The 72,089-nt window shown below is 38.8% G+C and overlaps 4 protein-coding genes across 8 annotated transcripts in view; 2 read left to right on the forward strand and 2 right to left on the reverse strand.

The window, feature by feature from the left end:
* Positions 1 to 6,409: 6,409 nt before the first annotated feature.
* LOC122080978 (probable signal peptidase complex subunit 2) lies at positions 6,410 to 10,470 on the forward strand. Its single transcript, XM_042647881.1, has 5 exons — positions 6,410 to 6,589; positions 6,765 to 6,916; positions 7,061 to 7,142; positions 9,786 to 9,928; positions 10,163 to 10,470. Exons 1-5 carry the CDS (start codon positions 6,455 to 6,457, stop codon positions 10,257 to 10,259), a joined length of 609 nt encoding a protein of 202 aa, XP_042503815.1. The 5' UTR covers positions 6,410 to 6,454; the 3' UTR covers positions 10,260 to 10,470.
* A 2,139-nt stretch (positions 10,471 to 12,609) lies between these two features.
* On the reverse strand, positions 12,610 to 21,174 carry LOC122080921 (sm-like protein LSM8). Of its 4 annotated transcripts, none has more exons than XM_042647809.1 (6): positions 21,043 to 21,174; positions 20,683 to 20,763; positions 15,303 to 15,343; positions 15,152 to 15,226; positions 13,047 to 13,099; positions 12,610 to 12,930 (listed from the first exon to the last, which is right to left on the reverse strand). In XM_042647809.1, the coding sequence occupies exons 2-6, from the start codon at positions 20,717 to 20,719 to the stop codon at positions 12,840 to 12,842; spliced, it is 297 nt and encodes a 98-aa protein (XP_042503743.1). In that variant the 5' UTR covers positions 20,720 to 20,763; positions 21,043 to 21,174; the 3' UTR covers positions 12,610 to 12,839. The 4 variants fall into 4 exon arrangements, with proteins under 4 accessions (XP_042503743.1, XP_042503742.1, XP_042503744.1 ...); XM_042647808.1 differs by having other exon boundaries at positions 20,683 to 20,766; XM_042647810.1 differs by having other exon boundaries at positions 20,683 to 20,766; positions 21,025 to 21,136.
* An 8,800-nt stretch (positions 21,175 to 29,974) lies between these two features.
* On the reverse strand, positions 29,975 to 39,361 carry LOC122082557 (plant UBX domain-containing protein 2-like). The gene is made up of 3 exons (XM_042650206.1): positions 37,956 to 39,361; positions 37,162 to 37,440; positions 29,975 to 30,484 (listed from the first exon to the last, which is right to left on the reverse strand). Exons 1-3 carry the CDS (start codon positions 38,841 to 38,843, stop codon positions 30,251 to 30,253), a joined length of 1,401 nt encoding a protein of 466 aa, XP_042506140.1. The 5' UTR covers positions 38,844 to 39,361; the 3' UTR covers positions 29,975 to 30,250.
* A 13,223-nt stretch (positions 39,362 to 52,584) lies between these two features.
* The window catches only part of LOC122081125 (probable serine/threonine protein kinase IREH1), a 41,594-nt gene continuing 22,089 nt past the window's right edge, over positions 52,585 to 72,089 (forward strand). For both annotated transcript variants that reach the window (XM_042648106.1, XM_042648107.1), the window contains exons 1-4: positions 52,585 to 53,492; positions 64,939 to 65,003; positions 65,119 to 65,301; positions 65,492 to 66,865. In XM_042648106.1, coding sequence (XP_042504040.1) covers positions 52,796 to 53,492; positions 64,939 to 65,003; positions 65,119 to 65,301; positions 65,492 to 66,865 — 2,319 coding nt within the window. In that variant the 5' untranslated portion in view covers positions 52,585 to 52,795. The remainder of the gene's footprint in view (positions 53,493 to 64,938; positions 65,004 to 65,118; positions 65,302 to 65,491; positions 66,866 to 72,089) is intronic.

Below are 72,089 nucleotides of genomic sequence, written 5' to 3' on the forward strand. Positions count from 1 at the left end.
TCTATTCTTCGTACCTGTTTGATTCCTGAAGTTAAGGTAGAGACCATGGAATATGTGAGCAACATAAAATCAACATGGGGTGACACAGGTTGCACAATAATGTCTTATTCTTGGATTGACCTAAACAAGAGGTCTTGGGTCAATGTGATAGCTTATTCTCCTGGTGGGGTTGTGTTCTTGAAATGCATTGAATGTGATTCAAATAGTATTACTGCTGGATATCTTTTTAGAAAAAATATCTGATGTTATTGAAATGCTTGGATCACAACATGTGCAATTTGTTTCAAATAATGGTGCTAACTATAATTGTTGTGGTGATATATTGATTGAAAAATGGTCTCACATGTATAAGACAAATTGTGTTGCACATGTGATTAATTTTCTTTTAAAGGATATCCATAAACATGTTAGATGGGTGAGGAAAATTATTGATGATAGTAAACATGTAGTGGATTATATGCATAGGCACACAGCTGTTATAACCTTAATGAGGGAATTCTCAAATGACAAAGAGATTAAGCAACCTTATGTAGACACCTAATTTTGTCACCCCCCCCCCGGCGATAATGACACAAGAAGAATTACATGTTGGACATTTTAGACTTGGAGAATTTTGAGCTTAGAGTAGAAAATGACCATTTTTTTTTCTTTCTATAAACTTTCAAGAGAAAATATTTTCAAAAATTAAAATTTGATGTTGTGAATTATTGTTGTTTGTCCTCTAGGGTCGAACATTACATTTTGATATGAGAACTATACGAATCGACGTCCGATTCTCTCTTTCATTATATGATCCAGGTCCCTACTTTATGTATATTTTTGTAAAGGTCCTCGGTTGAGACCACAATCGTGTCTCACATCATTGGATAGTGCTCGGACTAAGCTTTCTAACGATATATTATACGTCGAATTCTGACTAACGGTTTGAAAGATATGGCCCCCGAAAGTTGACTCCAAAATTCGGTATCAGATTCTATTTCAAGTAACCAAGGAGTGCCTCATGGCGCCCAAACTCCTTTGTCCAAAAGCAAGCATTTTTGGACAATTCTTTCTAGTTTTTTAGTCCCACATCGAAAATAAAAGAGAATTGTCTCAAATCCCAAGGCTATAAGTATAGCCCTTCCTCTCTTCCAAAAGAGGAATAGAAAAAAATTGAGAATTTGGGAGAGAGGATGGTTCCATTAAGATTTTGGCTAACTTCTTCCCTTTAAAATCAAATATTCTTCAAGTTTAAAATTTAACACATTAATCCTTCCATGAGCCGGGAGATCTAGTCCGATTCGGTTCGATTTGGGGCTTGAAGCACAAGGATTATCTCCCCTTGTTTCTTGATTAAAGCTGGGTTTAAGATTTTTTTTTTTTTCTCCCAATAGTGATTTAGAAGTAGTTTAATTAATAGATTAGGTTCTGATTTATTAATCGATTCGTTTAGATTTAATTAGTTTCAATTAAGTTTAATGTGTTTTATTAAATGTGAATTGGTTTATTCCGATTCAATTGGGTTTATTTTGTTTTAATTGGGTTCAACATAGTTTGATTTGGGTCGTTGGGTCCAACCGTTGATTTTTGCTAATCCCTTTTTTTTTTCTTTTTTTTCTTTTTTATTTGGTTGTTTTCTATTACTATTATATCTTGGTTTAATGAATCAATTTTATTTGTGGCTTAATATATTTACATCACTAGGTTCGATTTGATTTAGTTTGCTTTTTTTTTTACCCTTATATCAGAATCCTACACGTAACCTAATCCCACTTTTTCTTCTTCGTCTCTTCCATCTTTCTTCTCCAGCCGCCCCTCTCCACTCCCTTCTCCTTCCTTTCTTTCTCTTTAACCGAACCTGCACCTCTTCTTCTTCTTTTTCTTCTTCTTCTTCCTCTCTTCTTTTCTCTTTTACCATGGCCGAACCCTCTCAACTCCCTTCTCCTTCCTTTCTTTCTCCTTAACCCAACCTGCAAGTCACTCCCTTCTGTTTCTTCTTCTTCTTTCTCTCTTCTTTTCTCTTTTACCATGGCCGAACCCTCTCCACTCCCTTCTCCTTCCTTTCTTTTTCCTTAACCGAACCTGCAACTCACCTTTCACCTCCTCCTTCTTCTTCTTCTTCTTTTTCTTCTTCTCATCTTCTCCTCCTCTCCTGTTCGTCCTAACAGAACCTGCAACTCACCTCTTCTCCTTCATTCTCTCCTCTTCTATGCTCCAATCTCCTTCCCTTTGCCAAAATCCATCTCCAGCCCATCGTCTTCTCTTATTCTTCCTTTTTTTTTTTTTTTTTTTATTTCTTTAATTTGCTGATTAAATACTCCATATTTGTAATACCCACAACCTGTTATTTCATTTATGTTTTCTATGTGGAATCTTCCCCTCCTTTTGTTCTTTATTTTTCTTTTATCCATTTTTGGTTTGATTTTCATTTTATTTACCTCTTAATAACGTATGGGGCGTAGTATAAGGCGTATGTTAGCAAAGGCGTGGCTGGCCCCCCTCAAACCGGCTCATAGCATTAGGTGCGTTTCTTGGGTTTTCGGGTTGATAAAAATGAACCCGTTTCGGTTCATTTCTTTTTATCTCAAATAGTGTGTCCCTTTAGAATTAATTGTGTATTTAATTTAGATTTGGATATCTTGTCATATTGATAATCATTAGATTTAGATAGGTTAGTCAATGTCATGTTTGCCATGCTTCGTGTTTATTAACATGTTTTTGATACTTGATGATTCTTTTTTTTATTTAAATCAATTCATTTTTCTCATGCATGTAGGTTAACTAGTATTCATATCTTGTCCACTTCTCATTCAGATCCCCACGTGGGACATTTACAACCATTGTATATTTAACATAATAGTTAGATTCCATTTACTTAAATTGAGGTAGTTAATTAAATAATTATTTTAATTAATTAAATAAAGTCTTAACTCATTAGATTAATTAAGGTTTATAATGCATTTAATTGATTCTTAAAATTCGGTTTTAATTGTTTAAATTATTAGATTGATTAGGTTTTCCAAAACTTCCTTCTGGAATAGTTAGATTTGGGTAGCTTTCACCATTCAATTCAAGTTTTTGTCTTTCTTTAAAAAATCTTTTTACCTATTATATTAATAGATTAATTAGGATTGCAATAATTCATTTCACAAATTATTAGGGATTATGATTAATCATTTTAATTAATTCAATTTAGGATTTCATAAATTTATTAATCGACCATCTAGGTTAGGCTCAATTAATCGAGTTAGTTCAATTTAGGGTTTCACAAATTGCTCAACTAATCCTAGGTCTAGGCTTATTTAATTAGCTTAATCTAAGACTTATAATACATTAATTAAATCATTTAGGCTTTTTAATTTTTAATTAGCGAAATCATTTCATTATTTGCATCATAATCTAGCTAGCATAATTTAGATACTTGGCTTAGGGTTTTTACATGTCATACTTAGATACCTAGTCTATGGTTTTCAGTGACCTAGATTAGGACTAGTTAGTAGGGTACAAACAAACTTTGGTCAAACAAAAGGAGACCAGCCTTAGGGTTGGGCAGACTGGGTGCCTAGCACCTTCCCAGTCTGTCACTTGACACTTGCCCAGAATCTTGGTGCAAACCTGCCTTATCCATCAGAGTCATTAGTCTCTCTCTCTTGATTGGGGGAGACATTTATGGGTCCTAGACCCTTTCTAGGTGGCGATTCCCTTTTACCCATAACGTGTATCCCCCCCTTGGCATTTGATGACCAGGGGATACTATCTCATCTCATTAGGGTGGAACCCTAGCGTGTGTGTACGAGTGCTACGCGTCATATCGCGATCTCGATGGAGGCCCATGATACCTACATCTTGCAAGACAAGGTGTACTACTAATTTTTTAATGCTCCAATCTCTTATTGCAGTTGAGAATAAGTTAAGGTTATTGGTTGCATCATCTGAATGGAGAGGTTTCCATTGCAATAGAGTTGAAATAGCATTAAAAACTGTGAGGATAATTCAATCTGATATATTCTGGGATGGGGCAAAGGAGGTTATTATTTTTATGGGTCCTCTCATTAAGATTATTCGCTTTGTTGATTTAAATAGTTCCACTGCATGCTACTTGTATAAAGCAACTGTTAGAGCAAAAGAAAATTTAAGGAGATTAAAGAAGAGTGATGGAGTAAAGTATTTTACCATATTGGATTTGTTTGATACAATGGTGGAAAAGAATATAATTCATCATGTTCATGTGCTTGCTACAGCTTTAAATCTTAACAATTTGCTTAATGGTGGACTTTTTATTAAGACAAGTACAGTTGTACATGCTCAAGAATGTATTGTGGCAATCATGGTTTCTTCAGAAGATCGTGAACAATTCATTGCAGAAATGGTTGAGTATCGAAGGAGGAACCCAAATTTGTTCAATATCACAGGAAAGTCTTCGATGAAAATTAACCATCCAAGTAAGTCTATTAGTTAATTAAGTTTTACTTCTATTTGTAAACCATCATTATATTTGTTTTCCCATATTAATTTGTAAGGATTTAGTGGGAATATATGAGTGGTTATTTTCCTGTGGTTCAAAAGGTTGTTTGCAGAATTTTAAGTCAACCTTGTAGCTTCTCTCCTTGCGAGAGGAATTGGAGTGCTCGGGACGTAGCACAAACAAAGAAGAGGAACATATTAACTCCAGAAATGTTAGAAGATTTGGTATACATTAGAATGAATTCTTTGATGAAGAAGAAGTATGAAAGCTGAGCAATTCAGGATACAAAACCTATTGATCTAGAAAAACTTGGTGACTTGCCTGATGTAAACATTGAGTTGGAGACAAAGAGACTTGAAGAGACATATGTTGAACCTATTCATGATCAACCTAACTCTATATTATGATAAATTTGTGTTTTTTTTAATGAAATGGGATGATGTAATTTGGATGATACATTTTGGATTATGTAATTTGGATGATTTTGGATATTTGAATGATGTATTTTGGATATTTAAATGGTGTATTTTTGATCTTATATTAATCTTTGGATTGATATATTTTGGATGTTATTTCATGATATAATAAGTTTAGAATTTAGATTGAAATATGAATATTATCTACATTTGTTTTGATTGTTATCCAGGTATTGAGATAATTATTATGCTAATTTATGTCTATATATTGCCCTTTTTTTTTGACACCGTATTATTTAAATATAAACGTTTAAAACACGTATCGTCGGTTTTCGATTTTTTTCCCTTTTTGTCGTATTTGACCGTATTTTTCACCGTCTCGTTCACATTTTGATCTGTTTAAAACATGCCCGTACCGAACAATATTTTTTTGTCGTTCCCATTTTAACTAACAGAGCTCTGGAGTGAATAATAAATCTTTGATGAGGAAGTTACACTCCCCTCCCCATGGTTTCAAGCATCGATTTGGGATCGGCCATATCGGATTGGTATTGGCTGAGACCGATCCCCAATCCAATACCGACCCGGATGGGTTATTTGGATGGTTTCAAGGGTAGAATGGTAAAAAAATAGTATTTTTTTTATAAAAAGAAGGGGTAAAATAGATCGTTACCCACCAATCCGATCTAGATCGGTAACGGGCTCTAATACCATCCCCTAAATCCTTGCCCCTCCCATGTAGTTTGCCCTAATACTATTCCATACCAACCCGGATGGGTTATTTGGATGGTTTCAGGGGTAGAATGGTAAAAAAAATAGTACTTTTTTTTTATAAAAAGAAGGGGTAAAATAGATCGTTACCCACCAATCCGATCTAGATCGGTATCGGGCTCTAATACCATCCCTAAATCCTTGCCCCTCCCACGTAGTTTGCCCTAATACTATTCCATACCAACCCGGATGGGTTATTTGGATGGTTTCAGGGGTAGAATGGTAAAAAAAATAGTACTTTTTTTTTATAAAAAGAAGGGGTAAAATAGATCGTTACCCACCAATCCGATCTAGATCGGTATCGGGCTCTAATACCATCCCTAAATCCTTGCCCCTCCCACGTAGTTTGCCCTAATACTATTCCCACCCTACCCCATCCCATAGTACCACCCACCCCACCCCATAGTACTTTCATAAATATCACTCCCCTCCCCTCGAGTTTGAAGATTCTGTCAATCCTCAAGATCAAGAGACTGTGGAAAAAAAACGAAGGCAAGTTAGAAAGAAGATGAAGAGCAAATTGTATTTATTAGGAGGATGAGGGTCTGGTCAGGTTCACGTACGAGAATATTCTTGTACGTCCCTGGCCCGATTTAAAATCTATTAAATGAAGAGAGAGAAAATTGATTCTAAATCCATGGATCAGGGGCTGGTCCGTCCGAAAATTTGAATTCGATCATCTTTTGTAGGGTATTTGAATCCAATCAAGGAATTTCCGGATCCGTTCATATCCGATCTGAATTCGTTCGGTACCCGATCCGTTTACATCCTGCCCAAGACTTTAATATTCAGACAAAAATCAACGAAACATCCCGAGTACGAGATGCAGGAGAAGAAGCGAGAGATGGCGAGCAGCAACGGTGACTCTTCTTCTTCTTCTAACAATAAGAACCCTAAAAAGGCGAATTTGATGGATCCTCACTCCATCAAGAATCTTCTTGACGAATCCGTTACAGAGGTACGTAGAACAGAACAGATAGAGAGAGAGAGAGAGAGAGAGAGAGAAAGAAGGGGACAAAAATTTAATCTCTCCTTTTCTTCGATTGGATTCGCGACAACCCTACTTCTCTCTAGTTTATCCTTTAATCTGAAACTCTGTTGTATGTTGGTGGTTTTTTTTTTTTTCCCTGTAGATCGTTACCAGTCGCGGATACGTGGAAGATGTGAGGATGAGCAATATAAGACTGTTCATGGGAGCCATTATCATAATCATTGCTCTAGTGGCTCAGTTCTACCCAAAGAAGTTCCCTGAGAACAGAGACTTTCTAATCGGATGCATCTTCTTATATCCTTCCCTTCTTCTTTTGGTTGATTTCATTTTATTTTCCCTTCTTTCTTCTTTTTATTTTTACGTCGTCCTCCGAAATAATACTTGGCGTTCTCATAATTTTTTACTTTGAGAAGTAAGTTTTATCTTTGACTCTGGCAAGTATATTGCCCTCAATGGATTGTTGCAGCTGATCACATACTCTAAGGAGAAGAACGCAATCCTGTTTACCTATCCCCTCCCTGTAGGTTTTTCTAATTATTGGGATGGTATTGAATTACTACTCTCATTTGTATGTTTACGATTCTAATGAACTTTGAAATATAAAATGTTAGTACTACAACTTCTTTCTCTCGCCACTCATTAGATTTGAAATTTTGTTGTGTGGATCTTCTTTTTGTTGCAAATTCCACTTACATTATGCTGGTATGCTCTAGTGGTTGTTTGGTGGAGGATTGGTGAAGGAACTCCTATTTGTATAGTTAGAACTTGTGATATAGATGATTTACATGATGACATTTTCTGTTTTATTAAATGAGATGTCCCCATTCTGCTTAGTAGTTTGGACTTAAATCTTCAACTTTTATGAAGTCACAAGGAAGGTGAGGGTAGAAGTAAGATGTTTCCATCTAGCATCTTGGGTCAGGACTTTAGTGATTACGCTGTATGACTCACCAAAAAAATTGGCATAACAGAAATAGATAAGAGTTACAAAAGGGACAATGTATATAGTGTTGACAAAGTTCTGTATTTCCTATTGTATGCTCCATGAGTGATATTAAGGATGGGGATAAGGGAAAAGGGTTTGAGAAAAGTTCGGTGGCTGGTAACTCAAAACTCCTCAATAGATGTGTAAAACAGTGAACCCATGGAGATTTGATGGAGAACGAGGGTGTAAAATCATCGGGCTTAGAGTAGGGATTGGGCAATCTGATATATATGTCTTGATGAAAAAGGTGTCTGACAGTAAATTCTGGCATCTGCTGGCTCATTAGGTCATTAATTCAAGGCATTGGGTTGCAGACTTGAGTATTTTGGGTCTTTGGGTACATGTAGACCTGGATTGGGAAATTTACTACTGTTGAGTATTTTTGGTGTCTTTTTTTTAATTGTCCCTGGATAAAGCTTTATGCAGTTAACTTTAAATCTCCCGGCTTTTAAAATATAATATACTTTAAAATTGTTACCTTATCTATTTGCAGTTAAATATCTCATAAATTTAATGAGAACTAAAACACTATGGCTTCCTGCAGTGTATAAATTGGGGCTTCCAGTTGGTAATGGTTGAATCCTGCCAATTTCTGACCTTCTGATGTTAGTTTTAGTGGAATTCCTTTTAAGGGAGACAGTAGGAAAGATCTGTGACAAAGTACATGGATCATTAGTGACGCTGACTCTGGTGTTTGAAAGAGGAAATTTGAGATCTTTGCAGGCTTTTCTTATACATGAGGTGAAGACTCCTATTCAAGATCAACCCCCACCTGCTCAGAGGTAGGAAACTGTCAATTTGGGGAGAACTCTAACTAATAAGAGAGGGTTTTCCTGAAATTTGAATACCTTGAGGCACCTTAGCTCAGTTATTATGAATTATCTCTGTTCTGGTTGAGGGGGAGTGTTAAAGTAGCTACATGGACCCTTTGTACCGTGAAGGTATAGAACAGAAAATGGAAAAACAGGGTATGATTATCCAAGACATTACTGATAACCTCAAAAAAAAAAAAGAAAATCTGTATTTATCAGTTCACTGATTCCCCCTTGCACTTGGTCAAGAATACTAAAAGCTTTAAAAACTGTTGTTTTGAATTTACATCAGTAGGAAAATGAAAAAAGTTTCTCTCACCGTTTAGGATGAAATATCCTTAACAGACACCTCCAGTTTTGACATGTGGAAGTATCTAGGGAATGGTCTGAAAAGGCTGTGTGTCAAATTTCAGCCTCAATTGCAACCATTTACCCTCCCATGTATGCCCATGCACCCTCTTCGTAGTCCTAGATTTTTTTATTTCTTATTTTGCCACTTAGGAAACGCAGATTGGTTTGAAATCTGAGATGTAAATAGGGGACCTTAGTTTCTACTTGTCCACAAAATTTCAGCCACATCTGACCTGCCATGTGGCAAATCTAGGTGCCTGTTAAGGAGATTCTTTCCTCTAACATTTGTGTTGGAAAACCAGGTACAGAAAAGGAATAATACTTGATTCTCTTTTGCTATTTACTTATTTATTAGTAATTCTTGACAGGTAAATGGGCACTCATCTATTGCCATGATGCCATACTGAACACCAACCTGCATGTGATCCTTATTCTTGTCTATTTCGTACTCTGTTCCTCTTTTCTTGTTGGTGAATCTCTTTTCACCAGCTTGCATATGATGGAAATATGGGCTCGGGAGTGTTTGATGAATGTGGAACAGTGTAAGTTAGGAACTAGGATCCATGGCAGATTTTTCTCCCGCCTTTTGTGACCCTATCTAATGATCCAATTCCAGCAAATTATGATAATAACAGACTCTACTGACTAATAAATATATAAATAAAACAAAACAGTGACTTACATCTCTAATAATAACCAAGTAAAAGCATCCCATATTTTTCGAACTAAACAATGTATATCCTTCGAGCTCCAAGTGGAGGCCCACAATGTCATTATGTGCCAAATCAAAAGTGGAACCTTTAAATTAAGCACTTAATTGTTTCCTTTTTGTTGGTTGTTTCAAGTCACAAATCCCAATTACATGATGAGATCCTTCACAACTCAACCACTTCAGTCACAACACACTACAGTTATAGATGGTGCAGTAGAAAATCCTAAATGTCTTGATGTCCTCAAAAAACTGGGGAAGGTTTTATTTGACTTTTTGTTTTGACTTGGATTTCTTTCTGTGCAGGGATCCTTCAGTAGCACTGGGCTGGTAGTTTCTTCTAAGTTGCCAAGATTCTCTGACATTTACACATTGTCAATAGCCAGTGCAGACCCAAAATCACTCTCTGCTAAGAAACCTGTCCAGTTCACAAAGAGTGTCACTCAATGGTCTCTCTCTCCCCGCAAATGGTTTTTACCAAATTTCCAGATTCTTTCATTATTTCTGGTGTTAGGATTTAGTGAGAGTTATTCATGTGAAAGATCCATGCCAACATAAGGTTGGACACGGCTGTCAGATGAAAGGAGGGGACCTTACCCGAGCAACCTGATGGGAAAATCTTATTTTCATCTGCACCTTTGGGTTTACCTCTCTAATGGCTGATTGTATATGTAATACTGCAGGTTCACCAAAGATGGAGTTCTGGTGGAGGGTCTGTTCTCGAAAGATGTTGATGGACTAATCAACCAGTATACAGGAGAATCTAGGAAGAACAAGTGAATAGTTTTTTAGTTCATGCAGTAGAATCAAGGCTAAAGGGGGGTAAAAAAAATTTCATGGACAAAGTGAGTTTTGATAAATTTCCTTTACATGTTTCTGCTGAGACATTCCCCAGTTCCAGAAACTAATGTTGCCCATTGTTAGCCAAGGCCCTCACAGACTCTCACTCTCAATTCTCGAATTTAAGTTAAATAGATGTTCATCTTAAGTATATATGCTGTCACCCATTTTATAGCCCCCCCCCCCCCCCCCTTAACCCCCTGGTGCTCCTATATAAACCGCTTTCTTTCTGATTTGGATCTTTATCCCTATAGTTAATATAACTGTGCAACTGTATTTGTCTTTGCCAATCCAAGGTGGGGTGTGAGCTTTAAAGTTAATTTGGAGTTGGTCTTAAGCGTGCCAAATTTGCGGAAGCCAGTAATGAATCATACTCCAGTATAGTTAATGTAATAGGTGGACCTTAGGTTCGTCCTTTATCGTGTTGAAGGCGTACCAGTCTACCAGCAATCCTCAATCGCCCTCTGAGGTTTGGTTTTGCCAATGCAAGCTGGGGTATGAGGGTTGAAGCTGAATTGAAAACGTCAAAATTGCAGCGTCTTATATATTCTTCTCCTAGCTAATATAAAGGTGACTTGAGGTTTGTATTGGAATGTCCTAAAAATAAGGAAAAGAGTACTCATACAGTAGACAAACCCAGTCATTCAAGTTAACAATAAACACTAAATATGGCATCACAAATCTGAAAGTATATGGAGAAATTTATGAAATCAGTGGGTTTGAGTCATGTCATTGGTCACTTTTCTTAAAACTATAGATGAAATAGGATTCTAATGCACCCGCTTATCGAGCCACATCTAGACACTTCTGAGTTGTGCTCAATTAGACAAAACAATGATTAGAAAAAAATAAGAAAACTGAAGTTGGCATTGGTTTTCTACGGCTTAATTTGATTGTTAAGAAATGACAAGTAAACAAAAGAAAAAATGAGAGAGATAGACACATAAATCAATCATTAGATCTTTTTGAGAAAAAATATCATCATGATGCAATGATTGATCAATGTATTTATCTCTCTTCTTAAATTCAAAACTTTGAATTTTTTCTTTCATTTCTTGACAAATAGACTTTACTCCCTCTCTCTATATAGAAGAGGAAAAGACACCACCAAATGGTAAAAAGATATGTCCAAACATCATGTCTTTTTTCATAAGATATGTTTATTGATCATTCAAACAAGTCTTTCAATAGTCACACTTATTGATCATTTAGGTGACTACTAAGAAAATACACAAATCTCGAACAATTCCTTATGAATGACCCTTTAAGAAAATGATAAGAAAATACATGCATAACTTAATACTAATAATAAGAATGACTTGAGCTGATTGGAGAAAAAGTATCCATGTAGCCAAACCTTTCTAGTTGAGATAAGGCCGAGGTGAGTTGAATCATATAAAAAATATAAAAATTTCTATGAAACCCAATAAACCTAGTTGCACTATTATGAAAAACTCTTCTGATTTCTAAATAAAAAATTAGAATTAAAATACCCAAGAATGTTCCAATGAGCTTTTGACACATCACCGTACAAACCAATGACAGGATTTTTTTTCCATGAAAATAGCAGGGCATTAATAACAATCCATTGGCTGGGTAAGAGTTACTACAAAAATGCATTAGATACCCTCCCCACCCCCCCCCCCCCCCCCCCCCCAACCCAATTGACATCTCGCTAATCACTTGTATGGTTTTCCCACAATTATTGGAGTCCTAGAAAACAATTGGATTTCCGATAGTCCAGAGGGATAAGGCTAATAACAAGGAGTACCATAATGAGAAGACCCAAATCCAGCTTCTCGGCAATGTAGGTTAACACCCTTTGCAATGCTTCAGATCAACAACAAAATTAGGCTGTTTATTCTTGGTCTGAAAACGTCATCATCCTACAAGTCTTGAGGGGTGGCAGCACAACTGGTCAGTGTGATCCAACAAGGTTTGAAGAAACTGAATATCCCAATTCCAGCAAGATCCCCAAATTCAATTTGAAGATTTGCAGGAACTGGGTTGGGTCATTTAAATTTAAATCAAATCCTAACCCTCATTAAATTAGGGAAACTGAGTATCTGTTCTTTTTAAAAGCTCCAAATTTTGCAGAAGCATATTTCTGAACCACGTGAAGGATCCATCTTTTCTTTTTCCTCTTCCTTCCACCCATCATGGATACAAGTGGCATACAGATACTGCAGAATTTCAGATCTACAATCAGGTCTCCAAGTCCAAAAAAAAAAAAAAAAAGACATTTTTTATGCCCTAGATAGGAATTTAGGTAGCACAAGGCAAAATATACTGATACACAAATAACACAGCAAATGATTGATCGTCTTATGAAATAGGGAGCAATCTTCCTGTCAATATAGGTAGCTGGTAATCAAAATTTGCTCTACTTACACTGTTTCATTCTCATTTAATTGGGGCAAGGCTCACTTGTGTTGGGTTTAGTTTACAATTGTTTTAGCAACTATTGCATTGATCCAGTTGAGAAAATTCTAGAATATAATTCCAATATATTCTTGCCAGTTAGTGGATTACAGGCTTTAGGGGATGTGCTCTCAGTTTTGACAAGTCCAGATTCGCATCGAGCTCCTCATCTAATTCTCCGACAATGCTTCTACAGTGGCAAAAAACAGGAAGCATACATGAGTACTTCAAAAATAAAGGCAATGCAATCAATGAATATAAAAATAAATTTAAAATGAAGATGAAGATAGATGGAGATGTTCAGACATGTTGTCCCCTCTGATGATGTACAACCCTAAAACAAGTTGCTGGACACCTTCCTGCAAAAAATAAGCGACAATTCAAGAACTTGACTTATTTACCTAAAAGAGATGCAGAAACTTTCAGAGTCAAAACAACTCCAAAACTTTAGGAAGGAACAGGTAAGGGTGTGAAAAAAAAATGCCGGAGCTCTGGTTGTAAAGATGACAACAATTCATGATCATGCCCATATGTACTAACTGTCATCACCGATTGTAAGATCATAAATATGAATTATACGTTTATAACTCCATGCTAAGTAATACACACCATAACCCACATAAGAGAAAAGGCATAGTAAATATATCCAAGCCTACATAAATCAGGGCCATGTCATTTGATTGCTCAATATTAAATTTGCAAATGCAAGAAAAATTAGCAAATTTATCACTAGAAGGAATTGCTAGTTACAATTAAATGTGATGTTCTTAAAATATTTGCAGATGAGAAAAATCATACTGGAATCCCATAACCATTGATCCATATTAAAGTACAATTAATATCTCCAACACTACTGTTACTCTCCAGATAAGTCACTCAGATATTCCGAAGTGCCAAATCCACGCTGGATAGTTCCATTTTCTCTATTCATTGATATCCATGCCACCACACTGTGTCCCTATGCTGTTCTGGGAAACAAAAATCCTTCGGAATTCTCCCTCACGCCCATGGACCTGTTTGATCACCTAGACAATACAGACTGCATTTGAAGTATTCAGATGCCCCTTACTTGTTGGGTTGTGCCTCTTTCCTCTTACTCTCATTTTTCCACTCTCATCTTTCTTTGTTCATCCCTCATCTTTTCATCTCTTCCCTCCCCCTTTTTTTGTTTGGATTTTTTCCCTACTTTGTTTTGTATGGATCCATGTAGCCAACCCCATTAAGTTGGGATAAGGCTGAGTTGTTGTTGTTGCTGTTGTTATTTTAAGTATTCGGATTGCATAGGAACAAAATTGGAGATTTTAATGGTGCCACCGAGATTAAAATAATCCATACAAATAATAAGGATATAACACAAAACAGCATTAAATAAACCACCTACTGCTTCCAAAATCGGGTTAAGTAGAATATTCATTCTGAAAAATATTTTTCCCCAGCCTCCTCATCAGTCCCACCCATTTTTTCAACCATCCTAACAAATGCACCATCTTTGCCATCCCATCAAGTGCTAGCACAATCATACAGGTGCATCCTCCCTCATATTTTGTCCATGGTAACTCCAGCTGAAAGCACTAGAGAAGCCTCTTCTAGGATTGGTCAAGAAGGAAGCTCCATACAGAAAAGTAAAGATCCTAATACTATATTATTATTCCCTTCCAGCTTATTGTTGTCGGTCAGATGTGAAGCTTTCAAACCCAAGAAGATATCATATCCAAAGTAAATAGGTATTCTAACTCCACTAATAATCCATGAGCCACATAGGATCAAGGACTATAATCGTGTGAACCCTGCCCGTCACCGCAAATAAAAAAGAATTGAAGTATTTCCTTGAGAGCATGGAGTCAGTGATGGACAAGAAATTGACGGGCGATCAAAAAGCGAGGGATGGGTAGACAAACCCAGCATTATTAAGAGCATTTTCTTTTGCCACTTGGGATGCAACTTGGGCCCCAGAAACCCAAGCCCACTGAAAGCTTCTGGGAACCGCTGGATTTCAGCCCATGGACCACGATACCATTGCAAAATCTCAGCCCCAGTTCAGACTGGTCTGTGATTGGGTGGGTTTGGGTCCAGCCCAACCTGTCCTGACCCTAACCAAATTTATACATGTATACAGGTACATACATGTATTCATATATTGTATAAAAAATAAGGTATACATATGGGCATACATATATAATATATGCCATGGTTAAGCATATCTAATTAAGAAAAAAAGACCCAAAACTAAAGATTAATACATTTTTTTTAATGAGAACTTAGAATCTTCTACAAGCACAAGACAAATAAAGGATGGAATGGTGAAACAATATCACAATTAGCGTGGTAACAAAAAAGGGCTTCTCTCCACACAGCTAATTGAACGCTTAAACTACAACATGAGGTTATATCAAGGAGATAGAGGCACAAACCTTTGTGGAGTAGACCCGCTCATGGGACTCATCAAGAATGATATTTGTAGCCTGATCGAAACCTTTTAGGATTCCCTAATGGACATAAATGGCAGTTAAATACTATTATAGATCTTTCAAAATCGAATCTCATCAGAATTCAAGCACTGACCACTATATTACGCCCATCATTTGTTATAACTGATATTTGTTCTGCACATTAAAAAAATGGTTAAAATCTTAAAACTTCAAAAAAGCAGTAAAGCAGTGGCTTTATTAGCCTCACATTAAGAATAGAATTACACACTTGGAGATGAATAAAGTGAGTTATTTTCCAACAGAAGAACCACCAAAGAACTAAAGCATTGCTTACCAGTTTATTGTCATAGTGACAATACCTAATCTCAACAACCAGAACCTGGGAAGAAGAATAAGAGAAGAGAAGAAGAAAACAATGGAGATTTCCAATGTATATATAAACTAGGTAACCTACTAAAAGTAGGAAACCCTTATTACAATAAGGAAATAACAACTAACTCAACTACTTAACACTGACTGAAGCACACTAAAAAACTCCTCTAGCAGTACACACTTAACAGTCATCAATAATAACAACCAAGAGTTTAGAAATTCTACAGTTCTAGGCTAGTATAACATTGCAATTAGGAACCTCGCACCATATTATTTTCTCTTTTTTATTCAGAAAACAAGAGGTCATTACTAACATGCTAGAAAAAACATTACAATGCACTGGAAACGGTCCTGATAAAAAATGAGAACCAAAAATCAGAAACAAGGTATAAGCCTAGATCAGCAACGCAAATGGAAGTTAAAATAAGTGATTCCCTCATAGAAGTATCCCCTTAATATGACAACCTAGGGTAGGAAATGTGTCCAGCGCATAGCAAACCTCCTATAAGATGCTTTTGAAATGATGAAGCTCATAGGCAATGAAGAATACAAATGAGAAGTTTCAAGCCAGATGATCAAATCTTCATCATCGAACTTCAAAATATTTAAATGTTCATATTCCAATTTCAATTTTACTTTATTCACTACTTGCTAGTTGGTCATAGTTTATAGTTGAGTTGGTGAATTTGGTTTGCATATAAATTATAAGGGGAAGAGATCGCTACCTGGTCACGTGGCCCCTGCACCAGCGTGGGGGCCAATGAGAATGCGTGCTGGGGCATCAACATGGATGGTTCTTGATTTCATGGGGGGCAAAGTGGCAATTTCGCAGACTCTTGTGTCTGGGTGTGAGAACCACGCAACCAGGTAGCGTTCTTTTCCCAAATAATAAATATCAAGGATGAACTATTATCCTTTCTAGTCTCTAGAATCAATGTAGCACTGTTTGATAAAGGATAAGTAAATTCATATATTAGAAAATAATTTGTTTAGATTCCATTTTAGTCGTTAGATTTCTTTACCAGTTTATCAACTGTATATTTTTTTCTATTAAGAAAGTTTTATTAATTGTAAAGGGAAAGCCCCACTTTTCCATACAAGGCTATCAAAAGCTGTAAAAAAGAGAGGGCAGAATCTAGAGAAAGAAAGTCCTCCAAATTCTACGAATGGATAATGCTTTTTATTTAATTATATATGTTGATAGATTGATAGACAAACCAACTTTATTGCCAAAGACCAGGAAAAGATAGAAACAAGAACATCAAGGGAACCCTCCTAGCTTCTCAAGGATAGGCCCAAGAAAGCAAGGAGAGCCCCAACACCCAAAGCAAGACAAACCGAGAAGACGAACACCGACCTACCCAAGTGACAAGCCCTAAGGGTAACTCACCCAATTTCACAAAGCAGCCAAAAGAATAAGACAACAATGAACCCACAGCTAAGCCCTAGATGATGATGGAGCGCCAGTAGGGTAGGGAAGAAATCCCTGAGATGGGTCTCAGAGTTGCAGGGGAGAGGGAGGAGTCGACAAAGAAAGGGGGGCCGGAAGGATCGCACACAATGCCCGCAGGCTCTTCACCAAAACCAAACTCAATTCATCTTCTCAATCTCTAATTACTCAATCGATTACATAGCATAAATAGTAAAATAAATCTAATATGAAAGGAAACATACTCTAATTTGAAAACACAACTTAATTGGAAACTAAATCCTAATAACTATCCCCTACTTAAGCTACCAAAATAAAAGGTTGTATGAAATAGAAATAAATCCTAAAAGATCATACTGGTCAAAGACCCAAATTGGATCTGATTCATCTCTGTCTGGATACCCAGATGGGTTTGGATCGGTCCATGGGTGTGCATCTACATCAACTCCCTCAGTGTTGAGAAAAAATCGTCCATGATTTTTGTAGAAGGGTAACAATAAAAGCCCACGAGCGGGGGTACACTGCTCCTTGTCCGCCATGTGAACAAAATCCAAGATGTGAAGCTTCGGAGGTGCATTCAAGTCCAGAAAATCATGGGGGAGAACAAACTCATAATGGTGAACAACAGTCACTGCACTGATGTCCATCGTTACTTGATCCACAATCTTCTTGTCCTCTATTGCCGTTACTAATTGGTCCACATGTATTTCCATGTTTGATCCACTTTCTGAAGATTCTATCATGTTTGACAATTTCTCATAGAAGGTGTCATTACTATCAGCAAGCTCTCGAACACCTATATGGAGACTAGAAAGTTTTTCTCGTAGGATACAGAGATCATCTCTAATTTAAAGAAGCAAAGTGTATTGATCAACCTCCATGATGTGCATAAAGAATGGCAATATTGAAATAAATGGAATTTTAAAGAGGAATGGCCAAATGGTAACAAAATGGAGAAATTTAAGTGAGGGGCACAATGGTAATTAGAAGATAATCAATTAGCAACACAAAGTAAAAATAACGTATGAGGGAAGGGCAAAATTAGAAGCAAGTGGAAAATAGGGATAAGGAAAATAAAAAAGGTAAAGAGAGGGGCAAAGTTGGAAAATCAGAAAAAAAAATTAAAGAAAGTAAGATAGAAAAGGATTATCGGGGGTGGGGCTTGGACTTTGGATTACCGATAGAAGGCTTCTCCTGCTTGGAGATGGGAACTCAACAAGTTTTGGTCTCTGTCGAACTAAGGGAACCAACGATGGAGAGTAACGATATTCCACGAAGTCCGACGGAAAACCAGGAGGGAATGGAGGTCTACTTGTGGCAGGACTCCAAGTATGAGTCTCGCTATCCCTTCTCTTCTCGTCTGCTCTTCTTCTTCTTCTTCTGTTCTTTCTTCTCTTCTTTTTTTTTTTTTACTCGGCAAAACCCTAAAACAGGGAAGGGTTTTGAAGGATTTTCCCTTTTTTTTTCTTTGATTCTGCTTGCTCTAGCTGCTGCTTCCCTTCTCGACTTCTCTTTTTTTTTTTTCACTTGCTGTTGGCGGAACGCTAAAGAAGGGGAGGGATCGATTGAAGTGGTGAAGGGAAAGAGGAGGCGGAAGGGAAAGAGGGGGGCGGTGGGAGGCTTTCTTGTTGGGAATCGAAGGGTTGGGCTGTGGGGAACCGAAAGAATGGGATTGGATTTCTGATATATATATATATATATATGTGGCTGTTCTCAATCTTGGCAGAATCCAGAACCGAGAATGGGCAGGGAAGAAGAGAGATGGAGGGGAAGGAATGGGGATCCTTCGGCTCTGATACCAAGTTAATGGAAGACCGGTAGGGTAGGGAAGAAATCCTTGAGATGGTTCTCAGAGCTGCAGGAGAGAGGGAGGAATCGCACAAAGAAAGGGGGGGAAAGGATCGTACACAATGCCCGCAGGCTCTTCACCAAAATCAAACTCAATTCATCTTCTCAATCTCTAATTACTCAATCGTTTACATGGCATAAATAGTAAAAGAAATCCAATATGAAAGGAAACCTACTCTAATTTAGAAACACAACTTAATTGGAAACTAAATCCTAATAACTATCTCCTACTTAAACTACCAAAATAAAAGACTGTGAAATAGAAATAAATCCTAAAAGATCCTACTAGTCAAAGACCCAAATTGGATCCGGTTCATCTCTGTCTACATACCCAGATGGGTTTGGATCAGTCCATGGGTGTCCATCTACATCACTAGAATTATGGCATATGTGCTCAACACTTTGACCCTCTAATAACACTTGAATTTTTATTATTATACAATTTCAGGTTTGCTGCATAGTCGTCAAGGTGGCAAGGCGAGCCTAGGTGGTGGCTAGAGGGTAAGGCAACCCTATAAAAGTTAAGAGTATATTTTATTAGTTCCTCTCTTTAAATGGTTCCATTGCATTAGTTTTTAGTGATGGTCTACAGTTTTGGCAGTGTTCTTGCATCAATGATATCATTTCATATTAGAGATCAAGCAAGTATTCTTCTAGTTTTGTCTTTTCCTTTACTATCTACAAATGGCAAACCCAAATCCTCTACCCCTCTTTCTCATTCTATCTCGCCTCTGCAACTTGGACTGTTCCTCTTGTCTCTGTAACTCAAGCAACAAACAAGGTGCAAGGCTCCATCAAAGGTCGTGACAAGCTTCCTCAAAGGTTCCAAGAAGCAAAAGCAGGCAGGTTCTTCCCCTCTTCCTCTTCTTCTACTTCTTCGGTGTTGGCAAATGACAATTGCTCTTGCTGTTAATGCTTCTTCTCCTTCTTATTCTCCAGCACTGGCAATGACTGCCGTTTCTCCGGAAGTAGCGGTTATGGAAGTCGCTATTGCTGCTGCTTCCTTTTCTTCTCAGTGACAATGGCAATGACTGCTGTTGTTACCTTCATTGGCGGTGCCAGTGGCTGTGCTGATGCTGCTCTTTTTCTCACCCTTTTCTTTTTTCTCAACTTTTTCCTCATCTTCCCCCCCCCCCCCCTCTTTTTCCCTAGGTTTTGAGTCATGGGTTCCTAGGCAACTTGGCAAGCAGTCACCTCAGACCTCCAGGACTGCCTTGTTGCCAAGGCAACGCCCTAGGTGACACCTTAACAAATATAGTTTGCTGATTCAAGCACATGTCTGTCGGATTCAAATAGTTGCACTCACATGCTTGTAATATAGTCAAACGACTCAAACCTAACATGTCACCTTCAAACTTTACCCTCTTTCTTTTCATGACCAATCCTATCAACCAAAACCTAAATTTGTGAAACTCCTAATCTCGCTTTTTAGCATATTTTCCACAACCGACTTGAAATACTATAGACACACCAGCTAAGTATTCATCAAGCTTCCTACCAGCTTCCTGTGTTATGTGCCTTGTCATCTTTATACTATATATGCTAAAATTCAGTTCTTAGACTACTTTTACTTCGAAATCCTGTCTGAAACTTCTTATGTTGCCTCTAGCTTTTGCTCTCATCCTTCCCTTACTACAGTCTTACAGTAATTGTTCCTATTTCTCAGAGGACAAACCGTGATCACAACACAAATATTTAAGTGTCAATAATCTTTTTTTCTTTTTTTTTTCACAGAATAATATAAATGGTTACATCAACCCAACATTATGTCAACGAATAAACCATAAACAGAAAAAGATTAAAACACGACTGCTAACATTATAAACAAGTAACAAGAAAGAATCGGTGATAATAGTTTGCTTACGATCAACAAGCGACTCGAGTCCAGGCCCTCCTGACATCTCCAAATCCCCTCTGAAAATCAGTTACCAAACTTCAGAAGACTCTGCTGCAAAATAAATAAGCGAAACCTGATCAAAACATCTACTCCGATACTCAAAACTTAAGTATGTTCCAAAAAAATAATCTTTCTGAACATTATGAAATTTAAAATTTCCACAGAATTAGATCAACATAGCCGTAAAATCTCGACAAACATAGTTAAGTTAAAACCACTAAACTGCAACGAACAACCATTGAGATAATTTCACGAACAGATACACGAAATATCACACCATAATTAGAAAATCCAGGAAATATCGCGTACATAAGCAGCAAAGCTCACCAAAATTCTCAAAAATGTATGTTTCCGGTTGAGGAGAGAGAGAGAGAAGGGTTGGTCTGAAAGTGCTGCAGCCTCGTCAAATTTTGAGAAAAATGTGGGTTTTAGAGGTGGTTTTAGAGAAATAAGTAAAATAGTAAAGGGAAATTTCGAATGATCCCCTACACTTTATGTATTTACCCAAACTTCCTGGCTGGGTGCTTCTTTTAGCACATGTTTTCCAATTTTTTTTAGGATAATTTACGGTGCCACCCCTTGGAGAATGCCAGTATTATAGGAACATCCCCTCTCTTTTACCAAATTAGACTCAGACCCCCTACCGTCAGTCTCTGTTAAGTGATGCTATGAAATGACACTTTAGCCCTTATTAGTAAAACACCCTTATATTTTTATTCCCAAAAATACCCCTCTCTTCACCTGTGCACCATTTCATTCTCTCCCTACCTACGACTTGTGATCCCGACAAGTTTGCCGTGACTTCTTCTTCCTCCGAAGGCGACGAACGCTCTCCTCTGCTTGCTGGGAGTAACCTGGGAGCCCCTTCTTCTTCTTCTTCTTCTCCTCCTCCTCGTACAGATGCTTTACACAAGAGAGAGGAGAGAGGAAAGAGGGAGAACTAGAAGAAAAATTAAGCAAAATCCCCAACTCAAGTTGCAGAAATTTACAAAGGAAATCAAAATCAAAATACCCTACTAAAATTGTGTTCTGTGTTGGAAATGGAGTTCGTCCTCTCTTTAGGATGTTGTTGGCGTTGATCAGCTTTCGGAACCGCCGTCTTGTCAGCCGCTTTTTCAGTTTTATCATTTCTCTTTCTCCCCCACTTGCCGCTGCAACCCACCCACTGCGGCACCACCACTTGCATCTCCTCATCTTAAACTAGAGGGCTAGACATGGACGTGCCTAATTCAGAGTTGAAGGTAACCCATCTTCTGTTGTAAGGCAGATAGAGGGCCTCGTTTTTCTTTGCGCTGCTGCTTCAAGTGCTTCCTCTCAATTGGGGAAAGCATGCAGAAAAGCCATTGCAGATCAGGAAGGCCAAAAATAAGAAACAAAAATGAAAGCACCATCAAATCGTTTTATTTTACATGTATCCAAATTGATAATTAATAGTTGAAAAAAACAGACACCAGCTTTGTAGCGCCACAACTACAGGTGATAAGGAAACCCCAAATTAAGAGAGAGATATTTATTCTTCAACAATGATAATAAATAAACCCAGATGCAGACATAATGAAAGATGCGGAGTGGGGCAGACAACAGGGGAGGGAGATGGGGAGATGCAAGAGGTCGTGCCGATATCAGTGTGGGTTGCAGCGGTGATCAAAGGAGAGAGTTCGTCGGTTTCGGAGGAAGACGGAACTGACCGTCGCCAGATCCACTGGTCGCAGAGGATCTTGAGGATTTCCTCTTCTTTCTGTGGGTTGCAAACCTAGCTAATGTGCCCAACTTCCTCTGTTATGTCTCAGATCGACGTTCGAGCCAGCGGTCCTTTCGCTGGTGTGGTTATATTGTTGCCGCCATCATCGTCGAGGAGCTGATCGGTATCAAAGATGGATAAATCAATCCATTTTTGATATAGAACATCATCAAGAGTTGAGGATCCCAGGAACGTTCTTCCGCCGTAATCGCCGAAAGGGGGTTCGTAGCCGCCGATCTGAAAAGCCCTGGGGAATGTTCTTCTACCTAGTCGCCGTCGCGTGAAGGGTTGTGGTGAAATTGATGAGGGTAATTTCGGTATTTTATTATTTTTAAGGGCAAAATGGTATTTACAAAAAAATTGAACTGCTGATGTCAGCATTTTCTGTATATTTTGTAACAGTGACTGACGGTAGGGGGTTTGAGTCTAATTTGATGAAACAGAGGGGATGTTCCTATAATACTGGCATTCTCTAGGGGGTGACATTGTAAATTACCCTAAATTTTATATATCAGGGAAGATTACAGTCCCACCCCTTGACTGTAATTGTCAGTACAAGGGGATGGTCTTAATATTGAGATAACCATTATGGGGCTATAATTTTCCATAAGGGGGGGCGGGATGAGAGCATTCATGGAAGCATCAATTATCTTTCATAGGGGCAAACCAATCATTTCACATGGGTTTGTGTCTGGCCACCGGGGCCATGCTCTTAGATAACCTCTTTCCTTCCCTATATAATATACAATTACACATAATTATTTCATACACAGATTTACTTTATGGTAATGGTACCTGTAATCAATCTCGGCCAATACTATAGACTAATACCTAATTCTTCCGGCCAATTTTTCCCTCCGCTGTTCCGATACCATTAATACGACATAAGTCTTTCAGCCAACAAAAAAAAAAAAGACCGGCATAAGTCAGTTATCGATATCGATCAAGGCGAATACTGATAAATCCGTCGACTCCGCAGATCCATTACCGATACCTTAGTTGATGGGAAGCGCAAAGCTGAATGCAATAAACTAATATGATAGTTTTGTATTGGTTACTGAAAGGCCAAAGAAGAAGCCCAAAGAAGAAGCCCAATATTGCCTTCCTTCTATTAGGTTACAACAACTTTACCGAAAAAACGACTAGGTTACAACATTACCAGTCAAGCAGTTATGGGGAATTAACTGGTACTAAGCCACTCTTATCTTTTAGCGATAGCATATCCACCAAAAAATTGAAAAATAAAAATTTCCATTTGGGGAAACTGTCTCTTGGTGTCGCAATGGTTGTCAACCAGCCCNGCGATTCCGTCCTAGCAGACATCCGCGTTTCCTCTTCTCTCCGTTCCTTCTTTTCTTTTCTCTGTTCCTCCATTTTTATCCCCTTAAATCTTTCTGTATTTCTCCTACGTTGGTTGCGCCGGAGAGATAAAAGAAGAAGAAGAAAGGGTAAAAGAAGTGAAGTGGTTCTGATTCACGATTTTTCTCCCGCCCAAAACTGTATCCGGAGCCAGCTGTTTCATCTTTTTCTCGTATAAAGCCAAGTGTTTTGAAACCGACGGAAACGCCCCAGCTGTTAATTTGACGAAACGGGTATCGGCCATCTCAAAAGCCAATACGGTAAAGAAAAAACGCCAACATGTATTTTATCTAATCATAATTTTAAGGGTAATTTATACCGCGCCATAGAGAATACCAGTATTAAAGGAACATCCTCTCTCTTTTACCAAATTAGACTCAGACCCCTTATCGTCAGTCTCTGTTAAGTAATGCTATGAAATGACACTTTAGCCCTTACTAATAAAACACCCTTATATTTTTATTTTCAAAAATACCCCTCTCTTCACCTGTGCACCATTTCATTCTCTTCCTACCTGCGACTTGTGATCCCGACAAGTTTGCCATGACTTCTTCTTCCTCCGAAGGCGACGAACGCTCTCCTTTGCTCACCGGAAGTAACCTGGGAGCCCCTGCTTTTTCTTCTTCTTCTCCACCTCCTCATACAGATGCTTTACACGAGAGAGGAAAGAGGGGGAACTAGAAGAAAAATTAAGCAAAATCCCCAACTCAAGTTGCAGAAATTTACAAAGGAAATCAAAATCAAATTACCCTACTGAAATTGTGTTATGTGTTGGAAATGGAGTTGATCCTCTCTTTAGGATGTTGTTGGTGCTGATCAACTTTCGGAACCGCCGCCCTGTCAGCCGCTTTTTTAGTTTTAACATTTCTCTTTCTCCCCCACTTGCTGCTGCAACCCACCCACTGCGGCACCGCCACTTGCGTCTCCCCATCTATAAACGAGAGGGCTAGACATGGACGTGCCTAATTCAGAGTTGAAGGTAACCCATCTTCTGTTGTAAGGCAGATAGAGGGCCTCGTTTTTCTTTGCGCCGCTGCTTCAAGTGCTTCCTCTCAATTGGGGAAAGCATGCAGAAAAGCCATTGCAGATCAGGAAGGCCAAAAATAATAAACAAAAATGAAAGCACCATCAAATCGTTTTATTTTACATGAATCCAAATTGATAATTAATAGTTGAAAAAAACAGACACCAGCTTTGTAGCGCCACAACTACAGGTGATAAGGAAACCCCAAATTAAGAGAGAGATATTTATTCTTCAACAATGATAATAAATAAACCCAGATGCAAACAGAATGAAAGATGCGGAGTGGGGCAGACAACAGGGGAGGGAGATGGGGAGATGCAAGAGGTCGTGCCGATATCAGTATGGGTTGCAGCGGCGATCAAAGGAGAGAGTTCGTCGGTTTCGGAGGAAGACGGAACTGACCGCCGCCAGATCCACTGGTCGCAAAGGATCTCGAGGATTTCCTCTTCTTTCTGTGGGTTGCAAACCTAGTTAATGTGCCCAACTTCCTCTGTTATGTCTCAGATTGACATTCGAGCCAGCGGTCCTTTCGCTGGTGTGGTTATATCTGTTGCCGCCATCACCGTCGAGGAGCTGATCGGTATCAAAGATGGATAAATCCGTCCATTTTTTATATAGAACATCATCAAGAGTTGAGGATCCCAGGAACGTTCTTCCGCCGTAGTCGCCGGAAGGGGTTCGTAGCCGTCGATCTGAAAAGCCCTGGGGAATGTTCTTCAGCCTAGTCGCCGTCGCGTGAAGGGTTGTGGTGAAATTGATGAGGGTAATTTCGGTATTTTATTATTTTTAAGGGCAAAATGGTATTTACAAAAAAAATTGAATTGTTGATGTCAACATTTTCTGTATATTTTGTAACAGTGACTGACGGTAGGGGGTCTGAGTCTAATTTGGTGAAACAGAGGGGGTGTTCCTATAATACTGACATTCTCTAGGGGGTGGCATTGTAGATGACCCTTTTTTTTACAGTTCTTCGTTTATATTGAAAGGGAATGCATTCTTCTGTCCAGGAGTGTGCCACAATGCCAAGACACAAGAGTGCCAAATGACAATGACGTCCTTCTTAGTTAGTGCTCATGAGTATACTCTCATTGGCATGGGCACTAGCAGAGGGCCAAACTCCTGGATAAAAACCATTTTCTCATATTGAAATGACTTGATTATGTGCCATATAATTGTTAATGTTTTATTAGTTCTCAATTGTGTAGTATACATTGATAATTTTTTCTCCAAATTACAACTAGTAGTGATGAACAACATGTATAATCTTGGTCGTCTTCCAAGTATGTTTGGATAGAGGCTATTGGAGGACGAGGATCCATGTAGCCAACCCTCATTAAGGTGAGATTCTCCTGACTTGTTGGGTTGTGCCTTTTTCTTTTCTCATCAGTTTATTTTCCCCTTTTTGTTTGAATTTTTTTTTTTTTTTTCCTATTTTTGTTTTGTATAGATCCATGTAGTGACTAGCTAACCCATTAAGTTAGGATAAGGCTGAATATGTTGTTGTTATAGTTTAGATTGAATAGATATGCAAGTAGAAATATGCTATAAAATTAGCCAATCTACATTGCATACATTAAATAAATGGACAAAGCTTTTTGCCCTAGAGTGGCCTGCACCATAAATAAGGGGGAGTGCAATGACCACCCTGCCCCTCTTGGGATGCAGACCCATTTGTCTAGGCACAAGGGTCTCTTTTAGATAGAAAACACTTGCCCTTAAATACAAAAATACTTTATTAGAATTAACAGTGGCCATGTGCAGGGTTAAAACTAGATAAAAGGAATTAGCTTATAAGTAACTTCATAAGTGGGCTTTGGGGCATTGTGCTAGGGTCAGAAAGCACAGTGCGTGGCCCTGCACCATAAATAAGGGGGAGTGCAATGACCACCCTACCCCTCCTGGGATGCACAACTGCCTTATTGGGATTGACCATGGCCATGTACAGGTTAAAATTAGATATAAGGAATTAACCTCTAAGTAACTTCATAAGTGGGCTTTGGGGTATTATACTAGGGCCAGAAAGCACAGTGCAAGCCAAAATGCCACCTAAAGAATTAAGCAAGTCTTAAGACACTTTTTTTTTTTTACGTGCATCTCAACTAATCTTTGGGGAGACTAGCGCAGTAATTCATCGTTACGGTCTCCACTTAAATCGCAAATGCACAAATGAGGAATCGAATCTAGGACAGTACATCTATCCATACAATTTCCAATTCGCCCTAAACATCTGATGGGTGCAAGTCTTAGACATATTTATTCGAAGGTAAGGTGAAAAAAAAAAAGTGCAACTAGGTTTCTGACTTGGCAATTTGGGAAGTCATTGCAACATTGGAGATAAGATAATTTGTTCTCACAAGTTGTTAATAAGTTTGGTGACATGGGCAAGTTAAAGTAATGATTGGAAGATGTATACAATATTATTGTGGGACTGAAGAATCAGGGGAACAATCCCTAGGCAAATTATTAGCACATCTAATCGCTCACATTCGAGATTTAATCCATCCATATTTAATCAGTTATGAATCATAAATATAATTTTTGAAAGCGTTGGGATCGCTATTTTGTCACATGACAACTGAAGTAGCGCAGGGACCAAACAAGGAAAGTGCACAAACATCCAACTAAAGGAGCAAGGTGGTCTTTTCACCACCCCTCGTGTCTGGGCGTAAGGGCACAAACTAGTAATGATCCTTTTACCTTTTTTGAAATTAGGGTTAGATCTGAGTTTAGATTTTATTCCAATCTGAATCTAGGTGGCATCAATAGGCCTCCCTCTCCAACAAACATACACAAGCATAAAAAATCTAACGTCAGTATCAGTTATTATCCAAACCCCCCCCCTCAAAAAAAAACACACACACACACACCCCAAAGAAAAAGTAAAAAAGGGCCAGGTGGGTGGATGGGTGGGGGGAGAGAGAGAATCAACATAAGAACCCAAATATCAATCCATTTGGATCTTACATATAGGCCAATAGTTTGATAAATAATTCTCTTTCTTGTTTGGGAAGGGATGGTGAAGATTTTTTTTTTTTTTTTTTTTTTTTTTTTTGGGTAAGAAGAAATCTATTCATTAGAGGTAGAAAAACTCACAGTAGAAGGGTTACAACTTTCCTTCAGCCACGGAGAGGAATTCGGCCAAACCGTCATACCCTCAACCGACAGGGCCTTCTGTGCTAAGGTATTCGCAATGCGGTTAGATTCCTTAGGAATATAGGAAAACTTACAGTCAACAAACTGAGATGACAAATATAAGATATCCATTAGAACAGCTTGTATTGAGGTTGGGATAACCCTAGAGTTGCTCTGCATGTAGCTCATCAACTCCTTGCAATCAAATTCAGCAATAATGTAATCAACAAATTGAGCATACCTTCTAGGAGTCCTCTACGCATGGCTAAGGCCTCCCCATCAAGGATAGATCTGAATAACTATGGTTCGCACACTATAATCATAGGGAGAAGAATGGTGAAGATTGGGAGAAGAGGCAAGGAGTCATGGATCTGAGTCGCATCTTGGGGCCCATTTGATAACGTTTCAAGAAACGCGTTTTTGCCGTTTCTGTATCAAGAAACGACAAAAATGAACAAAAAACGTTTGACAAACTCGTTCCGTTTCTCCTGTTGTTATAAATAGAAATCAAAATTCATGGTGATTTCCGTTCCTAGAAACAGACATGACAAAAAAAGTCATACTTGTTTCGCCTTTTCTGGGAATAGCTTTGGTGCCCAAAAATCGTGAAATCCCACAAACCCTTCATCGTCAATGGATTGAGGCAAGACACCAATGAGTTCTTCTTCTCGGCTGGGTTTTGGAGGCGAAGGCAGAGGGTCAGACTGAGCCTAACCATTGGTACTGGGTGACATTATAGTGGCCTCGGGTGCCGGCGGCCATGGTCCCGACCTCGATTGTCTTGTCGGCATGGCGGTTCACCAACAGTTCATGAACCTCTCTAGCCCTAAGATACCTATTTGCAGCCTCCAAAAACATTGACTCGTCAAGGCCACCCTAGATGTTCTCCAGCATATGATGAGGTACTTCACACAACTAGCGATCCCGTAAAATCCGAAGCCTCAAAGGATCAGGTGTCAATTTGGGAGCGGATCCTTTTATCGATGATTGTAATATTGGTGGAGTTAGACTTGTAGGAGCATTTCATTTGGACAATGGAGTCGGCAGAGTCGATGAGATCGTGGTACCTATTGCGGACGAGTTGTCGAGCTCTTCTTTCTTCTCGTCAATCTCTTTCTTCGCATCCTTCTCCACATTGCGGATTTCGGAGATGGGTTTTGTTTGGAACAGAGATTCGACATCTCTGAAGCCGGCTACTGCTGCACCTTCACTGCACCTCGAAGATATTCTCATGGTGGATCCACGAATTTTTATCCCAGTGTACTACCGTTGCAGCGGTTGGAGAGGAAGGAACACCTGGATACATTGGGCCTCACCTGATTTTGTTAGGGTTTGAAATGGAACAGATTGTTATTATCAAACACCTTGTTTCCATTTCTGGAAACAAAAATGACAATTACCGTTTCTGATGTTTCTTGAAACAGAAACGATAGAAACGTTATCAAACGGGCCCTTGATCTCCGTATAATTTTGTATGAAGAATCAATCACCAGGTCAACTCAAATTCAACATGTTTCATGCCTATGAGAGGGAATCAGGAAAGTAGGGGAAAAAATGCACCAAATTTTTTGGGTTAAAAAAAAAAAAACAAACAAACAAACCATTACCCAGTGCACAAAGGCTTCCCGCACTTAAACAGGGTTCTAGGAGGATATATAGGTAGACAACCTTACCCCCTTTACAGAGAGGCTAGCTCCCAGGATTCGAACCCGCACCACTGCGTAGGCAGAAAGAGCCCTTTGCTCCAAGCAACGACCCCTTTAGGGTCAACCCTCTTTTTTTTTTTTTTTTTTTTTTTTTAAAAACTAGAAAGGAAATGAAGGATCGCACTTGTCAATAAATCACCTAATTATTATCAAAATGAAAAATGATGGATCACACAATGAAATACGGGGAGCAATGCTACCTTCTCAACAATACAAAATGGATGAATATTTACATTCTAGTCATCAATGACTTAAGAATCAAATTATAAAAAAACAAAAAACAAAAAAAAAAAAACAAAAACAAAAACAAAACAATGAAATTCCTGAAAATTTCAGAGTTGTTGAGAAGGTATGAAACATTACACATTGGAATGCACCAAGTCTAGCTTTTGGAACACCAACCAATGAACGGTTACCGCACAGAAATTGCATTTACAATAATGGCTATGAAACCCAACCAATGTAGAAATGGTAACAAAAAAGTCGCATTTACAACAATGGCTTTGAAACGCAACAGTTGAGACTGCCAATCACTATATCACTCAATAACCACTCAGCTTAAGCAACTTACCATCAGCTGAGTGGTTCACTGATCTCTAGGAGCTCATTACAGAGCCCAGTGAAAACAACTGAATCTGTCTCTATGGGTCTGAACTTTACAAGAGCTGTTGGTACCAAGTCCTCTTCGTCTAGTGTTGGAGCCTTACCTCCAGCAACAGGAAACTGTGGGATCACCCGCCGTTTGGAAAGTACTGGATGCAATAGTTCAAATTCCAAACTGGGTTCTTTAAGTGCTGAGCTGACAAACTAAGAGAAATAGGAAGAAAATAAGTATGCTATGTCTATTCGCACATATACAGATCAACAGTGTTAAAGAAAGGAACAACAGATCAGTAGAGTTTTTTATTCCTCGTTCAAGAAAAATTCAATATAATGTTCGTTGCAAAATGGAGTTCAGTTAAATAAACAAATATATCACTAATGCATCTCCCCGACACACCACCCCCCCACCCCAAAAAAAAAAAAAAAAAAAGGCAATAAGTACAGAGATGATTCATATGGATCAGAAGTTCATGTATCCAGGATAGAGAGGGAACTAAGACTTTGGCCTCGGAGCTTAAGAGAGTTTTAAGTCAGTGCAGCATATATATATATATATAGGTGTAAGGACGACCAAGTAGTTGAGATAATCTATATGCCTTCAAAGGATCAATCATTATTTATACGAAAGAAAGGGTCAAGCATTTACATCATTCCTAAGCCTACTCTTCAAAAGTCATTTTCAAAAGCACTCTTAACAAGCTCAACATGATCAGCATTCATATACCAGGTTGGATGGAACCTTGTAAGAATCATTGGTTATCAAGCAGCAATATTCTACCTAAACTTTTCATATGATAGGTGTCAATTCCCTTTTCTTTCAGCCCACCTATTTTTCTGTTGTTATAGGCCACTTCAGTGTTTCTCCATTCTCCCGATGAGTGCTAATTCAGGTTTTTTACTTTTCCAATATTTGTATTTTTTCTCATTATTGATGGAAAATGTCATTATGTAAATTGGAGTCATTGGACTGAATACATTGGTGGGCAAGTGCATGGCTGGCAACTTTATTTTTCCATGAATTAGATTCTGCACCCACACCAAAAGGGTGTACCCAGTGCTGGGGAGGGTCATAATGTACACAGCTTTACCCCCGCTTCACGAAGAAGCTCTTTCATGACTGAACCCACGACCACTAGGTCGCAATGGAGCAACCTTACCGGTTCACAAAGGCCCACCCTCTTATTTTACATCCACACTAAACCTAAAAAATTAGACGTGTTTTCTTCTCACCTCTTCATTTGATCACTACAAGGATTATTCTTTTTCCTTTTGTAATGAAGTGAAAAAATTTACTGGGCAAAAGCTGTACATCTATCACGAGATATGCAAGAACATACAAAATGTACATCCAAAATATCAGAAACTGATCCTCCAGGGGCCTACATAAAATTCAATCACTACACACTTAAATATGGCCCTATCGATATAACCTTTTTCCTCTGCTACTGGGTTTCCACTTCCAAGTCATCAAGAAAATGAGGTTTTCTCCTCGTTACATAGAACTTTATCTTTATCAATTCGATGTGCTAGCTTCCACGGGTTCTTATTGTAAACCATAATCTGCACTTGTCTTTCTCCCTTCCCTCAGACCACCCAATGCCTGTAAAATGAAATCCCTATCTCATACAACATCATGATATTTGGTATGTCTTCTATAAATCCTTAACTGTTTGCTCATGTACTAGTTCTACACATATGTAGGGGGGGAGGGAAACTTTAATCCTGGAGAAAGAGAGATCCATCTATAAATGAAGTTGAGGAGTTCTAGGGCGTTTGCTGATTGAGTAGACTCTTGTCAGAGGGGAAATTAAGATAAGACGGGTCAAGCAGGTAGCAATGCCCAAGTCTAGACTCAAGACTGTGCACAAGTAGAGAGTTTTAGGAGGTGGAGGGGGAAGGCTTATATAAAGTAGAAACTCTAAGGCCACTATTACAGACTATCTCCCACGAGAGGAGAGTAGAATATATTAATTAAAGGGGAGAGGTTAAAAAAAAAAAAAAGGAATTCTACAGTGATTAGCTCAATTAGACATGTATACAAGCTAATTAATATATTCTTCTCATCAGGGTGAATTTATGTAAGATTAAAAAAAAATCCTTGACGGGTAAAGGTAATCTTAGAGAGAGAGAATTGATGTATTCCTATGACTACACACTTGGTTAGTACAAATAACCCTCTAGCTTGTTGATTTAGAAGTCCTAGAGATATAACTTATAACTCATTCTTCCCTTTCCTCTTTCCATTATAAAGCACAATAGCAGAAGGCAAAACCGGACTTATAGAGGATTGTAGGAGAGGAGATGGCATAATTGAAGGGCCATATCCTGGTGCAAGTCACTTTTATGGGGACCAGGAGGGGCTAACTGAAGTTGGTCCTAAACTATGGCATTTCTTGTACAAAGTGGCCACCCTCAGATTCAAACTACTTTTTCAAGCTGGCAGCATAATGGATTGTATAATTACATCCACAAATAATTGCATCTTCTGCTTGGTACCGAGAAACTTAGATATTTGAGGGGCACCATTCTATGAGCCGATATGTCCTCTACCATACATATTTGAGGGGCACCAATCTCAAGAAGAATGAAGCATTTAGCATGAACACAACAGTGTCTAGTTACCATGCTAGTTAGCATGGAAGATCACGTTAATAGCATATCCCTATATCTAATTACCATATGCCTGGTGAGGAAACAACTTGAGAAATCATGACATGGCGTTAACTACTAAGAGGACATAATCACTTAGTTGATTGAAATATGTTAGCAGAACCAGGGAAGTAATATATCTAGAGCTCAAGCCCTGGAAATGATGAATTGAACCATCACTGGGAAGTATGTAGAAGGTTTCCAGGAAAAATCAGAAGCAATATGAAGAATGAAATAAAAGGGAGAGAGGTCAATATTCAATCATGGCATACTTGGAAGAAAAGTTGGATCACAAAATTTTAAACTATTCCATATCTCATAGGAAGTAGACATGTTACAAATCAAGATTCCAAAGTAGTGTTCACCATACACCATTTTTCTAATTTAACGTAAAGGAAACATCAGTCAAATTTAGACAACCGATATGCTAGGGTGGACCAAAGGAGTGTTCATCATCCATATATTATACTCTTTCTGCTGCTATACCCGTGCCCAAAAATCCCAGGTTAATTAAATGTTTGGACATGGGTAATGCACCCGGGGTGACAACCACTAGTAAATTGAGGCTTCGCGGAGATTTAACAATAAAAAATATACCAGGAGGTGGGACCCACACATTGGAAACACGTTGGGAAAGCCCCACTCAACATAAGGATACATTCCCACATAAAGGGAACCAATTCAGCCTTCACCAGTAAACACCTCAAGTGAGATATAGTGGCCAAAATGGGGTTATTTGGCCGTTGGACCTAGGCCCTCGCACCCGTGCACCTCAAACCACTCCCAATAGTTGGGACCACATATTGGGGTATAGATAAATGTATCCGGACAACCCGAGGTGGGCCCGTTAGTGCCAAACGACGGCTTGACCCGGAAAAGAGTGAAAACTCGTTTTTTTGCCAAATAGTCCTCAAGAAACTTAAGTGGCTATAAATAGAAGCCTTAGCCATTCATTCTATTCATTCCTACCAAACTACGAGCAAGAGAAGAGAGAAAGGAGAAGAAGAAGGAGGAGGAGAAGAGCAAGGGAGGAAGAGGAAGAGAGGAGCAAGGGGGAGCACCCATCTAACGTAAGATGTCTCTCTCTCTCTCTACCTTCTAAGTAGTCATCTCTCTTTCCTTTCCATTTTCATTCTCCATTAAACTAATGGAGATCTCCCCAACCGAACCTACCCACTTACCTAATGTATAAATTGATTGGGGGATTTGATGTTAGGGACTTGTCTTAGCAAGATCTATGGTTCAATTTGAACCCATGAACCCTCTCTAGTGAAATCCCCATTTCAAACCCCAATTTGGGCAACACAAAACCTAGAAATGGGGAAATTTCCTAAAACTCACCTTCTCACTTGTCAAGACTACAAATTGGGAGAGGGGTTTAGTGTAAGGACCTATCCTAACAAGATTGACGGATCAATTTGAGTCCATAAGCCCTCCCTAGTAAAATCCCCAATTTGGGTAACTAAACCCTAGAAATGGTGGGTTTTGCCCAAACCCTCTATACCCCACCATTCAAACCAAAAATTGGGTTGGAAAAAATGAAATTAAATATATGTATAGTGGATTGGGGTGACCATGTAAGCCATTGGTGGTCACCACATACACCCTCAACCGAAATTCCCTAATTTAGCTTAGTCGCGACTAGAACTTTGGAGAAATTTGGGTGCATGTGTAAACCTATCTTAACTAATCCTTTAATTACACTTAAACTAAGCTAATTGAGATGGGTGAACATCCCCCACATATAAATTAGCCCTATAGTTATAAAAACCCCAAATCGAGAACAATTTCAAAGAAAAGGGGAGTAGGAAATGAAACTAGAATATGTGCCTAGGGTCTCATTACCTTATGATTTGTTTCCTTAAAAATCTTATGTATCACAGGAGTAGAACCAAGAGGTAACGAGACAACGCAACGCGAGGCCAACAACTGTCCATCATCACCTAGGACTCGAGGTGAGGGGATTTTGTGTGTTTACATGAATTTGTTGCATCATAATGCATATGTGGATGAATTATGTCAATTTGCATATTATTATCTTGTTCCTTGTGGAAAGTGTTGATGTGGCATGAGATTGTGTTGTGCATGTGTGTGTGTGTGTGTGTGTGTGTGAGAGAGATTGGGATGCAGGGTGGCCAACGGTTGGTGCCAGCGGCACTGCATGCTCAGGGTGAATGTGTGTGTGTGAGACTGGGGTGCAGGGTGGCCAACAGTTGGTGCCGGCGGCACTGCATGCTCAGGATGAGTGTGTGTGTGTGTGTGTGACTCGGGTGCAGGGTGGCCAACGGTTGGTGCCGATGGCACTACATGCCTAGGGTGGGTCTGTGTGTGAATGTGATTGAAATGTATTATGGCATATCAGAATGAATTGGGCTAGGATAACCACCATGGTGCTACGACCCTTGCCAATGGGGGTTTATGTATTGGCTAACCCTTTCGTCCGATAGTCCGAGGTTGGGGACGATTTTCGGTGACTGAAGTGTGCAGATGCCAACATCGTAACAAACCCTCATGCTATGTTGGATTCGGTGATGAGCATACCCTACATGCGATGTTGGATTCAATGTAGTGGTATTATGGGAGGGTTATTAATAAGGGTTTATCGGGTACCGAAGTAGCCATGTAGGGACCATAGTTAGCAAATTCGGATTAGGGAATTATTCGGGCGGAGAATTATTCGGAATAATTCGATTGATTAATATAAGAATTCAGTCAAAAAAGCGGTCAAAAAAGCTTATTGGGTTTTTTTTTTATTGTTTTTTATTTTATTTTATTTTTTTAATAATGTTTAAGTGGACCGAATAATTCGGTTTAATTCGGATTCGGTCCGAATTATTCGCGTTTTATATTCACTTTTGAAAAAATCGCGAATTTTACCGAATTTTATTTTTAATTTGGATTCGGTCTGAATTTTTGATAAAATTCGGAAAAATTCGGTTCGGCCGAATAATTGGCGAATTATTCGGCCGAATTGATAACACTGGTAGGGACCAGTATGCTCCTGACTCACAACTAGCTTGTATCATTGGGGACTAATAACGTATATTCATAACTGGGGATACCACCTATGTTGCAGTAGCACTTATACCCCTTCGGACTTAAAAACTATTGGTTAGAATTATTTGATAATAATTGGATCATGTCATTGCATTCATATAATTGCATTCATATTGATGTGATTGGGCATGGATATTTATATTATTGCATTTTCTTGGATTGTTATGATTGCTTGTGTGTGTTACCCCTCACTAGGTTTCGTGGAAACTCACCCTATTTGTTGTACCCTTTTTAGATGGTGGAACCAGTGCAGAGGTAGGCTTAGGACTTCGGTAGCAATGGTAAGGCTTGTGTCTGTGAGACACCGTGTTGAGGGACATCACTTCTTCATTTTCAGTTATTTATCTTTATGTATTATTTATAATCTTGTAATACCTAAGATCGGAATTCAAATGAATTTTGGTATATGGTAATTATCATTTAGTGAATCACCAGTAGTAGAGTAAAGTTTACAAATCTTATACGTGTACTCTGATTTTAGTTGTGATTTTGGGGCATTTACGGATTGGGGTACTGTATCTGTGATCCTGGAGGGTTAGGCTAACTGGATATGGGTATCCAATGCCGCATACCTTGGCGTAGAGGAGGCAGGGTGTGACCTCTGCAAAATTCCAACTAAAGTTCATAATGTTACTAAAGCAAAGTAGATTGATATAAGAGAGCTGATTGTCAATCAGAACCAGTGTTATCAATTCGGCCGAATAATTCGTGAATTATTCGGCTGGACCGAATTTTTCCGAATTTTATCAAAAATTCTGACCGAATCCGAATTAAAAATAAAATTCGGTAAAATTCGCGATTTTTTCAAAAGTGAATATAAAACGCGAATAATTCGGACCGAATCTGAATTAAACCGAATTATTCGGTCCACTTAAACAGTATTTTTTTTTTTTTTTTTTTTTTTAAACCAAAAAAAACCAATAAGCTTTTTTGACCGAATCCTTAAATTAATCAATCGAATTATTCCGAATTATTCCCGAATCCGAATTTGCTAACTATGATCAGAACCAAGAAAACCAGTTACTTCCATCAGATCTATTAATATAGCAGTCCAGCATGTTTTGTACCATTTATAATAGTTATGAAATCTCAATTATTTGAGTTTAGATCTACAAGAAAGAGTCATGAAGGAGCAAAAATGAACATTTTCTGGGAAGTAGATGAGGACCACTGACCTCATAAAGCGCTGTAGTTGTCTCCCATGGGGAAAAGACACCTTGGAGCACTACTTCATCAGGAAACTGGATCCGGATAACAGCATTTTTGAATCGCCTCCTTGCAGTTTTCACCTGCTTCTCCTTATACGACTTAGGAATAAGCAGCTGAGATTCTGCTATCTTTTTCTTCTTCATCTCAGCTTCTCTTCTCAGCTCTTCAGCAGAGAGGTTGTAGAATGACTCTGGCAGATCAATTTTCCTTGCTATGCTTTCAGGAACAGAAAAGAAGACTCGAATCTAGAAAGAGTACAAACTTAAAAACTGTCAGAGGCATCAAATTAATAGAATAAATTACAGCCTGAAAACTCCTAAATTTTAGGATACATATAACATCAGCATACAAGAACCTATGGAATACAGAAAGCCAGATGGCATAGAGATCAAAAGAAAAGACAGTTCTTTATTTTGGGAGAATGGGGTGGAGGGAGAAAAAGAAATAACCATACAGAAAATTTTACATAAACTTGAAAATATGTGCAAAAACGATGATAATAATATCAACCAGAAAAGAAATAGTGTGAGAAGAAACTGATAGAATCTGATCAATACCCAATTCAAAGCAGTATTATTGGTAATTGATCTTTGTACTTTGAAAACTAAAAAATTAAAATACATATCAGAATTTTGGAGCTAGGTGGCAAGAAATTATGAATCAGGGATTTCCTCACAATGTATTGTGACTCGAATTAATAGTAAATTGCACCAAGGGAGCAATGAAAATCCTGTAACAAACTTCTAAAGTATTAACATACCTGTCTGTCGATTTTCTTTGGCTCCACTGGACCTTCTACCTCAGTTGATGCTACTACAGGTACGTCTTCTGTCTTCCGCTGCTCCAGTAACAATATGGACTCTTTCATTAAAGATATCTGATCCTCCGAAGGTTCTTGCATAACTGCCCACATTTCTCCACCTTCTTCTTGGAGCCTAAATCCAACATACTCCAGCAACTCAATACCTCCTGCCACTGCACCAACAGCCTCCCTAATCTTTGGATTGCTCATCCGAATTCTTCGGAACTTGGCATTATTCGGTTCTTTGATAATATTCCGTAAAAGCTTAAGAAGAACTTCCACCGACCCTTCTGAGGGCCCTCCAGAAAGAAAAGCCCCAACACGATCCGCCAATTCATTCCAAGCCCCTGCATTGGACCCATTCGTTGACGATTCTTCAACAACATCAGCGTTGGAAACCTTGTCACTGACGCAGCTATCGATGTGTAAAGACACATCCTCTTCGGACCTGAAAGATTTATTGCAAACTGGGCACTCGAAAACCTTAAAAGTATACCCATTCTGAGAACGTTTTCCCGAGGTGACTAAAGACTCGAAAGGATCAAAACCATTTGCCGCTCTTTGATCTGAATTGAGAACATTTTGCCGAATAGGCCCGTTCTTCAGCTTCTGATCGGTACGAGAATCGGTCTGTGGTATCTGTGGCTTCGGCTTTGGATTCGATACAGGTGGGTTTTGTCTTGAGTCTGTGATCTGGGTTGGGCGAGCAAGAATCGAGTTAGAGGGACCAGAGGAAGAAGATCCCAAGACTCTCCCTTCGCCTTTGAATTTACCAGAAGACGATGATGAGAAGGGATTATTCACCTTCTTCATAAAACCCTTGACTTTATCCTTCACATCATCCATGCCTGAGCTAGAAGGAGCAGAGAGAGACCAAAGGACGAATCAAAAGATGCAGGAAGCTGACCAAAAATCGGAACAGTTGATCTTTTTCTGTTCTTGAAGTGGCGTTGAACAATCACTGAAAAAGGAGAAAGGTCAACTGGGGAATGGAAGAAAGCTGTGATTGAATTATTAGGGTTTCTGTAAATTTTCAGGTCACATGAGGCCTTGGAAATCTGAAAATTCTACTAGAAAATCAGTCCCAACACGGTGAATTTTGTCTGAAATCTGAACTATTTATCAAATTATCAAGGAATTTGATTGGCAGTTAGGTAGGATTTAAAAATGGTTACAGAAAATTCATTCCGGGAAGATAGTGGCGATCCCTTGTTCGCACTTGCCAATGCAAAGTAGAAAACGAAAACCGACTTGTAAGTTGTATCCCAACGTCGTGTGGACAGACGATAATCAATGATTATTCGACACGTTAGAAAATAATCTCCAAATGATGCTCGGGCGATTTCCGATCGGATTTATTCCGGTCCAGCAGAACGCGTTTTTTTCCTTCTGGAACGCACATCTGATTCCCACCATGCGTGAGAGTGCTAGACAACCTGTGCGTGCGTATAGTTGTCGATAGGCCCTACCTGTATGGGGCAGTTAAAGTTTGAGACTGATTCAATCAATTACTAAACATGAGTTACATGACAGAGTAAAATAAGTTAGCCCGCACCAATAGCCCGACCTGTACAGATGAAATTTGAGACTGGTTCAATCAACTACTAATGCTAAGGCTGTGTTTGGTATGCATTTCTATTATGAGAATGTGTATTTTCATTCTAGTATTACAGAATGTATTCTTAACTGACTGAGAATATTGTTTGGATAAAATGTTTGTTTAAAATGCATTTTTTTTTTTTATGTTAGAATGCCCATACATTTTATCAAACACTTCATGGGCAGAATCTCCTCGGTGAAAATCCTAGACAACATTATATCAATAATTCACAAATAAAAATATAAAATGTTGAATGATTTCTTAGATAGTATTGCTTGAATCGATCCCTCAAGTCCTAAGATATGGTAAAAACCCTCTTTGCCTTCATGTCGACATTCGTCAGAGTTCCTTGGGAGAAGTGGTTTCTAGAGAGAGAGAAAGAAAAGTAGTTTAAAAAGGATGAGACGCTATTCTTTGTGAGCCTTTCATAAGATTATTGGCAGGGCTATTTTCATTGGATTGTGCTGAGAGTTGGATAATGCAGAATGGGCTGCAATCTTGACGTGTTCTATAATTTTGAGAATGGAATGCTTACCAAACAATGTTTTTAGTAGTCCATAATGTATTCTTGGTCCATAATGCATAACAAACACAACAATATGATAGAATCAATAGTAGGATTTAGCTTTTGCTCTTTGAACAAAATTTCATTTAGTTATTAATAGAGACAGTGTAAATTACACCTCATTTAGAACTTGATACATTATTTTTTATTGTCTTTATCATATTTCATAAAGTCTTAAATTTAAGGGTATAAAAGAGTTTTCGAAAATAATTTGAGAGTGACTTATTATTATGTCATTATGAGAAGATGTAATTGTTTTACATATTTTTCAAGTAAATATGTAAAATGACAGCATTTACCTTCATTGAAAAATAAAATATTTTATTTCTACCAAAAGAAAAATATATTTTATATTAAAATAATAAAAAAATAACATTATAAATTATTTGACACCTTAAAAAAATATCATTTCGAGAGTTACATTTTTTTTTTTTTTTTATATTCTATTTATAGAGAGGAGATAGAAGGTGGGCAACATGTATAGAAATATACATTCCATCAGTTTTCTTTAATATGATACTTCATAATTCTTATACCCTCTTTATGTAGCTACCCACTTGTTGGCTATTGGTGTTGATTATGGCAGTACATGCCTTTTTAGTGCCTAATCTGCACTAATACTCTCCTTTTAATTAATTTTTTTTACTATCTTAATGATATAATTTAAGATTAACTTTGACAGGTGTATGATCAAAATTGTTTACCTATGTTTCCACTAGCATACTCATCATGAATATCACATAAAATCTAAACAATGTAAAGAAAATATAATCATGAGGAAAGATGGATCTAATCATGAGAACCACAGAATTCAAGAGGCACCATGTTTATATTAGACTTTAAAGCAATGATAGGAGGACCTCTTGCTCCCTTGTCTAGAGAACCTTGAGATATGATTATGTAAGTTTAGGTTCAAGGGCAGAAGTGATGACTTTTCTTATTTTTCACTGAAACTAATATCACCACTCATTCATCCATCGGTTGTCCAGATGGTTAGGGCAAATTAAGAATTATATGGATAGGCACACGGTTCCATGTTCAATTCCTTATTTGTGTATCTGCAATTTAAGGAGAGATCGTGGCGATGGATTACTGTGCTAGTCTTCTTGAGGATTAGTTGAGGTACGTGTAAGCTAGCCCAGACACATTGGTTAACCAAAAAGGAAAAAAAAATTATCACCACTCAAATCACATATGGGGGAGTAGGGGACCATGGTCCTTTGGACATTTCTATTTATATTAACAAGGAATTTTTAAATCGAATTGAAACCCTAGACAAAGGATCTCTTACTCTAGATATACTCGAACAAAAAAAATCGATTATGTAATGATAAGATTAAAGAAAAATGATGGAGAGTTGCCCAAAATGGGCACTAAATACTTTTCGGGGATGGATAACTTTTCATATCATTATAATTATATTGAAAAAATAATGAACAAATGTTCATAGAACTATATAACTTATAGTTATACTATAACTTAACTAAATTAGTATTATCTTATTTAGTATACGTTTCAAATACCATACATGAGTTGCTGAACATGCCAGTTTGATGTATCCCATTGATATCTTCGTACTCGATAATCGACAAACTCAATTCATATTTTCACAAAAATGTCGGGTTTTCGTTTTTAGCTCCGATTACTCAATAATTTCCACAAGCACAAATTCCACTTTTGATAGGCCCAAAAAATCCTTTTTTTTTTTTAACAACTAAACCAAAAAAGGGGTCCTTAACCTTAATGAGATTCCTTATACTGGAACAAAATGAGTATAAATAGCAAAGAAACTGGCTAGTCCAATCCATTGTTGGCAAACCAGGTTTTGACTAGAAAAACTAGATCATGTTTGGTCAAACGATTAAAAGCCTAGTCAAGAGTCATGGAGACTCATCCTGTATTAAAAAATGATAAGATTGGGACAAAATCATACCGAATCATTCAAGACTCATTTGTTTTGCCTGAGTCACAACAAAACGGTTGATTATTGTCAAAAGTTTAAGTCGCATTTCTGAATAATTTTGAATTAAAATATATTATAATGATGTTAAATATTCAATGACCGAAGTCTTCTATATTGAATCTAATGATTATTAAATGTATACATCTAAATTTTAATTAAAAAAACATGATTCATGACCATGACATCTCCAAGTCGGATCTTATCATGTTCATCCAAGAGACAATGAATGATGAGCTTCATAAAAAATAAAAAATAAAAATTGAAAAACAAACACTTTTATTCTATATTGTCTCATTTAATTTATTTATTAATTATTTATTTGGATTGCTTGAGAAATACTAGTATGAAAATAAGAGGGGAAAATTTGACATAACTCGCCTGGTTTTCTAAGACTCGTTCCGACTCACTAGGATTTAAAGAGGATGAGTTGAGTCACAAAACCTGGTTTTCCAACTATAGTCCAATCACGTGGAAAGACCAGAAGTGACTCGATAGGATAGATTCGCCAATCTCACACTTCTTTGAGCATTGAGGATTCATAAGGAATCATTAAAAATGTTTAATTTTAAGAATTTCTTATTTTCCAAGTAAAACCATTAAAACATTATTTAATTTGAAAACATCAATATTTATTATGTGAATAGGTCGTTATATATGTTGTTTACATAAAGGATAGAATTGAGGAGAGTGTAGTGGATATATATGCATTTAAAAGTGAAATTACAATAAGTAACTACTATCGCTAGGGGAAAAAAAAAAAAGGCTTGGTTTTTCTAGAAATTAAGATTTTCTGTGGGTAATACATTTTCTCCCATCCCTTAAATATTTAATGATATATTGAACTTATTACTGTAATATATTTTGGGTATGATTCTAATTTTATCATGGAATTTTTTTATTTTTTATTTTTTTGTGGGTGAGGGGTGGGGGGTTAGGGATGAACTAGATAACCTTGGTATTGATACATATTTTTAAGTGATTATCTAAGACACATTTAATCATGTTTGCCACCCTATTTACCTTGTTGCTCACACTTTGGCTTTGTATGAGGGTTGAGGAATTTATCCAACATTTTATTATTCCCTTATCCTTTAGTGGCTTTATGGAACCTACACTTTGTTATGTCTAGTTAATAATATCATTGTCGTTCTAACACCTCTCCCAAGGGGGAAAAAAATAATCATGCAAGAGATTTTTCATAGCAAACTGATATAATCTCCCATTTAATATGTTATACCATTTATGTGATAATGATAAAAGAGATTCTTTTTCCTGTCACAATCCACGTAAGAATGCCTAATGGAGTGGCCAAAATATTTATCATGTGGAAGCCTAGTTGGGGCTCAAATTTTATAGACTAGTAGTGTCACACCCCATTCTCACAGAACTGGACCGGTGACTGGGTTAACTCCGATTAACCCAAACCTGTCAGGATCATCTGATACAGTACCCAACCACAGTATACACACATCTAAGATAAATGTTCAAAAGTTCAGCGGAAGACTTAATTTACCTGTAAATACCCCCAATATACTTGATACCCAAATTGTAGTATATAGATAAATACATGTGGGCCCGCAGGCATGATATTTACACAAAAAGAAAAACAATTCACGTATCAAGTACACAAAAAGGGTCATCAAAAGAATCAAAAAGTAAAACCATGTACGGCGTCAATACTGCGGTCTCGCAGCACAGCCTTCGCACGTGCAATCCATACCGTGCTCATACTCCTCGGGGACCCACCAATCCTTATCGGGAAACTCAACTGTGGGGCCCGACCCTTGATCTTTAGGCTGGTGACCTGAAAAATCATCTAAAAGAGGTGCGCACGTGGGATGAGCTCACTAGCTCAGTAAGTGAAAAGAATGGTCACACAACCATCACATCCATATGCACTATATGCTATGCAATTCATTTTAAATCTCATCCACCTAAACAACATTACTAAGTCTTTAGTTTGGTGCTACTACAACCACAGTGCGCGTATGCTTCGGGTACAAGCTGCGAACTCCATCCCGTGATACGCCCATAGGGCTGTCGGAGAAGGCCCACCGTGAGTACTCAGAAAAGTAAAGCATGCCGAATACTGGCTCTCAACATAAAAGTAAATGGCGTCAAGTAAAGGTGCTGACTCCAGCAATTTAAAAGCAGTACGATTGGCCCTCTTGAATATACCACTGAGATTGCCGACTGTCCTAATGACCAGCCGGGCGTATGTTTAATCGCCACAGTGACCCGACACCCGTGACCACTGCTTCCCCCCAAGTGATAACCCAACACCTCAACCCCTGTGGGGAAGGGTCGTAGCACGGGAATATGATAATCCTAAACTGCATGCTCCTATATGACATAGTACGATTGTATAGTGCCACTGCGTCCCATTCCACGAGCCACCAATGCAGTATTGTCCAAGCCGACTACGGCATCTAGTCTAATAATGCATCATGCACAGTGATCCCATCATTCACCATATAAGTACATTAATCATTTAGCATTGAGAATGTAAAGCACAACACACATGTCATAATCATATGAGGATGACTAAGCTACACATAATTTGCATGATGACATGGCTAATCTAGATACAATTAAATGATGCACAATAAGCCTTAAAATAAAGCCAAATGTCCTCTCCCCACTTACCTGTTGTGTACAAAGACTCACGCCAGGTACGGGTGAGATCCGACGTGGGAAACGTAAATTTTGGTGAACCTATCATAAGTGAATGGGATTAATATTTCACCACTTTGGGGTAAAAAATAACAATATTTGATGACTAAATCATGTTTATAATCATAAAAGAAGGTTGCACGTCCGTTTTGGGTCCATTCGGAAACAAAAATCACGTTGGGAGCCTCTCGGGTGGGTCGGACAGCCCACCGATCTTCTCAGGTGGGCGGGTCGGCCCGTCGGTCGACCCACCGGTGGGGACCGAGGGTCTATCCTCTCAGGCAGGTAGGTCAGCTTGTCGGTCATCTCAGGCTGGCCGTCAGCCCACCGGTGGGCCCGTCAGTCCTAGCCGAGGGCTTGCCTTCTCAGGCGGGCTGTGTGGCCCATCGATCCCAGCCCACCTGAGAGGGCGAAAAATTTTCCTCTTCCTTTAAACTTTCTCCAACCTTTGAGAAATCAAATGAGGTTTTTCCAATCACATTTTCCATATTTTCAAGGTCTTATAAGATGATTCTAACCTAGATCTAAGTTATATTTAAGGATTAAAAAGCCATCATACCTTCTTTGCTCAAGAACTTATTCCAAAACCCAAAATCACTTATTAGCTAAAGAAATCACCAATGCTTCTCCAACCTTGTAAACACTTCTTCAAATCCTTCAAAATCAACACATAGACCATCTATTAAACCGTAGATTCATCATCTTAAGTGGGATTTACAAGATCTCAAGAAACTCTCCCAAAATCAAGGGTTTTACTTGGGTTTGGTGAAAGTTTAAGAAACATAGCCTTTGTTCACCTCCAATCGTAGATCTCGTGTTGGGGATCACTCTTCCGGGGTCAGAATGAAAAGATCAAACCTTGGCGCCGCTTAAATCCATTTCTTCTTTTTCTTCCTTCCCCTTTCTTCTTCTCCGTTCTATTTTCTCCCTTCTTTTATCTCTCCTCTTTACTCTTCTCACCGACTCTTTAGTGTAATAAATGAGAAAATGAAAAACACAATAATGTTATTTATACTTTTTAAAACCACTAGTAACAACATGAGTGGGTCACTCAGGTGGGCGGATGCGCCCACCTGTGACCGCCCACCTGAGGGCCGAAAATTGGCCAACAAGTGAGATTTTGATAGAATTTGACTCTCGGCACAAGGTATATTATACGTATACACTCTAGGATACGACTACATACCAGCATATCCGTACATGACCTTATGATACGTGCATGTGCACGGCTTGGGTACACCCGTCTCCTCTGGCACTGACTCAGACTTGTCTGGCCAACCTGTGTTTAAAGTCACCCTTGCCATCATGGTCCATAAGGAACCTGGGTCAACCGTTGTAATTAGACCGGGTTTAAAAAGTAGGGTATCACAAGTAGCATAATGTCCCTTGCTCACATATTAAAGTTCGACATAGTTGGAATTTTCCAACTAACAAAATAGAACTTCAAAATAAAAAAATGAAGACTATTGGAGAATTGCATTATAGTGATCTTGAGAACAATACACATGGATGGACATAAATGAGATGCATGCGAGTACGTTGGCATATTTACATGACGGTATTTGATTGAATTAGACTATATATTTTACATGTGCATAATACAAATCATATACTTTCTATTTAGCAAAATTAAATAAATGGGTTGGATTACACCAACAAGGTCTTCCTGGTGAATTGCTTATTAAAGATCATTTTGTCAATATAAAAAGTATATGAGTTAACTCAAATAAAAGGGACTAAAAATATTACTAAATCAGTTTAATAAATAAAAGATATACGATTAGATTAATAGAGGTGCATTTAAAATATAATAATTTCTTATTGAGATATTTTTTTTTTGGTAAGAGTTTCTTAATGAGATTGTAACGCTAGATAGGAGGGGAGAAAGTGTTATCTCAGTTTATTAAAAGTGGTGTTGAAAATAATCTCCCTTTCAATTTTCGATAAGATAATTAATGAAGAAAAACTCAATCGGCCCGTTAGACCTTGATAAGCTTATCAAGTTGAGCCATTTCATTGTCACACTTTCGGATAATTAGCCAATGCCTTAAATTAGCCACCAGTTAAATGTCGATGTGTAATTTAATCTAATATTTTTATATGTGTTGACGTGCATCCCCATGTATATTAATATATAGTTACAAAAATCTGACCAATGTTGTGCATCTCTCTTAGCCTTGATTGTGATACCTTACTTTTTAAACCCGGTCTAATTAATCACGTTGACTTGATTTGATCATATAGGGGCTGAACTGGAGTGAACCGACATAGGTACCATATGGAATATGGTAGCAAGGGTGACCTTGAACTCGGGTTGGCCTGACACGACCGAGTGGGTACCAAGTATAATACGTGCACCCAAGCCTTGCATTTGCACGCACCACCAAGTTATGTACAAAAAGTAAAGGTACGTACTTGTATTTGTGAGTGCCAACGTAATCTAATATTATGTGGGAGTTTATTCCCATTGAAGCCCACCTGAGATTTAGCCTGCCTGAGATAGCCCACCTGAGATTTAACCAATTGAGATATACTCACCTGAGATATATCCACCTGAATTAGCTCACCTGAGATTTTTAAGATATTTTGGGGGTCCAGGTATAAAAAGGGGGGGGAGACATTAATTGTCTTTTTCCTCATTAATGTTAGTTGGTCGGTGGGAGAGTGAATAAGAGAGAGAAAGAAGAAGAAAGAAAAAGAGGAAGAAGAAGGAGAAGTTGATTGTAGAGCTTCACCGAGGCCGGATCTTAGTATTTTGAGCCCGAATTTATGATCAGCTCGCCGAGGTCTTCGATTTGAGATAGGTATTACACACATTCTAAGGATTCTTAGGAAAACCCTATCCTTGAACCCTCTTTTTTTTTATTTTTGGGAAATAATTCACTTAGATCTTGCTAATCCTACTTGGATATTCAAATATAAGGTCTAATGGAATGTGTGTATAATGATTTTTAAATATTTGAAATGAGTGTTGGTAAAGATCTAGAGTATTTGGAGGTTCTTGAGCAAAATAAATGAAATTTTGGGGTTTTATTGGTGTTCTTGAAGAAGAGGTACGAATATTCATTTTCTTTTGATTTGATCTTATATCTAGGTTGATGGTACATTGTTGGACCTTAGATAAGTGATTTGAGTCACTGGATCGTCCCCAAACAAGTTCCCTAAGCCAGTGGAAAGTCGGGAATAATGTTGAAAAAATTTTTGTTCAAAGACTAGGGGTATTTTCACCCCACCTGTCTCATGGTTTTAGTCCACCTGAGTTCTTATAACTCAAATTTTAGGCTCTGGACTAACCAACGGGCTGAAATCGGTGGGTTACATAGCCCATCGATCTTCTGGTTTTAGCCCACTTGAGTTATCAAAACTTAGATTTTAGGCTCTGGAGTAACCGACGGGCTAAAATCGCTTCTGGTTTTAGCCCACTTGAGTTCCCATAACTCATATTTTAGGCTCTGGAGTAACCGGTGGGCTGAAATTGACGGGCTACTCAGCCCACTGGTCTTTGGCTCTGGCCCACCTGTCTTTCCATAATTGTCATAATTGATCAAAATTTGATGGATAACCCCCATTTATGATTCTAAATCTGATCTTAGTGTTCAAACATGATGATTTTGACTCAAAAATAGTGAAATGATAAACCATTATGTTTATGATAGGTTACACTCAATATACGCATATCCATACATTAGATCTTTTTTGTACCAGGTACAAACACTGTGCATATATACAAGTAAGTGGGGAGTGGACTCTGATTTAATTTCAGAATGTTATGCATCATTTAACATATGTTAGTCTGGCTATGTATCATGTCACTTGTGTGTAGACTATACATCACATGTGTCATATCACGCATTGTATGTGCATTTACATAATATGCTATGCTTTGCTTTATGATAAATATCCTTTATGTCTTGATATATGTGATGGAAGAATTTCATTTGGACATGACATATATGCTAGATTAGATGCCGTAGACGGCTTAGAAACGAGTGTATGGTGGCACTTAGTATGGGACACGATGTCATCATGTAATCGTACTATGCTCATATAAAGGCATGTGGCTAGGATGTAATTTACCCTTGTGCTACGACCCTTCCCAATAGGGGTTTACTTGTTGGGGGATCATTGGGGGAAGCATCAGGTGGCGGTTGTCAAACTCCTACAACAGTTAGAAGTACGCACGGCTGATCGCTAGGACAGTCGGTAACCCCGATGATATATTTAGAAGACCGATCGTACTATTTTTATTTCATGTGGAGTCACCCATTTACTTTCAGACATTTAAATTTTATGGGAATTGGCTTGCATCTTAAATTTTGGTATCAACGGTGGGCCTTCTCCGACAACCCTATGGACTTATTGCAGGATGGGGTTCGTGGCTCATACCCTGGGCATATACGCATTATGGTTGTGAGTAGCATAGAATCTATGACCTAGTAATGTTGTTAGGTAAATAAGATTAAAATGAATTGCATATAAGTGCATTTGTTTTATATTTTTTGTGTGATTTGCCTTGTGTGGTATTCTTTTCCATTTACTGGACTAATGAGCTAATCCCACGTGCACAACTCTTTTTAGGTGATTTTACAGGTTACCCACCTGGTGATTAGGAGCTGGGTCCCACAGTGGAGTTTCCATCTGAGGACTGGTGGGTCTCTGATGAGTTCGAGCACGGTGCCGATTGCACGTGCGAGGATTATACTGCATGACAGCTATGACTTATGAGTGATTATTTTTTATTCTTTTGATGTATTCCCTTTTTGTTACTTGATGTTTAAATTGTTGTATTTTTGTATATATATCAAGCCTTTGGCCCAAATGTATGTAACATTTATAATTCAATTTGGATATCAAATATTTGGGAACCAATTACAAGTATTATCATGAATAGGTCTTTCGCTGAATATACAGGTCTATTATTAGACTAGTAGATGTATATTATATTGCAAGTACTGCATTGTTGATCATGACAAGTTTATGAATTAATCGATGTTAACTCAATCACCGACTCGACTTAGTGCGGGCGGGGTGTGACATTGATTTTCAAATCTTATAATCTGACAAACTTTATTTACATTGGAATTTTATATATAAACAAAGGACATGGATTTACTTGCCCACAAAATTCAAGTATTGTCACATTTGACATGTGGCAAGTATTTGAAACTCCTTGATAAGATTACCAACGCAACCGTTTCCGATGCTTTTTGCTTAATTATTGTCATTATAAATTTTCGATTTTTACCTGTTGATATACCTTTTGTGGTCATATGGGTCAAAAAACATACACCAATTAAAATCACACTGGTTGGAATATAAACGTTGAAATCAATACCACCATCTTTCCAATTGTTCGAAATGGATAAGTACATACTGAGTCCAAATATGTCATATGAAGTCAATGTTCTAAGCAAAATTACAAACTATCTAAAGTTAGAACATGTAAGTACCAAATATGTCCAACAAAGTCAATATCCTAATCATCATTCCAACTATCAAAAGGTAAAACATGTAAATGACAAAATTTAAGTTAACATATTAGAGGGATTTTGAGAAAATCTTCAGTTATCTTGTATGATTTACCAAATGGAAAATTGTAAAGTTATATAGATATATGTAACTATATGTGTTACCAATATTACCATCAAAAGGGTCATGCTTAAAGTAAATCAAGCATTGATTATATGGAGATGTCACCAACAAATCAGCATGATATATGGTAATTGCATTATCTCTTTTTGTTTGATGAATATGATTGCATTATCTTATTTTCTTTGACACTTAGACTCACATATTTTTATTTGTTAGAATTTTAATTTCCAAACATGATGGGCTTTCTTGATAATCATATTTTAAATATAAGATTATCTAAATGAACATATCGACAAGTGTATTTAGAAATTGTAACATTATTTTGATTGTCTTTTGTCTTATTCATAAAGTTCTTTTAAGTTAGGGATTGTGGATATGGATTTTTCAATTAAAAAAAAAAAATCTAAATATTTGAATATCATTTTGTAGTTATAAAAAAAATAGCAAGATTTATCCTTGCAGAAGAAAGAACCTGTTATGCTAACTAGGCAAAATAAGTAATATTACAAATTATTTAATATGTTAAGAGTGTCGATAATATATTCCGTGCGTATATATATATATATATATATATATTCTTAAAGCGATTATTTGAATCCATTATATTAATACTTAATCCTTACATATTAGTCTTAGATGCAGATGCAAAACATATAAGGCTCTGTTTGGTATCGTTCCAAAAAAACGTTTCTGGAGTTTTTTCGTTCTATTGGAACAAAAAAACGGAATCTTCTGTTTGGTGCACTTATGGTCCGTTTCTGTTTTTTTTGAACAAAAAGTGAAAAAAAAAACCGAAAAAACGAAATTGGATGGAACTCCAAAATGGAGTTCCGTCTTCCCAGTTTCGTTCCATTTTACAAAAAAAAAAAAAAAAAAAAATCTCGATAAAAATCTGAAATTTTGAAACACCATTTTTTGTTTAAAAACTGCGTTTTGACACAGAAACTGAAATTTTCGTTTTTGACACGAAACGGCGTTTCTGGAACAGAAACGATACCAAACGGGCCCTAAGAGTTGGACCAAATGGGTGGAAATTATTTCATCTCCCACTTGGATTGCACATGCCTTTCTTAATCACCACATCATTCTATTATAATAATAATGGATTTAACAAAAAGAATAGCCAATTTCATTGTTGGAAAACCAGGTATTATGACTCGACTCGTCCTCTTTAAATCCTAGTGAGTCGGAACGAGTCACAGAAAATCAGGTGAGTCATGTTAAATTTGTCCCTCTTATTTCCATACTAGTATTTTTCAGGCAATCCAAATAAATAATCAATAAATAAATTAAATGAGACAAGATAGAATAAAAGTGTTTGTTTTTCAAAATTTTTTATTTTTTGTGAAGGTTATCATTCATTGTCTCTTGAATGAACGTGACAAAATCCGACTTGGAGCTGTCATGGTCATGAATCATGTTTTTTTAATTAAAATTTAGATGTATACATTCAATAGTCGTTAGATTCAATATAGAAGACTTTGGTCATTGAATATTTAATATCATTGGAATATATTTTAATTCAAAACTATTCAGAAAATACCGACTTTATCTTTTGACAAGAATTAGTCATTTTGTTGTGACTTGGGCAAAACAAACGAGTTTTGAATGATTCGGTATGATTTGGTCCCAATTTTGTCATTTTTTAATATAGAACGAGTCTCCATGACTATTGATTAGGTTTTTAATCTTTTGATCAAACACGGCCTAATTTTCCTAGTCAAAACCTGGTTTGCCAACAATGGCTAATTTTAGGGTTAACATGTGACAAATACTTGATATCACTAATTCCTAACCTAGAATCAAACACTAGGGATGTCAATCGGTCTGTTTTAATTGGTTTTGGTTTGGTTTTACTGGTTCTGATTTGAAAATAAGTGAGTACAAAACATGATGGTTATTATTTTTTTTTTATGTACTTTGGGCTGTATCGAATTTTTATCAAGTTATCTGCTTTTGATCTGAATTTTAAGTTTGATTCGATATTTAATCGGTTTCGTTGGTTCGGGCCAGAAATCGGTAAGGCCAATCCATAAAATATACTAAAAAATAAAAGGGTATTATCGTCAAACTACTGACAATAAAATTTAATTAGTGTGGTTGGTAATCAATTAATTTAAATTTGGCTGATAATCCAATAATTATTAGTTTATTAATGTACTTAGACTGGTCATTTTACGCTGAAATCCAGTCATACCGTAGTCTTGGTTACTTCGAAGCAGCTCTACTATCTATCGCGGCTTTCAGACATGGCTGTCTCCGCTTCCTCTCCTTCTTCCTTCTTCTATACTCCGAAATTAGGGCATTTTTTGTTTCTACAAAGTCACTTGTCTTCCATGATTTGATTCAGAAGCCCTGCGACTCTGCTGGGGGCGGCAAATTAAAGTGAAAATCAATCGTTAAGTATGGTTTTTAAGGGAAGATTTTTCTCTTCAAAGAAATCAGGTTCGTCAAGCCCCGACGGATCGAACAGTCCAAGAACTGTAAATTCGGATTCTCCTGTCAGATCGGATAAGAAAAAGGTCAAATCAGTAAAGGAAGAGCAGCAGATCGGGAGCAGTAGCGGAAGCTTTGGTTCTGTTTGTCGACAGACGCAGGTTAAAGATGGTGGTCTCTCACAGCAACAGCAGAAGAAGAAGGAGACCAAAGGGAAAGAAGCTCAGACTCCGTCGAAGCAGACACCGACGGCAGTTCACAGTTCTGCTGCCAATTCGTCTTCCAAAATGCGAAATGTTCCCGACGTAAAGGAGGCGCCTTCTTCCATTTCACCCATTCTTGCATCGTCTCTTGGTTTGAACCGAATAAAGACGAGATCAGGGCCATTGCCGCAGGAGAGTTTCTTTGGGTATCGTGCAGACAAGGGGTCCACTCTTAGTTCCAGCAATCTGTCGAGGCCTGATGCTGTTGGGAAGAGTTCTGGCAAGAAGGAGGTTCCGAAAACAAATAAGATGGTTTCTATGGACAATGCGTTCTCTAGTGGTTGGGTGGACAATGGCAGCCACAGCGATAGCTTGTCGACTGAGAGTGCACAGTCGAGAGATCAGAGCCCAAATGTTCAGGTCCAATCTCGTCTCAAGAATGCTGACGCCTCAACTGAAATGGGTATGAATCTACATGGCTATTGAGTCCAGGGTAATATTGTTTCTTTCACTATTTTGGAAATGCTTATACTACTTGGCCATACAATAAGGAACCCAAAATCTATGGGTAATAAATTTCTTAAAACTAGTTAATGGAGGATTTCTTCATGATTGCTATGTTTTCTGTTTGCTTTAAGTGGCTGTGAATGCTTCATTCGTAGACTTCTTATTGGATTTGTATAGATGTATATGCAATTATGCATGGTAGCACGATTTAGGAAGAATTTGTTCAGTTTCCAAATAGGATCTGGTGAAATGTATGTGTGTAGTTTATTGAGAGGCTGCAGCAAGAATTGAATAACAAAATCGACAACAAATTGTATGAAGATAACAAAAACCAGCTTCCTATTTGAATTGATGCCCATAAATACTATGTTACATTTTTTTTGGGTAGAATAAATAATTAAATAATGTCACAGTTTACTCGATTATGAGATCATCCAGTGGAAGTGGATTTTCTCTGGCAAGGTGAGCACATGACTAGTATTTGTTTGGATGCAAAAAAGCAAAGTATAGGACAAACATGGTTTGGTTTAGTTTCAATGATTGACTATTTGATTAGAAGTCTACTTAAAAAAGGGAGAACTTAAAACCAACCAGATTGAGCATTTATGCATGTTTTATACAAATTTTCATTCAAAAAACAGAAGCTAAATTCAGTGTAATGTATATGGTGCCATTTGATTAATGTAATCATTTTAGATGCCATGTGATAAATATAGAGGAGCACTTGTGTCTATTGTGTTCATAAAAGAAGAGGGACTTAAGTGGACATATCTTGTGTTGAGATTTTTCAGAGTTGGGTGGGTTTTATATGAATATCCATGATAAGATCCCCTTGTAACACCCATTGAAAGTTCATTTTTCCCAGTTGTATCTTGTAGGTAGAAGTTACTTCCGTCAGCTGTTCTCTTGTCAGGGTGCGTATTTACTTTATATTGCTATCCAAGATGTTGGATGGGTTGAGTTCATATCCAATTTATATAGGTATTTAATGTCTTTTCAAGTATGCATTGGTTTGGGGATGGTAAATCCCTATGGGTATTTGTGTATTAGAAAGTTAAGGGTGATAAATAAGACAATATAGGGTAAGCAATTGGCATTGGAGATATGGGAGAGAGAACTCATCTTCATGAGGTAGAATACTTTCCATGAGGTTCCTTGTTCCTATGTGGTGGGGTTAGCCAATTTTCTCATACTCGTGGTTTGCTCTGGTGAAAGGTTTGTTTTTATAGGAACCAATGGAACAGGGTGGGAAAGTCTTTCACCTTTTGCTTTGACTTTATGGGGTGGTTCCCACTTGGGAGTTGGTATTACCTACGAATTATGTTCTTAAAATAACAATTAACATCATGGCTGGGGCGTGATCATTATGTGGCCCATGTTGAAAGGGGGTCTGAAGAAGTGTATGTATCTTTCAGGACAGTTTTAAGAGTCCTGTGTGGTGTGTGGATATCAAAAAGGCTGGCTTATGTTCAGGCTGAATGATGTGACATTATCAGAATTTGAAATAGGGGCTGTTTGGGAAAAAATAATTCCTAGTACATTGGATGCTTACATTTAGTTGTCAGTGATCAATAAATTCTCATAGTCGATCACTTTATTAATGAATGGGTTCTAGACTTCTAGTCTTGGATCACTATACCATTTGGTGGGAGGAAGCAAAACTCTTAATAATTTTTTCTATTGTTAAGTTGCATTGGTATATCATATATGCTGCTTTTTCTTGTTGTTATTTCTCTTTTGGTTCGTTTGGAGTACTTAAGGAAATCCAGGAGTTATCCGCCTTTTATCTAGTGATTCATTCTTGTGAAAGGGTAAATTCTTTAGAAAATCCTTTGGCTACAAACTGAGAGGCCTATGAAAGGAGTGTGAAAATAGATTTTTGAGGATCTATTTAATGTCTTAAGGTACTTTGCTGGGGGACCAACTTTTGAAGGAATTGAAGTAAAGCGGGAGGATTTTGTGGGCCTGTGTTACGATCCCATATCAGCTTATGGGGCTGATCCCACATCGGTTTCCTATGGGAATTGATGTGGGTTGATATGGTCTTGAGTCCCCTCACCTTGTAAACCGGTTTATGGGGTTGAGTTCTTCTAGGACCGTAACAACGGTATTAGAGCAGCCGATCCTCAGCCCAACCCGCGCTCGGAAGGGGCAACCTGGTGTGATGTAGGGAGGGTGCCTAGGCAACTAGGTTTCCTACAAGGGGTCAATCCACTAGAGTAAGGAATACTCAATAGGTCTTGAATTGGGTTGGGTTCAAAGTTGCTCAGAAAAGTACAGATTTAACATGCAAGATAATAGACTAATTAACAAGGCAACATTGGTCAATAATAATCTCAGCATGAAAAACACTTAAACTACCCAAGGGTCAAATGGGGGTATGGGGAAGGGAACATGACAGCAAATATGTGTTAGGTTTAGCACAAATCAATCAAGACACTAAGCATAATAAGCAACCCGCGCAGTTCTCTGAAATCAGTCAACTAATAAGGTAAAAACAAGAAGGATTAATTTCATGTTTCAGCAGAAAATAGATGGTTTGAAAACAGAGATTAATTTCAGATTTCAGTGGGGGAGATAATGGGGATAATAGGCAGTCAATGGATGTGGAGCAGTCATTGATGAGGAGACCAGCAGCAACCTAGGTGGGGTCTATTCGATGGAGGAGACCTTCAGTTACTGTGAACAATGGCTGCAGCAGGGCAGCAGCAACAGAGAGTAACAGTGGCAGCGAAAGAGAGAGATGAGAAGAGAGATTAGCGAGAAAAAGAGGGGAGGGGGCGAGATTAGAAACGAGAAGAGGGAGAGGGCAGCAAGAAGGATGAATCGTGGGGGGGGTTGGGAGCTTTCTTTTCTTTCAAATTTCTTCATTCAATAATTCATTCCGTGGCCAATGGCCTTACATAAATAAGAGACTAATTACTAAAAAGAAAAGAATATTATAGGAATGCTATTTCAGAAACAAAGAAACTTTCTGAAAAGAAATCAGTAGGATATTTATTTAGTTTCCTAATTGACCTAAAGACTCAAATAAACAAAATCCTAGGAAATAAAACTACTAACATATCAGATTTGGTGGGGGCCACACAATCTTGGCAAAATCCTAGGAAATAAAACTACTAACATATCCGATTTGGTGGGGGCCACACAATCTTGACAAAGAAAGGAAAGAGAGGACTCGATCCAGCGCTGGGAAGGCTGGATCGAGCCTTCCTTTTCTTTTTCTTCCTCTTAATCCTCCAACCACAAAGAAGGTTGGGTCTTCTTCTTCCTTCGGCTGTACGTCTTGATGTCCCCATCAACTCTCCCCGGCTTGGAAGAATTCACCTCCGGTGAATTAAAGCTCATGTAATACTCAAGTAGGTCTGGGTTGAGTTGTTGGACTTCTTGCATTGTGATCCAGGTGTTGTCAATTTTTGGACATCCATGCCACTTGACCAAGAGCTCTCTAGAACCTCCAGTGTGTGTGGACACAATCCTCTCATCAAGGATTTCCTCAACTTCTTTAGTTCTTCTCGTGACCTTAGGCACAGGTGGTAATGAGGTGGGGGGAAGTGGTTGGCTTGGCTCTGAAGTCTCATCAATGTTGAAGGGGAAGTTTTTAAGGTCATCAGGATAGAAAGGGGTAAAGGTAGAGGTACCATAGTATGGGACTAGGTCTTCAACATTGAAAATATTACTGATCTCCATGCTAGCTGGTAGATTAAGAACATACGCATTGGCACCTATCCTCTTGAGTACCTTGAACGGACCTGTGCTACGAGCATGTAGGTTGCTCGCTTTTCCCCTAACAAAACGTTGTGGCTTGATTCTTACTATCACCATATCGCCCTCTTGAAACTCTTGTAGCCTTCTGTGCACATCTGCCTTCGATTTGTATTGCTCATTGCTCAGTGCTATCTGTCTTCTTATTCCTGCATGCAAATCATGTATATGCTGAGCAAAAGATTCGGCTGACTGGGAGGTCCTGGAACTAGACACGACTGTGATAAAGTCTATGGGTGCTCGGGGCTGGTATCCTGAATAGATCTCAAAGGGGGACAGACCAGTGGTACGGTTCTTAGAACTATTATATGCAAACTCAGCCTGGCTAAGGACTCGATCCCAACTGGTAAGGTGTTCTCCTATGAGGCAACGCAATAAATTCCCTAAACTCCTATTGACAACCTCGGTCTGGCCATCGGTTCGAGGGTGGAAACCAGAGGAGAAACGGAGCTTCGTGCCCATCATCCGCCATAGGGCCCTCCAAAAATGACTAGTGAACTTAACATCCCTATCTGACACTATGATGAGGAGCAACCCATGGTACTTGACAACCTCATTAAAAAAAATTCTGGCTACGATGGATGCATCGGAGGTCTTAGAGCATGGGATGAAATGGGCCATCTTCGAGAAGCGGTCCACAACCACATAAACAGAATCATGGCCTCTCGAAGTTCTTGGCAGACCAAGCACGAAGTCCATGCTAAGGTCCTGCCAAGGGGAATGGGGAATGGGGAACGGGTAGGGGAGTGTATAATCCCGTGTTTTGCTTTTGTTGTTTGGCAGTCTGGCACGTCCTACATTGACTCACAACTCTAGCAACATCCCTCTTTAGCTCTGGCCAAAAGAATCGGTCCTCGACGAGGGTGATGGTCTTATCTCGACCGAAATGGCCAGCGACTCCCCCAGCATGCAATTCCTAGATCAGGAAATCTCGGAGTGAAGTCCTGGGAATGCACAACTTGCTTCTTTTAAAAAGGAAGCCCTCCCTAAGTAGGTAGTCCGAGCGGTTGACCGGGTTGCCTTCACTCAAGGAAGTGAATGGCTCACTAAAATCAGGACAGTTGGGGTATTGGTCTTTGACTTGCTCGAACCCTATAACCTCTACACTCATTGCTTGGAGTAGCACACTAGCCTGACTCCTAGCATTGGTGCGAATGAGGAACATGTTCATCTGGCTCAATGCATCTGCAGCAGTATTCTTGACACCAAGTTTGTGCTTGAGTACAAAAGTGTACTCTTGGAGAAACTCAACCCACTTGGCATGCCTCTGGTTAAGTTTCTTTTGGGCACTCAGGTATCTCAGAGCTTGGTGGTCAGAGAATAACACGAATTCTTACGGTAAAAGGTAATGTCGCCAATAACGCAATGATTGGACAACCGCATAGAATTCCTTGTCATATGTGGAATATCGTTGCCTAGCTTCATTAAGCTTCTCACTAAAATAGGCAATAGGGTGGCTCTCTTGTCCTAGGACACCATCTATGGCAATACCAGATGCATCACAATTCATTTCGAAGACCTTAGAGAAATCTGGGAGGCGCAGGACTGGAGCTTCAATCATAAGCTTTTTAATCTCATTGAAGGCATTCGTAGCACTCTTAGTCCATTGAAACTCCTTTTTCATGCAATCGGTGATAGGAGACATAATGGAACTAAACTGGTAGATGAATCTTCTGTAGAAAGTGGCTAAACTATGAAAGCTTCGTACCTCATGAATGTTAGTTGGCTCAGGCCACTCTACAATCGCTCTCACTTTCTCAGGGTCAGCAGATGCTCCCTGAGCTGATACAACAAATCCCAGGAAGATGACTTGATCACTCATGAAGGTGCACTTCTTGAGGTTGACATAGAGTTTCTCTTGTAAGAGCACATGAAAAACCTTCTGTAAGTGATCTAAGTGGGAAGACGAGGTCTTACTATAGATGAGGATGTCATCAAAGTAAACCACAAGGAACTTGCCAATGAATGGTTGAAGCACTTGATTCATTATCCTCATGAAGGTGCTAGGTGCATTTGACAAGCCAAAAGGCATGACTAACCACTCAAAGAGGCCATCCTTTGTCTTGAAGGCTGTCTTCCACACATCTCCAGGCCTAACCCTAATCTGGTGGTACCCGCTCTTGAGATCAATTTTCGAAAAGATCGAAGAGTTGGCCATCATATCCAACATGTCATCAAGCCTAGGGATAGGGAACCTATACTTGATGGTGATCTTATTGATGGCCCTACTATCAACACATATACGCCAGGTGCCATCTTTCTTTGGCGTGAGCAAGGCAGGTACAACACACGGGCTAAGGCTTTCCCTAATGAATCCCTTCTGCAACAGTTCATCCACTTGCCGTTTGAGTTCGGCGTGTTCTTTGGGATTCATTCGGTAATGGGGTAAGTTCGGGAGAGAGGATCTTGGAACTAAGTCAATATCGTGCTGGATGTCACGTATAGGCGGTAACTCATCAGGTAGTTCCTTAGGGAATAACCTTTCGAATTTCCTCAACAAGGGTTGCATTTCTCTAGGGGCCTCAGTGAATAAGCGTGACCTATCGGTATTACTCTGTACGGCAACTAGAGCATAAATCACCCCTGACTCGTGACACTCTCCTTCAAATTGTTGTTGATTTAAAATGTTGAGTGTTTTGGGGGGGGTGTGTTTGGATGTACTTCCCTTGTTCTGGAACCCTAACTTCCCTAGGGGCACTGGGGATCAGTTTGATCTTCTTCCCTTTGAACTCAAAGACATAGGTGTTAGACTTCCCGTAATTGGTGACATCCCGGTCATATAACTAGGGTCTACCTAGAATGATGTGGGCAACATCCATCTCTAGGACATCACACCACACTCGATCCTCATATCTTGCAAAGTGTAGGGGAACTAAACACCTCAGATTAACGGGAATGGTGGACTGATCAACCTAGGCAACCTTGTAAGGCTTGGGGTGGGGTTCAGGTTTGAGGCCCATTCGAGCAACAACGCTCTTGGCGACCACATTCATGTAACTCCCGCTGTCTATGGCGATGCTGTAGTTCTTGCCCTGATGACATGTGTAAGTGATGAAAATATTAGTTCGTCGCCAATCATCGCTACTCTTAGGTTGTGAGACCATGCAACGCACAATGCCGAGCTTGAGGTCACCGGCCTCCTCGGTATCCTCATCAGATATGGTCTTATCTGGCCTATGGTCCTCATACTCATAGTCCTGAAAACCCTCTTGGTCACTTTCTTCAGGGGTCTGCTCTCCTACATAAAGATTCCTATTGGGACACTCTCTGGAGAAGTGACCAAACCCACGACACTTGAAGCACTGTTGTTGCCCACTACTCTTGGGTGCTTCTCCCAAAATTCCTTTACCCTTGTTGTCAAATTGCCACTGTGGTGCAACAGGGGGTTTTGGGAATCCAGTTGAGCCTCGGGTGGTTTTCTAAATTGGGACTCCCCAGCTTGGAAGCTCTTCCTCTGAGAATAAGTTCTCATGGAGGATTCCACCTCAAGGGCTATCCTGAAGGCCTGTGGAACGTCTCGCACCAGGTGGGGTGCCATACGAGACTGAATTTCGGAGTTGAGCCCGGTAAGGAATCTGGATAGTGTCTGCTCAACATCCTCCAGATTACGGCTTCTAATTTTCAATTCATTGAACTTGCTCATGTATTCGGTCACAGTCAACTTCCCTTGCTTCAGGGTATTCATTTCATTCAACAACTGGAGTCTATAAGTGATGGGCAAAAATTCCCTCTTGAGCCGCTCTTGCATTTCTACCCAGGTGGTGATTGGCTCAAGTCCTAGGTGGTCCTCCTGGTACTCTAGGTCTGTCCAGAAGTCCTGGGCAGCTCCAATAAGCTTGAACTTAGCAAATCGGTAGCGGACTTCCTCTGGCATATCGTAGAAATTGAAGTACCTATCCATTTGCTTGATCCAATCCAGAAGGATCATAGCATCAATCTGACCATCGTAGGTAGGGACATCTACCTTAATCATCCGTCTGACATCAAAACCCCTATGATGATGCTCATGACCCTCATCATCTCCATATTGGGTTTGGCGTCTTGGCGGTGGGCCTGGACCCCTACCCTGATCCCTACCACGCCTTAGGCCTTGAAAGTTATCCCCTATTTGGTTAGGGCCTCTGCCCCTAGGTTCAGTGCCAGTTGTGTTACGGCCTTGCCGTCCATCAAGATTTTGGGCACTTGTCTCAAGGGCAGCCAACTTATCGGTAAGGGCTTGGAGATGGACAGCTTGTGTCTCTTGTATGGCTTGAACGGCTTTCATGAATTCAGCCAGTTGCTCAGATTGGGTGGAGGTGCTAAGGGGGTCAGACATATCCTGGTATGCTCTACCACTATGAGTGGACATAAGGAGATGGGCTGCCAATGATATGGTTGCCACCAAAGACTCAAGGTCTACTCAGAGTCTCTAATTGAGATAGGTAGTTAGCCCTCTCAATCTTAAGGTCAGAAATCTCCCTCTCAAGTATATGCTTTTGGAGGGAATAGCGTCCAATGCTATTTGGTCCCGCCAACTTAAGAAAGAAAAGGGTGTCCTCTAATCTATGGTATCGCTCTCTTAGCTTAGACTCGACCACGGACAGATGGTGACGGAGACTAGACCTCAAAAGGTAAGACATGTAAACAAGGGACAACAGTACCTAATTACCCTAAACCTAGACAAAACCATGCTCTGATATCAAGATGATGTAGGGAGGGTGCCTAGGCAACTAGGTTTCCTACAAGGGGTCAATCCACTGGAGTAAGGAATACTCCATAGGTCTTGAATTGGGTTGGGTTCAAAGTTGCTCAGCAAAGTACAGATTTAACATGCAAGATAATAGACTAATTAACAGGGCAGCATTGGTCAATAATAATCTCAGCATGAAAAACACTTAAACTACCCAAGGGTCAAATGGGGGTATGGGGAAGGGAACATGGCAGCAAATATGTGTTAGGTTTAGCGCAAATCAATCAAGACACTAAGCATAATAAGCAACCCGTGCAGTTCTCTGAAATCAGTCAACTAATAAGGTAAAAACAGCAGGGATTAATTTCAAGTTTCAGCAGAAAATAGATAGTTTGAAAACATAGATTAATTTCAGATTTCAGTGGGGGAGATAATGGGGATAATAGGCAGTCAATGGATGTGGAGCAGGGGGGCTTTACTTACCTTCTTGCTGTCCCGATCTGAGAAGAAATGGAGAAGCCGAAGTCCTTCAAAACAGAGGTGCAGTCCACCTTATTTGACGCAGGAGAAAAGTCCAGCTCAATGGTGTAGTGTTCAGCAGCAGCCCAGTTAGTGATGAGGAGACCAGCAGCAACCCAGGTGGGGTTTATTCGATTGAGGAGACCTTCAGTTACTGTGAACAACGGCTGCAGCAGGGCAGTAGCAACAGAGAGGAACAGTGGCAGCGAAAGAGAGAGATGAGAAGAGAGGTTAGCGAGAAAAAGAGGGGAGGGGCGAGATTAGAAACGAGAAGAGGGAGAGGGCAGCAAGAAGGATGAATCGTGGGGGGGTTGGGAGCTTTCTTTTCTTTCAAATTTCTTCATTCAATAATTCATTCCGTGGCCAATGGCCTTACATAAATAAGAGACTAATTACTAAAAAGAAAAGAATATTCTAGGAATGCTATTTCATAAACAAAGAAACTTTCTAAAAAGAAATCAATAGGATATTTATTTAGTTTCCTAATTGACCTAAAAACTTAAATAAACAAAATCCTAGGAAATAAAACTACTAACATATTAGATTTGGTGGGGGCCACACAATCTTGGCAAAATCCTAGGAAATAAAACTACTAACATATCCGATTTGGTGGGGGCTACACAATCTTGGCAAAGAAAGGAAAGAGAGGACTCGATCCAGCGTTGGGAAGGCTGGATCGAGCCTTCCTTTTCTTTTTCTTCCTTCTTCTAATCCTCCAACCACAAAGAAGGTTGGGTCTTCTTCTTCCTTCGGCTGTACGTCTTGATGTCCCCATCATGGTGTCAGAGTGAGAGTTGCTAGGAAAGGGCTACTTGCCGCCAGGCAGAAACCCTGGAGCAGAGTGAGAGTCGCCTAGAAAGGGCTACCTGATCCGAAGTGGGCTGCCGTGAACGTCGGGTTCGGAAGCGTGGTGGTATGTTACGATCCCATATCAACTTATGGGGCCTGATCCCACGTCGGTTTCCTATGGGATTTGATGTGGGTTGATATGGTCTTGGGTCCCCTCACCTTGTAAGCTGGTTTATGAGGTTGAGTTCTATCAGGACCGTAATAGCTTGATTTATGGTGGTGCTAACGATGGCTTTGTTCCCACATTATCTCTACTAATTACATGATCCCCGGTTTATGCCGAACTCCAAATAACAAGAACAAGTCCTTTACCTTATGGTTGGAGAGCTGCAGGAATTGAGGCAAGCTTATACGGAAAACTTTTTTGTTCTTTCTAGAGATTTCAGGTGGGTTTGGATTGTGGAACCAGTAGGAGAATATCAAAGGAGTTCCATTGATTTTTTCCCTTTAATTTTACACACGTAAAGATTGATTCAATGACCCAGTTTATGCAGAAGTCCAGTTATTTCATTTGTTCAAATTCTTAAGGATAAATGGACAAAATAAAAGCAAATCCTTTGCCCTTTGGAGCACTGGAGGACTTGAAGCAAATTTATCCTGAAAACTTTTTGTCCTTTCCAAAAATTTCAAGTGTATTTGTCTCTTAGTCCAGTAGGAGAAAATTAAGAATCTTAGAGCATGGGGATTAGGTTATTTCCTTATTTTTACAGGTGGAAGAGTAGTGAATTCTGCAATTACACAAAAATGTTATAAATTTTGTTTCTGTGGCCATTCTGGTCTGGTGAATGAAATGATATTTTTGTATATCATAGCCTTTCTGTTCAGAAGCTTGGTCTAGTAGTTTGGTGACTATATATATATATATATTGCACGAGGCTCCCGCTACTACAAGGTCTGGGAGGGGCAAATGTATGCAGCCTTACCCCCTGCTTTGCAAGAGAGGCTGTTTCCAAGTGAATCTGTGACCAACTTGTATATATATATATATATACACATGTTATATAGTATAAAAGACTATATGTAGGTATTTTAGTATCTATTATGAGCTATATTGAGATACATAGATTTGTTATTGACTTGAGAATAGATCTTTTCTAGTGGTCAAGGTATGTGTAGTTTGGATGGTTTTGTGTTCAAGTCCATCTAACAACCACCATTCAGGTTTACCTTTTAACATGGGCTGAAATGAGGTATTGATTATTAGTGTCATTTCAATTTGGGGATTGAAAATGGATTTTTAGGAGCTGAAATGGAATTGATAACTTGACAAACAAATGGAACACTGTTACTAGATTGTTATAGACCAAATGAAAATAATAAGACCTACACCGGTACCTTAATCGTGTTCTGAATCTGTGAATGGAAAAACCACTAAAGTTTGGTTATTTATTTCCATTCCGTTTTGGAGATTTTGCTGCAGTCCATGCTTTACTCCTTGGCAATTGTTACTTTCTTCCTCTCCTCTCTTGCTCTTTGTTTACATGCCCTTCTAAAGAGAAGTTTTATGCATTCTATTATTAATTGTCTGTGCATTTAATTGCTGAGGGATTTTAAGTTTATTGACCAAAAGACCCATTTTATTCATTGATATCTCCTCCAGGGCAATATAATTCATCATGGGGCAAGTCTGGAGGCTTGAGAAGTACAAATGTTTTTACTCCAGAGGTACTATTAGTTATTTTTCCTTTATTGTTGTTTTTTGTTCCTTTATCTTGTATGTTTCGACTAAATTATGATTCTTTTATTACCTACTGAAGAGGTTAAATATTTGTATACGTAGACTTCATATGACTGTGAAACACCAAAAGAGTCTGAATCTCCCCGTTTTCAAGCCCTACTTCGGGTTACAAGTGCTCCTAGGAAAAGGTTTCCTGCTGATATAAAGAGCTTCTCTCATGAACTGAACTCCAAAGGTGTAAGGCCTTTCCCATTTTGGAAACCTCGAGGTTTAAATAATTTGGAGGTAACTAGACAATGTGGTTTCTGGTTGCTATGTATGCTTCCTTTTTTATTCCATCAAGGAATCGGTTCTGTTTTGTTATTTGTTTCCAGTGCTGATGTTGGCATGTTGCCGTGCAGCTGTCCTTGCTATTTGTGCAATGTTGCCCCTAGTTTTCTCTAATGTTCTTAATATTTTACGTTATGCTGTACAGGAGGTTTTGGTTGTCATACGGGCAAAATTTGACAAAGCAAAAGAAGAAGTGAACTCTGATCTAGAAATTTTTGCGGGAGATTTGGTTGGAATTCTTGAAAAGAATGCAGAAACTCATCTTGAATGGCAGGAAACCATTGAGGATTTGCTGATTTTGGCACGCCGTTGTGCGGTTATGACACCTGGTGAATTTTGGCTTCAGTGTGAAGGTATAGTTCAGGATTTGGATGATCGACGTCAGGAGCTTCCTATGGGTATGCTTAAGCAGCTGCACACACGAATGCTTTTCATCCTCACCAGATGTACCCGATTGTTGCAGTTCCACAAGGAAAGTGGATTAGCTGAGGATGAGCATGCTCTTGGTCTTCGTCAATCTAGAGTTTTGTATTCTGCAGATAAACAAGCTCCATCAGGCACAGGAAGGGAGGTGAAACGCCTCAATGCTGCTAGGGGCTCAAAGGCGGCCTCTGCAAGGAAATTTTATAGTCAACAGCAACATGCCTTGGATTGGAAGAGAGAACATGCGGTGCAGCCCAATTTCCTCTCACCTCCTGATGCAGAATCTCCAAAGAACATTGAATCCCCTGCAAGCAAGGACCGGATTGCTTCTTGGAAGAAACTATCGTCTCCAGCTCCAAAGAACCAGAGAGAAGAGATTTCAGCGAAGGTTGAACAGGTGGTCTCCTTGCAGATGTCAGAGAACAGGAGAGAAAGGTCTGATGCAGTTGTGGCTAAGCCTCCTGAGCATCCTCCCACCAAGGATTCCCCTGGACATACCTCCCAACCTTCCAAGCACCAGCACAAGGCTTCTTGGGGCTACTGGGGTGATCAGCAGAATCTTTTTGATGATACTTCGATCATTTGTCGCATTTGTGAGGAGGAAGTTCCAACCTCTCATGTAGAAGACCATTCAAGAATATGTGCAATTGCTGATAGATGTGATAAAAAAGGTTTTGGGGTTAATGAGCGTCTCATCAGGATTGCCGAAACTCTTGAGAAAATGATTGAGTCCCTTTCACAGAAGGACTTACAGAATGCAGTAGGAAGCCCAGATGTTGCAAAAGTTTCAAACTCAAGTGTTACTGAAGAATCTGATGGTCAATCTCCAAAACTCAGTGATTGGTCCTGCAGGGGTTCAGAGGACATGCTTGATTGCCTCCCTGAGACTGATGATTCTGTTTTCATGGATGACCTAAAGGGTCTGCCGTTGATGTCTTGTAAAACACGTTTTGGTCCTAAATCTGATCAAGGGATGACAACATCATCTGCAGGTAGCATGACTCCTCGATCTCCATTATTGACTCCAAAATCCAGCCATATAGACTTGTTATTGGCAGGAAAAGGTGCATATTCTGAACATGAAGATCTTCCACAGGTATCTTCTTCTTAACCATCTTTTCTATTCTGTTTTTGTTTTTTGACTTGCTTAAGAGGAACAGGTTAAACTCAGTTCTGTGCAAGATATTAATAGGAACAAAGAAAAGGTGAAGCCGGATCAGGGGGTGATTAACTCTAAATCAATGCAGAAGCTCAACAATAAAATAAGAATTGAGGGATTTTAGAGATATATATGCAATAAGAACAGCAATTTGATATGTTGTATTATTGTAGAGTTTAAAAATTTTGAAATCTCAAGTCTCAACATGAATAATAGAATATTATAAAGAATATAAAGAAAGAAGTAAGGAAAGTGACAAAGTATAGGCTTGTACAGCAATTTTGTAGAAAAAGATAAACAATAATTAGTTCAAACCAATGTTTGATGGTGAGAGAGAGGGACGATGGAAGAAGAAGAGAAAACTGCAGAACACGATACATTCAGATTATTGTCTATTGTGGTCTGCCCTTTATTTATAATAGCTTTCTAATAGCTATTGTATTCTTAGTAGGGTTCACTGATTACAAACATGGAAGGAAAACAGCCAAACATAAAACACCATAAGCATATCATGATAGGGACATTGGGATAACTAACAAAGAATCTTGCTGCCAACAGTACTGCAGGGGATTAGACATAAATACCCCTGTAGTACATGTACATGACTTAACACTCCCCCTCAAGCTGGAGCAGATAAATCATCCATGCCTAGCTTGGAACAGTCTTTTAGGAAAGCAAGGCGAAACAAAGGCCTGGTAAACGTATCACGCAGTTGATCTGCAAAGAGACAAATGGAGTAACAATCAACTTCTTCATAACTGCATTTTGCACAAAGTGACAAAGAAAAAGGGGGGGGGGCGTACCCAGTGCATGTGGCTCCCGCCACTTCGGGGTCTGGGGAAGTCATAATGCAGTGCAGCCTTACCCCCACTTTGTAGAAAGGTTGTTGCCCGACTTGAACCTGCGACTACTAAGTCGCAATGGAACAACCTTACCATCGATTTGAGGTCCACCCTCTTTTTACGCAAAGTAATAATCAACTTCAATTTGTTTCGTCCTTTCATGAAACACCAGGTTACTTGTGATGTAGATAGCAACTTGATTATCACAGAACATTTTCTTAGGTTTGGTAATTGGAAAACCCAACTCTTGAAGTAGTGATTTCTGCCACATCAACTCAGATGCAAGCCATAGCCTTATACTCAGCCTAGCACTGAATGTAGTAGCCACAGTCGTTTGCTTCTTCACTTGACCAGATTACCACCAATAAACGTGCAATAACTTGTGGTAGATTGCCTATTGTCGTCAAACCAGCCTAGTCTGTATAAAACAATCCAACCCGATCAATATGCTTCTGTGGATGATAAATGAGGCCCTTTCTTGGAGCCTCTTTCAGATACCTAAGATACAACATGCTGCTTCCTAGTGAGTCTTTAGACTTCTTCGGGTATTGCATTAAAATGGCTGATAACACCAACAACAAATGATATATTAGGTCTAGTAACAGTTAGATAAATGAGTTTCCCAACTAATCTCCTGTATCAACGCTTGTTCTCAAATTCTTCACCATCACTTGCCCCAAACTTTTGGCATGGATTTATATGAGTATTAATTGATTTAGAAGCAAGTATACTAGTCACAAACAAGAGGTCTAACACATATTTTCTTTATGATAGACTAATAACTTTCTTACTCCATAGTACTTCAATACCAAGAAAATACCTAAGGCAGCCAAGTCTTTCATCTGAAAATGCTGATATAGATAAGATTTTACCTTTGTCATCCTAGATGCATCATTCCCAGATATGAATGACCACTTTAGAGTCTCGGTGCCGAACAAATATAGAGTGATTAGAATAACATCATGAGAAACCACAACGATTAAAAATTGAGCTGAACTTGTCGAACCAAGCTTTGGGTGACCGTTTTAAACCATATATTGCCTTGTGTAGCTTACAGACTTTGTGAGAATTCTCCCCATGAGCAACATACCTTGGAGATTGCTCTATATACACCTCCTCATGTAGATCACCATATAAAAAAACACATTCTTGATATCCATCTAAAAAAGAGGCTAGTCTAAATTCACAACTAAGAAGATAAGTACATGAATTGAGTTAAAATGAGTATAGAAAGTGGGAATGTCTCAAAAGAATCCACACCATAAATCTAAGTATAACCCTTTGCAACCAAATAGGCCTTCAGCTGTTTAACTGAGCCATCTTGATTGTACTTAATGGTGTATACCTAACGAAACCGCACAAGATCCTTACCCAGAGGTAAATTCACTAGGGTCCATGTTTGTTGAGAAAGTAAGGCATCCAGTTTTGTTTCCGTAGCCACTTAACACCAAGGATGAGATAAAGCATCAAAATGATTTTTTGGAATGGAATTAGTTAATAATGTTTGAAAGCAAAATTATGTAAAAGAGGTGGTGAGATATTGAAACAAAATTTTCTATAGGGTAAGCAGTCGAGGATTCCTAGTGGGTACCTTAGGGAAGAACAACCGGTAAATCAATAGGAGACGACGAGGAAGTAGGAGCTTCAACACTGAGGTCAGACTGTGTGGTGTACTGGACAACAACTAGAGCTGAACTAGATGACATTGTCTTCTTATGCCACTGATGCACTTGCAATGGTGCAGGGGATGTAGTGACTGGAGTATCATTGAAAGGCATATGTACAGGAATAAGAGGTGTATGATTAGTGTTTGCATCAAGAGTAGAGCTAGGCACATGAAGGGAATAGTATAAAGTTTTTTCGAAGAAGGTTAACATCGGTGTTGACAAATTGCCGATGAGTAAGAGGATTATAACATAACATTTGTATCCATTATGAGTTCTAGAGTAACCAAGAAAAACACAATTCATAGCCTGGGAGACAAGTTATCAACCTAAGAGTGCAAATTATGAACAAAGCACACACAACCAAACACTCGAGGTGGCAAAGTAAATAAGGAAGAATTCGGAAATAAAATAGAAAAAAGGGGATCAATTAGCTAGGACAGAAGAGGGAATTCGATTATTAAATAACAAGCATTGAGACGGGTTCACAAAAAAAAGTTTGAGAATATGCATATGGATCATGAGGCACTGAGCAATCTCCAATAAATTTTTGTTTTTCTGTTCAGCAATGGGGTATACGAACAACTCGTCTGATGAATCATACAATAAGTCAAACAAAAGTTAGGGATTTCATGCTGAGTGTATTCAAGAGCATTATCAGACCAAGAAAAAAAAAAAATTTAATGGAAGCATCAATCTGAGTTTCATTTCATTATAATTTTTTTTAAAAACAAAAGGAAACTCGAAACAGTCTTTCAACAAATACACCCATGTCAAACAGGAATGATCGTCCACAAACGTGACAAAAGAAGAAAAACCTACCTATTTTTGACACAATAGAGACTCTAAATATCAGAATTTACTAAAGAAAATAAAGGACTTCCTGACACATTATGAGCAGGAAATGATGAATGATGATGATTCTCGAGTTCACATGCTTCACACTCGAGGCGAGACATGGATTTGTAACTTCAGACCATATGCTAAAGCTTTGACAAAGATAGATGTCCGAAGTGCCACTGAATAGGAAAAAGGCCACTAGTAGTTGTAATAGCAGTAGTAGAATGTCCAATGCAATCTAGAAGGTAGAGTCTTGCCTACTTAAGCCCTTCACAAGCTGTCTTCCTTGTCTGAAGGTCCTGAAAAAGATAAGAGGAATAGAAAGTGACAAAGCAATTAAGAGATTTAATAAGTTGACTAACAGATAAAAGACTTAAAGTTAGTTGAGGTACATGAAAGACAGAAGACAAAGTCATGGATGAAGTAGGTGAAACCGTACCATGACCAGTCACGTGGGTATAGGATCCATTGGCAAGAATTGCAGGTGAAGCGTTATAAACTTTAGACAGGGAAGACTGGAAGAGAATAATTCTGACTTACCAGTCATATGGGTAGAAGCACCATAATCAATTATCCCAAGAGTGCCAAGAAAATCTGATATACTTGTTTAGGCCAAATTGACTGTGGATGAGGAAGTAGCTGTATGACTCAAGCTGTTGGATATGTTCAAGTTTTTTATCATAATCGTCTCAACATATGACACCTGATAAATAAACTCTAGATGAAGATGCAAAGGAGGTGCTGCCAGCTGCCAGATAACACCTTTTAATATATATATATATATATATTGGATGAATAAAATAATTTAGTAACAGGGGAAAAGAGGGGGGAGGGGATATACAACCCGAAAGGGGCTAGGAATACAAGCCTACTGGGTGGGGGAAGGGGTGTGCAAAATGGACTGAGGTAGACCCCAGGAAACAGCAATAAGCCTGTTCCTCGGGGAGTCCACAACTGTCCTAAGTTGGAGGGAGGTCAAATTTGGAGGAGTCATCAAAGTAGATGGCATTCCAAATTTTATCAAAAGATCTAGAGTTGGAGGTCCATCTACGTAGGTTCCGTTCCAATCCAAATATTGTTGATAGCTACACCTTTTCAATATTATCATCTATCACAGTGGTATTAGCTAATTGTTGAGCCCATTCTGGTTTACCATGGTTAGCCCAACATGTCTCAGCAGTATGGTTGTGCTTGCCACAAAAGGAACAATATCTAGAGGATCGATCAGTTTGCTGTCCACCTGAACCACGACCACGACCACGACCACGACCACGACCACGACCACGACCACGACCACGACCACGACCTCCCTATGAACCATGATCTCTCTCCCAGAAAAGGTAGAACCTTGGCCACGACCAACATCAAATGCAGAACCTTCCTTGGGAGAAGGTGAGATGTCAGTTATGGAGGGAGTAATCATATGCTGAAGATGGGCGAAAATCTCATTTAGTGAATGTGCCTTTTCTCCAGCAAGTAGGCTGGCTCTTAACAGATTGATAGTCATGATGTAATCCGGCCATAATTCCAATGCAGTAGTAAGAGGTTGATCGATATTAAACTATTCATGCATACCCTTAAAAATTCTGAAGTACTCATTCAAAGACTTGGACCCCTATTCGAAGTTAAACAATTGTTCATATAGGTCATACATCCGGGATCTGGTCTTATCTTGAGAGAAGCTTTCCTTTTAAGTCATCTCAAACCCTTTTTACAGTAATGTGGAACATGACATTTTGTGCAATAGCTAGATCCTAATGTAAGGCTTGGTAACAACTACCCAACCCCATTCAAGATCACAGAAATATACCCAAA

This window comes from Macadamia integrifolia, chromosome 6, assembly GCF_013358625.1.
Source record: "Macadamia integrifolia cultivar HAES 741 chromosome 6, SCU_Mint_v3, whole genome shotgun sequence".
NCBI classification, from domain to species: Eukaryota; Viridiplantae; Streptophyta; class Magnoliopsida; order Proteales; family Proteaceae; genus Macadamia; species Macadamia integrifolia.

Excerpts from the sequence above, each read along its gene's own strand:
- LOC122080978 (XM_042647881.1), top strand. The coding sequence starts at position 6,455 with ATGCAGGAGAAGAAGCGAGAGATGGCGAGCAGCAACGGTGACTCTTCT. Across the intron at positions 6,917-7,060 it reads CTAATCGGATGCATCTTCTT|GTATATTGCCCTCAATGGAT; the intron begins ATATCCTTCCCT and ends TGACTCTGGCAA. Across the intron at positions 9,929-10,162 it reads ACAAAGAGTGTCACTCAATG|GTTCACCAAAGATGGAGTTC; the intron begins GTCTCTCTCTCC and ends GTAATACTGCAG.
- LOC122082557 (XM_042650206.1), bottom strand. The coding sequence starts at position 38,843 with ATGGATGATGTGAAGGATAAAGTCAAGGGTTTTATGAAGAAGGTGAAT. Across the intron at positions 37,441-37,955 it reads CAAAGAAAATCGACAGACAG|ATTCGAGTCTTCTTTTCTGT; the intron begins GTATGTTAATAC and ends TACTCTTTCTAG. Across the intron at positions 30,485-37,161 it reads CAACTACAGCGCTTTATGAG|TTTGTCAGCTCAGCACTTAA; the intron begins GTCAGTGGTCCT and ends TATTTCTCTTAG.
- LOC122080921 (XM_042647809.1), bottom strand. The coding sequence starts at position 20,719 with ATGTCAGGAGGGCCTGGACTCGAGTCGCTTGTTGATC. Across the intron at positions 15,344-20,682 it reads ACTCGAGTCGCTTGTTGATC|AACAAATATCAGTTATAACA; the intron begins GTAAGCAAACTA and ends TTTAATGTGCAG. Across the intron at positions 12,931-13,046 it reads ATCATCAGAGGGGACAACAT|AAGCATTGTCGGAGAATTAG; the intron begins GTCTGAACATCT and ends TTGCCACTGTAG.